At 35.0% G+C, this 64,892-nt stretch overlaps 6 protein-coding genes, 1 long non-coding RNA gene and 1 pseudogene across 20 annotated transcripts; 3 read left to right on the top strand and 5 right to left on the bottom strand.

The window, feature by feature from the left end:
• The first annotated feature begins 7,928 nt into the window (after positions 1 to 7,928).
• Positions 7,929 to 12,191, top strand: LOC113737081 (small ubiquitin-related modifier 2). Of its 3 annotated transcripts, none has more exons than XM_027264330.2 (4): positions 7,929 to 8,032; positions 9,559 to 9,675; positions 11,637 to 11,786; positions 11,951 to 12,191. In XM_027264330.2, exons 2-4 carry the CDS (start codon positions 9,586 to 9,588, stop codon positions 12,041 to 12,043), a joined length of 333 nt encoding a protein of 110 aa, XP_027120131.2. In that variant the 5' UTR covers positions 7,929 to 8,032; positions 9,559 to 9,585; the 3' UTR covers positions 12,044 to 12,191. The 3 variants fall into 3 exon arrangements, with proteins under 3 accessions (XP_027120131.2, XP_071939321.1, XP_071939320.1); XM_072083220.1 differs by lacking the exon at positions 7,929 to 8,032 and adding an exon at positions 8,213 to 8,569; XM_072083219.1 differs by lacking the exon at positions 7,929 to 8,032 and adding an exon at positions 8,918 to 9,486.
• Positions 12,192 to 18,987: 6,796 nt separating this feature from the next.
• LOC113734798 (putative small ubiquitin-related modifier 8) lies at positions 18,988 to 21,392 on the top strand. 3 transcript variants are annotated; one of them, XM_072083217.1, is made up of 4 exons: positions 18,988 to 19,207; positions 19,336 to 19,432; positions 20,152 to 20,301; positions 21,095 to 21,392. In XM_072083217.1, the coding sequence occupies exons 2-4, from the start codon at positions 19,340 to 19,342 to the stop codon at positions 21,182 to 21,184; spliced, it is 333 nt and encodes a 110-aa protein (XP_071939318.1). In that variant the 5' UTR covers positions 18,988 to 19,207; positions 19,336 to 19,339; the 3' UTR covers positions 21,185 to 21,392. The 3 variants fall into 3 exon arrangements, 2 of the variants coding, with proteins under 2 accessions (XP_071939318.1, XP_027117300.1); XM_027261499.2 differs by having other exon boundaries at positions 18,989 to 19,190; XR_011841846.1 differs by adding an exon at positions 20,425 to 20,472 and having other exon boundaries at positions 19,197 to 19,432.
• A 1,275-nt stretch (positions 21,393 to 22,667) lies between these two features.
• Positions 22,668 to 28,160, bottom strand: LOC113734459 (uncharacterized). Its single transcript, XM_027261009.2, has 5 exons — positions 28,022 to 28,160; positions 26,947 to 27,132; positions 25,223 to 25,782; positions 23,297 to 24,208; positions 22,668 to 23,060 (listed from the first exon to the last, which is right to left on the bottom strand). Exons 2-5 carry the CDS (start codon positions 27,124 to 27,126, stop codon positions 22,793 to 22,795), a joined length of 1,920 nt encoding a protein of 639 aa, XP_027116810.1. The 5' UTR covers positions 27,127 to 27,132; positions 28,022 to 28,160; the 3' UTR covers positions 22,668 to 22,792.
• Positions 28,161 to 28,887: 727 nt separating this feature from the next.
• On the bottom strand, positions 28,888 to 31,956 carry LOC113734458 (protein SICKLE-like). Of its 2 annotated transcripts, none has more exons than XM_027261008.2 (3): positions 31,798 to 31,956; positions 30,230 to 30,505; positions 28,888 to 29,969 (listed from the first exon to the last, which is right to left on the bottom strand). In XM_027261008.2, the coding sequence occupies exons 2-3, from the start codon at positions 30,498 to 30,500 to the stop codon at positions 29,194 to 29,196; spliced, it is 1,047 nt and encodes a 348-aa protein (XP_027116809.1). In that variant the 5' UTR covers positions 30,501 to 30,505; positions 31,798 to 31,956; the 3' UTR covers positions 28,888 to 29,193. The 2 variants fall into 2 exon arrangements, with proteins under 2 accessions (XP_027116809.1, XP_071938248.1); XM_072082147.1 differs by having other exon boundaries at positions 30,230 to 30,534; positions 31,798 to 31,949.
• Positions 31,957 to 32,341: 385 nt separating this feature from the next.
• Positions 32,342 to 37,522, bottom strand: LOC113735487 (ATP-dependent Clp protease ATP-binding subunit ClpA homolog CD4B, chloroplastic-like; annotated as a pseudogene).
• A 2,224-nt stretch (positions 37,523 to 39,746) lies between these two features.
• LOC113734456 (small ribosomal subunit protein eS24z) lies at positions 39,747 to 42,119 on the bottom strand. Its single transcript, XM_027261007.1, has 5 exons — positions 41,926 to 42,119; positions 41,769 to 41,810; positions 41,086 to 41,256; positions 40,394 to 40,480; positions 39,747 to 40,069 (listed from the first exon to the last, which is right to left on the bottom strand). The coding sequence occupies exons 1-5, from the start codon at positions 41,995 to 41,997 to the stop codon at positions 40,028 to 40,030; spliced, it is 414 nt and encodes a 137-aa protein (XP_027116808.1). The 5' UTR covers positions 41,998 to 42,119; the 3' UTR covers positions 39,747 to 40,027.
• A 1,653-nt stretch (positions 42,120 to 43,772) lies between these two features.
• On the top strand, positions 43,773 to 45,627 carry LOC140038035 (uncharacterized). Its single transcript, XR_011841845.1, has 3 exons — positions 43,773 to 43,815; positions 44,274 to 44,305; positions 45,030 to 45,627. It is a non-coding gene; the product is annotated as an uncharacterized lncRNA (long non-coding RNA).
• A 12,777-nt stretch (positions 45,628 to 58,404) lies between these two features.
• LOC113734455 (ER lumen protein-retaining receptor) lies at positions 58,405 to 62,470 on the bottom strand. Of its 9 annotated transcripts, none has more exons than XM_072082141.1 (7): positions 61,927 to 62,468; positions 60,957 to 61,119; positions 59,850 to 60,115; positions 59,580 to 59,695; positions 59,056 to 59,129; positions 58,833 to 58,896; positions 58,405 to 58,744 (listed from the first exon to the last, which is right to left on the bottom strand). In XM_072082141.1, exons 2-7 carry the CDS (start codon positions 60,982 to 60,984, stop codon positions 58,708 to 58,710), a joined length of 585 nt encoding a protein of 194 aa, XP_071938242.1. In that variant the 5' UTR covers positions 60,985 to 61,119; positions 61,927 to 62,468; the 3' UTR covers positions 58,405 to 58,707. The 9 variants fall into 9 exon arrangements, with proteins under 9 accessions (XP_071938242.1, XP_071938243.1, XP_027116804.1 ...); XM_072082142.1 differs by having other exon boundaries at positions 62,069 to 62,468; XM_027261003.2 differs by lacking the exon at positions 60,957 to 61,119 and adding an exon at positions 60,459 to 60,564 and having other exon boundaries at positions 61,927 to 62,466.
• Between the last annotated feature and the right edge of the window lie 2,422 nt (positions 62,471 to 64,892).

Genomic DNA, 64,892 nt, shown 5'->3' with positions numbered 1-64,892 from the left:
TTGTATTGTTTATGCCATAAGTGGAATCTACATCCCTAGAATCTTCCTTAAGTGAAATTTCTCTATTTGCATTAAGCATTTGTAAACTAGACTTGTATATCAGATTTGTAGATTACAGCATTATACTTTCTCTGCTCAAATTATTTGTAAGTCTAAATAATAGAGAGAACAAGGACTTAGTAATTGTTTAAATTGCTCCTCGTGGGATCGACCCGATACACATCTTGTACTACAATTGCGACCTGTATACTTGCAGTCCAACGGGTGTAAAATCGGATTTAAACTTGCATTGATCTAAAAAATCCCGTCAATTTGCATTATAGATGCACTTGTTTAAATGGAAAAAATATAATTTATAGTAAATTAAATTTTCTTTATGTGTTTTCCAGTATTATATATAGTAAAAAATTGAATCATATAATTAGATATTTTATTTTATTTATAATTTTAACACCCTTTCATCATGCTTGTTTATTTAAGCTGTATCTTTGATTAAAAATTACTTCAAAACTTTTTTTGTAATATTACTTGTGGACTTATTCTAATGTAATATGCGTAAAATAAAAAATTAATTGAAAAATGTATTTAGGTTCTCAAATCAAATTGAAAGTTCAATTCTAATTAGCCCTCCTTTTTTTTGCTTGTGCTTCTCTCTTTCTGGGCATTGCAAAACCAACAAAATTTATTATTACATTTCCATTAGTCATCAAAGTTGTTAAAATTTAGATAGCTGTTACAATGGTGTATTTTTGGAATTGCTTTAATCTAGAAATTTGAACAGTCTCTTTGTTTCACTTTAAAACTATAATGTATGACCAAGCAATATAGGGTTAATTTCAGAAAGCTCCCTTGAGGTTTATCCTAATATCACGTAGCATTTCAGAAATCTCACATGTCTCTCGTTGAATGACAATTTATGTAATATTGTCACCCTTTATATGTAAAAGTAATATTCAAAAATACATTCAAAGAAAGATATTATATTCTCTGTCCACTGTTACCCTCATACAATGTGATTTATTAATTTTAAAACAAGGAAAAAAAAGACAAATAAGGTGGAATATTAAATTTCTAATATGAGAAGGTGCAAGTGCAATAAGTAATAAATGTAGTCGTTTCATAACGTTGGAGAGGTAAAAAGAGTAGAAAGGAACTGGATAAATAGAAGGAGTTGATAAGATTGTGTGAAATGTATTTTCTGTTAAAGGAAAATGCTCAATATCCTAGCCTTTTACTCAAAATTCATCTTGTCAATTGCGAGTATTTTCAAATAGAATAATATTACCCAAAGTAATATTAGGATGACCCCAACTAACAACTTTAAATTAAATTCTTTACCAAACCACTCTCCGTATTTAGTTAAGTGCATTGTACTGTACAGATATTAGTATTATTCAATACCAAATAGGCAAATACCATCAATAGTTTCCTATGTATCCAACCAACTAATAGAGCTTTAAAGGTCCTTGGACAAGATCTTGATATGTTCAATTGTCCAAACAATACTCATTAACATACTCACAAAATCATAGAAAATCCTAAATTTTCCAATTAAGTTTGAAGAAGAGGAACCCCCTCAGGATAGGTGACAAGGTGGGTTTTATTCGTTCTGCTTTGGGTTCGTTTTTCTTTTTCTTTTCCTTTTTTCTATGTTTGTATGCGTAGATGGCTCTTTCAATTAGTCTGCTCAGATTTTAAAATCTAATATTGTTTCAAGTGGACTGAGATATACAATCCAATTGCCCTGATATATACCATATAAAGTAAGATTCACCAATATTATATGCTTGGTATATGGAAAAAATGCTTGACTTTCACCTTGTTGATAAGTCCTAACAATAGAATAGATAATTTTGATGTCTAAAATTTCATTTTCATTTATTACCATTTTCGTTTTCATGAAACTCAATGTTTATAAGTTACTACTAGTATTTCTTCCCGGTCGTGAATGTTATATTTTTGGTATAAAGGACTTTTAGGCATGCAATCTGCAAGATCTTAGTTAGTGTTATTTTTACATTTACTTAGGATGGAATGGATGAGAAGATTGTTGTTATTCTAAGATTTTACATATTGTAAGTACTTTTCACTTGTTTTATACCTTTTAAAACTAACATTTGATCCCCAAAAATTTGAAAGCACGTAAGCACTTTTTTTTCTGTTGAAATATAGCAAGGTAGTATTGTTTAGTCTGAAGCCAGACAGGATATGCCAATGAGAAAGGTCTTTTGGCATATTCTGAGAACAAAATTTTGGAGTACCAGCTTATAAAATGACTCTTTACAAGCTTAGAAATTAATATAGTTATATGGAAGCTCCAATATGTAATTTTTGTGCATTGTCAACATCTTTTTGGATGTCAATTTATAGGATCTCATGATGTTCATCTTTCAATATTGATAGTTAATGTAGGGCCATTAATGGGGTTGAGCCTTCCAAGATACTAGATCAGGCAAAGTTTGGTCTTAGAATAAAGGTTTGATTAAAATGTGAGTTGAGTTTGGGCCTCTATAGACTCAATCCAATTAAAGTCCGGCTCATGACTACGCACATACGTATAAAATATATTTATATTTTGATATACAATCAAACCCTGCTGCTTATATACTGAATGTATTATTTTTATATGAAATGCATAATTAGTAATTATTATCAATTCTCAAACTTTCATAAAAAAAGAGACTACTTTCATGTACCTTGACAGAATTAGATAAAATTATTGTTGGAAATTTTTTTATTTATGTGCTTTTTGATGAACTTTTATTTGTTTATGTGTAGGTTTAATGTTGTAGACTTTGAATTAGCTTTACTACTTGATGGTTATAGGGATTATGATAAGGAAATTAAGGAGTGATAGATGAGCTTAGTTTGAGTCTGAATTAGACCCAAAGTTTGAAATTATTTGTAAGCTAGATATAAGCCTCATATTTATTAGTTCGAAACTCATGACCTCAAGCACAAAACTTGGGGACAGGAAGGGAGCCTTATCCTCCCAAACTTCCAAATATTCATATTTTCTCCTCTTAAAATTTTTAAAATTTTGAAAAACTCTTATCTATTAAACCTATTTGCCTCACCCCTTCCCCAAAAAATTTTCAAAAAACCTTTTGTTGATTCGAAAGTTTATATGCATATGTATTTCACCTCCTCAAAAAAAAGATTTCTGGTTTCATCCCTAATTCAGTGCACAACTGAAAACCCAAATGTCTTACTTTTTTGGTTAGTTGAATATAGGGCTGCAAACGAGTCGAGCCGAGTCGAGTTTTGGGCTAAATTTTACCAAGCTCGAACTAGACTTCTGATAGAACGCTAATTTAGCATTAATTTTGTTATAATTTCCCTTTCTTATTGGATTGGATATTGCATTAATAGACATAGTTTGTTTGAATTGTATGATTAGGGGATGTTTATCCAATTGGAGAAGGAAAGTGCAGAAATAGCAGCAAAAGTGGGCAATTAGAAGGTTGGGTCCACGTGAACCGCGAGAAGCGTGGGATTAAAACTCCAAAAGATTAGCTTTGGTTTCATTAATTGGGTCAAACGTTTTCTTGGCTCCTGGCAGCGCTATAAAGGAGGAAACAAAGCCAGATTTACGGGAGGGCATTTAGTCATTAGCTTAGCTTTTGCTTTTTAGGGTGAGACGTTAGCTTTCTCAGGGGCGGCGGCTACTGAAGATATAAAAGGGCCAGATTCACGTGTAATTGGGGGCTCAGTTTTAGTTTCCTTTTTCCATATGAAAACATTAGAAAGCTCCGATTGTTTTATTTTCACGGCTGGTTCTCCATTAATGGAGAGCTAGCCTCTCAATTCTAGTCAAGGGGACAACTGAAGATTTGGTTCAACAATTACTGTGAGATCTAATTTATTTTAATTGTTTCCTCCATTTATTGGTATTCATATGTTTCCTGCTTTTAACTGTTATAGCTCTTGTGTATGATTGATTAATGCGCAATAATTAATTGTTCACACAGACTATTTTGCTATATAGGGATAATTGAATCCGTAATTAAGATAAAGATAAAGATAACGAACAATTACGGATTCAATTATCCCTATTTAGCAAAATAGTCTATGTGAACAATTAATTATTGCGCATTAATCAATCATACACAAGAGTTATAACAGTTAAAAGCAGGAAACATATGAATACCAATAAATGGAGGAAACAATTAAAATAAATTAGATCTCACAGTAATTGTTGAACCAAATCTTCAGTTGTCCCCTTGACTAGAATTGAGAGGCTAGCTCTCCATTAATGGAGAACCAGCCGTGAAAATAAAACAATCGGAGCTTTCTAATGTTTTCATATGGAAAAAGGAAACTAAAACTGAGCCCCCAATTACACGTGAATCTGGCCCTTTTATATCTTCAGTAGCCGCCGCCCCTGAGAAAGCTAACGTCTCACCCTAAAAAGCAAAAGCTAAGCTAATGACTAAATGCCCTCCCGTAAATCTGGCTTTGTTTCCTCCTTTATAGCGCTGCCAGGAGCCAAGAAAACGTTTGACCCAATTAATGAAACCAAAGCTAATCTTTTGGAGTTTTAATCCCACGCTTCTCGCGGTTCACGTGGACCCAACCTTCTAATTGCCCACTTTTGCTGCTATTTCTGCACTTTCCTTCTCCAATTGGATAAACATCCCCTAATCATACAATTCAAACAAAATATGTCTATTAATGCAATATCCAATCCAATAAGAAAGGGAAATTATAACAAAATTAATGCTAAATTAGCGTTCTATCAACTTCGAGCTCGACGAGTCGGCAATTTAAAGCTCGAGCTCGAGCTCGAAAACAATAAAAAATAATTATTTTATTTTTTAAAAAATAAATAAACTAATTTTTTTTAAAAAAAATAATAAAACATTAAGGATATATATGTAATTTTACTATTAAAATAAGAAAATAAAAAATATATATATACTTAAAATAAAAAATATATATATACTTTAAATAAAAAAATAAAAAAATATTATATATATATACTCGAGCTCGTAAGCTGGCTCGCAAGCTAACGAGTTTAATATTTTGAACTCGAGTTTGAGCTCGATTTCGACTCGAGCCAGCTCGAACTTGAGCTCGACTCGAATTTGACTCGAGCCGCTCGCAAGCAACTCGATTCATTTGCAGCCCTAGTTGAATATGAACTTATTAAAGTTCGGCCATCTTGCTGTTCTGAAGAAGTATGCTTCTTTTGATAGACCTAATATTGGTACATGGGATTCAAGTAACAAAATGTCTTTTACTCATTTTGTTATGCAAGAAACTTGTTTTGTATCAAATATTAGAATGTCTTATAAGATTACATAGTGAGTTTTTTTTTATTTAACATAAAAACGTCAAACTTTACAAAAAGAAAATGGAAAGAGAATAGGAATGTTTGAAAGTCGAACCAAGAATTCCACTATTACCTAACTAATACCCTAACTAATGTCTTTAATAGGAAAATAAACCGAGTTACGTACCTTTTTGTTTCCAATAGAATGGAGACCATGGGCTCATACCTAGATATTAACCATGGGCCAATTACACCTCAGCTGGTTATTCTCTTGGGAACAATTGGGGAAGCTTGATTTGTAGGAAAAAAAAAAAAAAAAAAAGCCCAAAGCAGACTTCAAGCCCACATTTGCCAAATCATCCACAGACATATTTCCTTGCCACCAGCTAACCGTCAACTTTATGACTAAAGATTCTCCATTAATTTTTATTAGGTCTAAAAAAAGATTTTCCTTTAACTTTTCTTTGTTTTTGGACTAAATGGAAATCTTTGTTGTGTTTTGTTACTCAATTTACCAAATTTTGGTGTATCATCTTTCTTCATATTATGATGCTCCTTTCTACCCGAGAGGAAGAAGAAAAAAATCGATAATTGGAATTTGTGTTTTCACGCATCTTATATATACCTTAACTTTTTTTGTTATTTTTTTACATTAATAATTTTATTGTCAATTCTTACTCAATGAATCACTAGTTGATAGAGGATTTCTGACTTTAACATGAAAAAGACTATAAGTAGTACTCTGTGGATGAGTTAATCCATAGCTGTGCACTTATGCTCTTACAATCATTTTTGAAAAATATATTAAGAATTATCTTAGCCCCTACTCCTAACTAAAGTTTCCAAAAAAGACTCAATCCAATCCTGGAACAAATTAAATTTGATTTTATTTGACTAATAATCCATGGCTTACTTTCTTTCAGTATTTGAATACAAAGAAAGAAAATCGAGCATCCAACCTTTTTTTTTGGTCGATAACGATAATATTTGCAGGTGTAATATTGGGAAATGGCTTTAATTTAAACCCTCGACCAACAACCCTCGTACTACAATTTTATTGCCAAAAAATTAAAATAAAAAGGAATAAGAATGAAAAAATAATTTTAAAGTCATTCTAAGTATAAGTATACCAAACAAGGGAATTTCATTAAAATATTTAAGGATAGTATTGTCATTTTAAATGACAAGGGAAGCATGTATAATTTTTCAAATTTCAGGAGAGCTCAATGAAATTGTCAGAAACCTCCAGTGAGGTTTCTGAAATTATCCCTAGTTTTTTTTTTCCTAACGATAATAATCCCTAGTTATCCCTAGTTCTGAAATTATCCCTAGTTATAAAAACATTTGTTGACATTATTACCTTCCTTTTTCAGCTACGTGCATTTAAGGATAAATATCAAATAATATCTCCCATCAATAGATTCTTACACAGCGGGATAATAGATGAAATCAGGTTGGATGGTTTTGGTACATTTACTTGTCCAAATGATTTTAGCACCTTTTGGGAATCCTCGCAGGAATTTAGATTCTGAGATCCTCTTAAGCTGGCATTGAAATGACAGTTTTAACGGGTCTCGTGAAAATACAAGGAGAAACTTTATTTGGTCTAAACTAATTATAACCAAGGTTTGTAAAATCAGGATCCTACGTAGGATCGATTTTAGTTTCATAGGATCGGATCGTAGGATCGGATCGTAGAATCGTAAGATCCTACCAAAAGCTCTTAATTGGAATTAAAGGTTGCAATTCTTTGATAAATTACAAATATACCACAAATATTTTCATTTATTTGCAAAATGGAGCTTCGTATTTCACAAATTTACAAAAAAATTGTAGGATCGTACGATCCTACCGATCCTGCTACGATTCTATGCGATCCTGCAAAGATTAATATGATTTGCGACTCTGCATACGATCCGGATCGATTTTGGTTATCCGAATCGTAGGATCGTACGATCGCGATTTTGACAACTATGATTATAACCAATCAATTGATGAGTTGATAGTCGATTTTGGACCAATAAAAATACTTTAATTGGACAAATAAAGTCCCACAATCTCATTTTGATTGTATGTAACGTAAAATTAATTAGTTCCATTATTTTATGTGGAGCATTTTTCATTAGTCCAAGACCAGCTACTAGAATTGCTAAATAGTTGGTCTTGGACTAACAAGCTTTTCCCAACTAGTAGTATGAAGAAATTCGAAAATAGTTAGTCCACAGTAAGGTACCAAAACTACTGAGTAAATACTATAATTTGTAGCAATTAATTTCGTGGCTACATGATTAATATTTGTTCAACCTGCACTGTGATTCCATGTTATTTATTCCCGTTTTCGACCTCAAAAATTTGGAAGGTACTTATTCCTATTAACTTGTAAAATTTATAGGTTTAAATTCATGACGGTGAATTTCTTCAATCATAACAAAAAAAAAAAAAAAAAAAAAAAACAAGAAAGAGCATTGGACAAAAGGGAAGAATCTTTGGACTATCTAGCAACAATAAGGATAGCATTCCATAAATGAGATCATTAAAATGATCATATTTCACCCATATAACCTCCTTTTTTTCATGTAAAAAATACGCGGTGAATTTAAATATAAAAAAATAAAAAAAAAACTTCAGTTTAAATATAAATATGTTTTCTTATCATGAACTCTGTATCGAGAAACTTAGAATCGCCGCTCATCCTACCTCACAACCCCCTCTTTGCACCAGTGGTTCCACCACCAGCAACGCCGCCTCCAACACCAAGTTAGTCTATAACTCCTCTAGTTTTCTATCTCTTTATTGGTAGATTTGAATGAGTAATTTTGATTGCATATGGTTGAATAAAAATTAATGATTCACACACATAAATGATTGGATGAAGTTTTTTTTTTTTTTTTTGGATTGTTTTGTCTAAATTTGCTCTAGATTACTATAGTTATTTTATGGCATTTTTTGATATTTAAAAGTGTTTTAAAAATATTTTTTAGGGTGCTTTTGCATTATGGTGGTAAAACTTCTTCGTTCCGCCGCCAAACCTTACAATCTCCTCCCTTCTCTTCTTCCCACTCTACTCTATCTTCATTCCCTCTTCTCCTACTCTCTCCCCGCCCCACCACCTGCCAATCTCCTCTTGTCCCATCTTTCCACCCCTCATCCCTTCCTTTTTCCACTAACTTGCGACCCCTTCCTTTCTTATCCTTCTCCCACTTACTCCTTTCCCATCTAGACCAAATTGAGCAAGGCGATGGCCTCAGAGAAAAGATAAGAGATATAGAGGAATAGATGATAAAAAGAAAGAAGGTAGCAGGAAGTGTTGTTAAATTTTGAACGGTCTAACTGATTCGATCGATTTAATAAAAAATCAACAAGATCATTGTCTGAGTTAATACTAGAATAAGGCGGGGAAAAAATAAATCTTTTATATTCGTCAAGGATAAAATATATAAGACTGCATTATGTGATTCCATCACAACCCTAGCTGAACCAAGTTTCAATGAAAACCCTAGCTAGTTTTATAAACTTTTTTTTATTAGTTTTATCTCTTTTATTTTTTGTGATTTCCACCACCTTGCCAACATATGATATGCATTTTAGACGTGTTTGTTTAAATGGAAAAATATAATTTCTACTAAATTAAATATACTTTATGTGTTTTCCAGTATTATATATAGTAAAAATTGAATCATGTCATTGGACAGTTTAGTTTAGTTATAATTTTGACATTCTTTCATCAGGCTAATTTATCCAAGTTGTATCCTTGATTAAAAATTGTTTGAAATTTTTCTTTGAAATATTACTTGCACACTTATTATGATGTAATATGGGTAAAATAAAAAAATTAATTGAAAAATGTATTTAAATCTATTCACCTTCCTTTCATCACGTGATATGATTTACATGAGATAAATTTTAAAAAATAAAACAAACATATTTATGGTACAATTAGAATAATTTTTGTAAAAAAAAAAAATCACTATCCAAATAAGGTAAGTTGAAAACATAATGAATTAATTGCTTATTGCTTTTCCAATTCCTCTTTTCTTATGGTACTAGAGACTACTGCTATACAACCGTGTCAGTGTCACTATTGATCATGAACAAAGAAACTATAATTACTTGGCCTCAGATGGGACTACAGGCTTTACATATCTAGCTTAGACAGCCAGACCTATCTTCCCATACATAAAACTTTTGCAGTTGGTACTTTATACTCGCAGGTAATATTTAAATACTCCCTCCTATCAGTATTAGATACTCTTTTTATTGCTCTGCTATTTTTGTTTGTTCAGGAGCAACTGGAATTCTGCTAGCTGAAAATGGCAAGGCGTTGCAGCGGCAGGAAGAGGCCACTGGAAATGAGTTATGAGCCATTCGATGAGATGGTCCTCCTTAGGATGCTTGGCCAGGTTGGTTTCCATCAATTTGTTAGCTATGGCTCAATCACTTTTTCTAACTCTAGGGCAAGATTGCAGGGATGGGTTTTTTATTTGGGGTTAGTGCAATATTTCTTTCTTTCGTTTTTTTTTTTGGCCTAGCACTGATCTATAATGCATCGCTGTGTCAAAATTTGTGACAATAATGGCTGGTGGTTGCTTTTATTTGCTTGAAAATTTTGCATTTTGAAAGGGTTAATGTCGTTATTGGAAATAGAAAATATTGTTTTCAGGTGATTAACTTTGGTTTATACAAATATTTTCTGGAGTAGTTGTAAAATCTTGAGAAAGAATCCTAAGATTTAAGAAAGAATTGAGCTATTTGGTACTGTACAGTTTACATGGATATTTGGTTTTCCATTGGACAAATGTGTCCATGTCAATGATGTAATTTCGTTTTAACTTAATCCATGGAAGTCTCGCAAACTTTAGGTTCCCCTAATTATCCACCGCTGAGGATAATACCTGAAAACTTTTTAATATGTCACCTATGCTATTTTATTTTTAGCTTCATTCCCTCTCAATTGCAAACTTTTAGCATTGTTTTGTGCCCACTAATATACTTCAAAAAGAATATTTTCTGTGATTGGTGCAAGCTGCTTCTATTTCTTCTTCTTCTTCTTCTTTTTTTTTTTTTTTTTTGTTTTGGGTGGGGTTGGGGGAGGGAGGTTTCTCTTCCTTCCTCTACAGTATACTCAATTGCGAAAGTTTTGCGTCAGTGTTCATTTTAAACTAACAATTATGATCATTGCTGGTAACTCAAAAATGTTCATGATGATTAGAAAGCATATGCTTGTTACTTGTCTCATTTATCAATTATTTCAAATTAGCTGCTGTATGTGATCTTACAAGATAGCACTACCAATGGTCTATTTTTTGCTATCTTTTACATACATCATACTGAACATCATACTCTTATCATCTTTGATAAGTGATTAGACCAGAGTGTGAAGTGAAGCCCATCATCTTGTGATAAATTGAAACTAAGGGGAAAATCAGAGGATTCTCAAGCAGAACACAATGATCTTGAGCACATGGAACACCAAGGAAATTGAGGGGTCCTTTCAAAATTAAAGTAATCAAGAAAGGCTTAATCTTGAAAACAATAGTATTCAATTTGCTAATATGATAACTGTTGGCATTATCAGAAAGTTTAGTGCATAAGAATTGTTGACTAACTACTAGCATTCACAACACAATGTGTGCAAGTTTATATTATGAACAGAAAGTAATTGAAAATTAAATTGAAACTTTGTCTCTGAGTTCAGAAAATTTGTACGAATATAGTAGCTTTCATGCAGAATAATCGAAGATCCAACCAAGTAGTGTAATAAACAGATTCAAGTTCTTGATTACGAATTATACTTTCTGGTCAGTACTCGACAAAATAACTAATTACTATTGTTGCAAACTTGCAATAGATCAGAAATGCTTCGCAATTATGATATAAACCTTGACAATTTCACAATATCTCCATTCCATTGACACCGACCACATGAAATTTGGGGGAGAGGGTAGGGTGGGGAATTGGTTGGGTGGTAAGGTGGGAAAAAATTGTAAGTAGAAGATCCTGAATTCAAGACCTCCAACTTAAAAAAAAAAAGTCACCTGAAATCTTAAACGTTTTAACATTACTAGTTCGAATTTGTTTATCCTTGTTTTTTCTCTATACTATTTCAATTCTTGAGACTCTGCAATTTTTTTTTTTGGGGGTCCAAAATTCTTCCTTTATGCAATCGTCATTTTTTTAAGTAATCAAACATCTTTTTAGTTATTATTGAATTTTCCTTGAAAGTTTACATCTGCAGTGGTATAAAGTTACTAGTATTAGTTTTGCAAGAATATTTAGGAGAGAATGGATGAGAAAATCGCTGTTCTTATGCATTCTGTCTTTTCTCCATGACCTCTGAGACTGCTTTTCTATTGCAATATAGGATGGTAAGATGATGCTTTTTAAAGTCAAACGAAACAAACCACTGAAGACCCTTTTGATGAAGTACTGTGACTACAAAAAATTCGATTACAGTACTGTGAACTTCTTACACCTTGGACGCAGAGTTCTTGTGAGAAGCACCCCACAGGAGGTAATGGCTCTTAACATGGATTTAGTAACTATGGTAATATGGAAGAACAGATAGGATATACATTTTCATCATGAAGTTCTTTAGCTGGAAATTTTTTGCGTTTTCGATTTTAAAAATCTTGTTGCAGTTACAAACTGGCCTTGATTTTTGCTAACTATGTGTAGCTTGGCATGCGAGATGGAGATATTATTGAAGCTATGGTGCATGTGGACGGAGGAGGTGATGTTAAGGATATCCAAAAGATGCGGCCTGCTTAGATCATGAAAGAAACCAGGACATTGTTCTGGAAAATTTGCATTTTGAGTTGTAAACAGGAGACTGGTTCAGGGTTCATCCTACAGATTTATTTAAATTTAGACCATTTCTGAATATTTCATCTTCAAGTCAAAAGTTCTTTCAGACTTATTCTCTTGCTTTTTTCTTGTCTCGTTATGAGTTTACCTTGGTTTGATTACCTTTGTTTGTCTTCCGATATGAAAAAGCTTGAAAATTTGGTGTAGCATGCTAAGTTTCTTCATGAAAGTTAGGCGAAAGCTTAGTTCTTTTCATCATGGATTTCTATTTGTTTGTAGCATTATCACATGAATTTTCTTGACTATATTTGTCAGGATATTTCAATAGATTTCAAGAGTGCTTTTACTAATTGCTTTAGCTTTTATTGCATGTGTTATTTTTTGTTAGTTTGTGTTTGTCACATTCGTTTTAGTTTCTTGAGTTAGTATCAGTCATCTCATCTGCTGTGTATATATATATATATGATCGTTGTGGTTTATAAATGGGTTAATTGCAAAATACCCTTAAACTTTCTTCAGGTTGCATGGTGCCCCCAAATTATTAATTTCAGTATGACACATTCTTGAATTATCAATTTTTTACAAAATGCTCCAATCAACTCCCCGGTCAAAAGAATTTAATGAGTAAAAAGTTATAATTGTCCTTGAATTTAGTTCAACAGTCAAAATGTCCTACTTTCTCTACAAGTAACATACTTATCATATATGGATCTCTCTCTTACTCTTTCCTTCTCTCTTTCTTTCGCACATATAAGAAGGAAATCCTCGATCTGTGCATATAAGCCAGTTGCAAAGAAAGAAGGATATTTTGGCCTCTTAAATAAGTCTAGGGTAACCAATTACTACTCGGAGTAATTGGTTATTAAGAGAGTTTTAAAGCTCTAATTGGGTACAGGTTAAGAGATCAAATTCCCTTACCTACATTCTAAAATACAAAATTTCCTGTAAATGTTATCAGCGGTTGTTTAGGACGGTGATGGTTCAGTCCCCTCCGAATTTTTTTGAATCTTTTCAAGTCCTCCCTCTAGTATAGAGTAAATATAGGTTTATCATGTTCAGAAAAAAAAAAAAATCTAGGGGTAAACTTTTTATTGATTAAATTACCCATCCGTGAGTAAATTGGAGTATATCAAATTGATAATTTGAGCGTGTTTACAGCTTGAAGAAAGTTTATGATGTATTTCCAATTAACCCTTATGAAGTAAGTATTTCCAATTGACATATCACCAAAAATTGTAGAAAGTTTATGATGTGTTTCCAATTTACCCTTATGAAGTATGTAGTGAGATTCACTTAATGAACAGGAGTTAAAATGTATATCTGTTTGATGAAATAATTCCTTTAATTAAAAAAATTTTATAAGAGTTGCGAGCTGATTAGATTTTTAGTGTTTTTCACTGTCTATATATCATTCTACCTATTTGGCACATCGTAATAGTGATTTCAGCGCCTTGCCATTATTAGCTACTCCAAAATAGATTTTTTGACTTCTAACCTTTGCATTTTTGTCCGCCAACAAATCCTTCCGTTCTATTTTCACATTGGAGAAGCAAGCAGAAAATCTTAATAACTTTTGTGCTTTTTGTTGATTATTTGAACTGTAGTAAATAGTGTCATGGCTTCTCAGTTTGAAGGCGAATTTCTCGGAATAATGTTAAAACCAAAAATTATCACAAAAGTGCTGTTAGTTGAGGGGTGTTTTTAGTCGAAGGGTCGCTGCACATAGGAAGTGAGGCTTCATAAAAAAAAAAATTTTGTTTTAATTTTCACTTTTTTTTGCCAACGAAGTTAATGGAGCGGTTTTTTTTTTTTTTTTTTTGCAAAAGCTTCGCCTCTCATGAAATGAGCGGTGAAGAATATTATATTAGAAAGGAATCGCCGCAAAGCTCATGTGCGGAGATTCCTTTGTTTATTTTTTTTCATAAAATCCTTACCCTAATCCCTAAACCCTAGCACTAAAACCCTAATATGTAAACCCAAACCACGGAAGCCTAAAATGTAATTTACCTACAAGAATTGTGCTAATTTCATAAGTGGTGATTAAGCATGCTCTAAAAATTCGTTAAGGTTCCGGTTGAAAATACAAAACTAATTAAAAATGAAATTTGACGAAATCATCCATTTTTTAATATTTTGATTTTAATTTTAATTTAAATAATGATAGATAATATAGCATTCAACGATAAATGGGTACAATAATTAAATAAAAACTTGAATGATAAGAAAACGAGAGATTTGACAAGAAAAATTCTTAAAATCTGAGTATCACCTGCCAACGCGCCTCTTGCCCTTATCACATGAAGTGGCGCAATAGCCACATTTCCATGGATATGGGAGTAGGTATCTCGCTGAAATGACCTTTGAAAAGTTAGAACTGTCGGAGGTGTGAAGAAATCTTATTTTTTTTGGCCAGGGACTTGAATTATCATACAGGTGTGCTAGTCCCTGCTGCAGGCCAATTGCTGCATCAGATTAACTGCTTTTACGAATCATACAGTGAGACAATTGCTACATGAAAGGTATAATAATCCAAGATTTTTCTACTCTAAAATGGTCACCGACGTTCGCAATTTTTCCACCATAAAACTAAGGATAGGATATTTGTCTCGATCCAATGTGTAGATTATTATCGTTCAGGTTGACAAAGTTTGAATGGATTAATCTTTCAAGCCCCTACTGCATCAATTGCCATCAATTGCTACAGTACCGTTGGAGGTGTACTAGTCGAAAAGCTTTTATCTAACGCCGCACATCTGATGTGCGGTTAAAGAAAAAACTTTTCCAAACCACCGCAAATTAGATGTGCGGTTAAGGAAAAAAAAATATTTTAATTCGTTCGCCGCAAATTAGTATTGTAGCAAAAGATTTTAAAAAAATTTGTTTCTTGCTCCTTCAAATCGACCCTTGATGATATGTTAATCAAAGGTCCATTTTTGGCTAAAATTAAAAAAAAATGCAACCGAAAATCTTAACTTCAAAAATTCTTAAGCTGTGGAAAAAAAATGAAAAATAAATCGGACAACCTTTAAGTAGATATTGTGACTTGCGGCGATCCTTATGATAGACAAACTCCCTACAAAACACTACTTTTGTGATAATTGTTTATTTTAACATTATTATGAAAAATTCACCCAAATTTTACCCAAATTATACCATTTTTACCACAAATTGGATAATTCATTTTAACATTATTCCGAGAATAATGTAGGTAAATTAAATTTTAGACTTCCATGGTTTGGGTATTTTAGTGCTAGGGTTTAGGGATTAGGATTTTAGGGTTAGGGTTAGGATTTAACGAAAAAAATAAACAAAGGAATCACCGCACATGTGCTTTGGGGTGATTCCTTTTTAATATAATATTCTTCGCCGCCCATGAAGCTTTTGCAAAAAAAAAAAAAAAAATCGCTCCATTAACTTCGTTGGCAAAAAAAAGCGAAACGTTTTTTTTATGAAGCCTCACTTTCTATTTGTGGCGACCTTTCAACTAGAAACACTCCTCAACTAACACCATTTTTATGATAATTTTTGGTTATAACATTATTTCGAGAAATTTGCCCAATTTGAATGATGAAAAGAATATGTATCAATGCAACAGCTAATGTAAATTTGTTAACTAGGTCCGCCGTGTTAAATTTTTCATCCCTAAATAAGAAAAGGAAGACACATTTTGGTAATAGTAATATTAATTACGTTTTGAACAGCTAATTGAATGTTAGAAGATTAGCTGTTTGTAATACTTAATCTTGATTTAGTTATGTTGGTTTCTAACTATATATCAATACAATTATATCTAAATCGATCCAAGTATTAGATCTAGATGTGCCTACAACCGCATATGTCTATCCACGGTGTTGTTATTATTCGTCAATGTAATTAGCTTCAATCTTCATTCCCAACATAAGATGTATAAGCCTTTTGATTTTTCATGGTCTGATTTTGTCCTTTTTTTGGAAAATTTTTGAAAATAAATTACACTTGGACTAGGCTAACTTAGCCAAGCAAAGTTCCAAAAAAAAAAAAAAAGATTTTCTAGTCTGCTATAGGAAAAAAACACTTGGACAGTATAGTAATTTTTGTATATTAACAGTTTCGGATGTATGCCACATGTGCATGATTTCAATTTCAAATTTGAATTCATGTTATGTGGTATAATCTAAACCTGCTAGTGTAAAAAAAGAAATATTTATACACTAACAAAGTATTAAAAAGTTGTCCTTATTTCAAATGACCTGTTTGAAAAGTCAATTTTCTTCAAAAATTTTTTACATTTTTCATCAACATATTTTCTAATTACTTTTTTACTTTACATGTATTAAATCACTACAGTATTTTTCTACAAAAATTTCAAAAACTTGCAATCCAAACAGGAAATTTTTTTTTTTGAAAAATTTCATTACATACCTTCCAAGTTCCAATTCCAACGCCTTTTGCTCCGCAACGGATCTTCTGTCCCACACCCTGTGCCATTCTCTGTCTCACTTTTTATTATATTGCTATTTCTCTTATATAAATATCATGTTTTAGTTCTTTTTTGTTTCAACAAACTAAAAAAATCAAAATGCATAAAAAATGAGATTTTTTTAATGAATTTTCTGCTGTATTTTTTAATTTTCTATTATATATTGCTTTTTTGAAGCTGTTGTATTGATTTTTTATTCAGTTAATAGTTATTGGATCTTAATGAAACAAAAAAAAATTAAAATATGATGTTTATGTAGGAAAAATAACAATATAATAAAAAATGAGACAGAGAATGGCACAAAATATAGGATAGAAGATCCGTTGCGCTTTTGCTCGCATAGTACGTTTTTTATTACGCTCTGAAAAAGACAAATCTTTTACTTTTCAAAAAATATATTTTTTTTTAGCAAAATTAAAATGCACTTCAGCCTATACAGCACAAGTAACACAGCCCGAATAGAGGGTTCTTAAACGACTTCTCCTGAAAATTATTCATGGTTATTCAAGGCAGTTAAGAAACCAAACCCTGCAACGAAAAAGTTGAAAACAAAAAAGAAAAGGAATAAAACTTTGGGTGTTGATTCCAATCGCTTTCCAGTTTCCAGTTATCATTTTCAGAAAGATTTCCACTTTGATACAAAGACAGGTCAAAAGCTTTGCCACACCAAAAACCTTCACAAACTGATGAAAGGGTCAGAGGGCCCTTTCCCGAGGATGACAACATCTATTGCGTGTCAAAGACGAAAATGGTTATTATAATTGCTGTCTCGATTTCTGTTCCATCAAATTTTATTAACACTGAAAATCTTTAGATTATAGGGATGATATTTTTTTTGCCTTAAGGAAAGAGAGTACATTGCTAGGCTGAAATTGTACGATACTGTGAGACATGTTTGTTTGGATGGTAAGTTATTTGGGATATTTTTACCGTAGTACTTTTTGTGATGTGATGTATGTGAGATAAAAAGATAATCAGGAAGATAAAAAGGTGTATTGAAAATTGTAATGATTACGTAAGCAAATAAAATTGGAGAAATAATGATCAATCTAAACAAATCAGAGCCAACATTTAAGTATTAATCAATCTTACATGTTAACAGTATATTTATAATTTGGCCGAATACGTGACAACTAATCACTCGATTTGAAGTTGAATGTCAAGTTTAATACAATATTATTTGTATCCATTTATATATAATATTTTCAGTGCACAAAAAATTAATTCAATAATTATTAATATATTTAACCCCCATAACGAGTTAGAATGTAAGTTTGAAAATTCTTGTATTTTTTTATTTGGATAATACTATAATACGTTACATTTCAAAAGTGCAATTCTTTATACATTGTCTTACTATATTAAACAATTTTACTTGTACAACTGTTTACAACTATTTTGAACTATTTCGATAATAATTATATCCATTTGTTTGCCACGCAAGGCCATGTATAAAGACAATTAAAGCTAAAAAGACATTTAAGTATTAATCAATCTTACATATTGACAGTGTATTTATAATCCCATGAATTTGAATGTCAAGTTTAACACATTATCTAAATCCACTTATATATAAAACACTTTCAGTGCACGAAAAATTAATTCAATAATTAGTAATGTATTTAATCCCCATAACTGGCTAGAATGTACGTTTGAAAAATCTTACATTTTTTTTTTATTTGGATAGTACTACAAGAGGCTATATTTCAAGAGTGCAATTCATTATACATTGTCTTACTATTTTGAACAATTTTACTTATACAACTCTTTATAACTGTTTTGAACTATTTCGATAATAATTATTGCCATCTGTTTGCCATGCAAGCCCATGTATGAAAGACAATTAAAGCTAAAAATGGGGTTAGTTTAAATTAAACGGATGAAATTTATTATGGAACACAGCTTTCAATTAATTTTGTTTGGATAGTGTATTATTTAAAATATTATTTAGAATAATTACTGTAGCATTTTTTGTGATGTGATGTATGTGAGATAAAAAGGTGGTTGGAAATATAAAAAGGTGTGTTGGAAAATGTATTTATGATGCAAGCGAAATATTATTTGGGATAATTGGATATCCAAACACACTGTTTCACCAGTTGTCATTGGACTATATTTGATATTTAGCTATACACATTATAAACAATAAATTATAACATTGTGTCATGTAGGTGTGATTAATTGTTGCCTATGATCTATATTTCTTATCTTCTTATTATCTACATTTGTTTTATTAGTAACATATTGTATTGTGCCTAGATGTGATTAACAATTGCGAAAACGTTGTGAGGCATCAGGGCTAACGCGATCTGAGCTGGAAAAATTGTGAAGCTATTGAGATTATCTATTTCTTACACTTGCAGAAAACTATCATGAACCCATTATTTATTGATGAAGAAACTTAATAAATCTTTTTAATCGAAGACGCTTTGCATGTGTATCAGTGCCAGTCTATGCAATTCAATTTCACCCAACAAAAAGATGGACAAAACTGTTGCAAGATTCACCTGTGGAAGCCTGCAAACAGATGCCACGTGTAGGGAAGCTAGCGAATGGCCGAACTGCTGCAGCTTTTAGTCTTGGACTCTTGGTCTTCGTAGTTATCAGTCTCCTTCAGTTTTTGTTTCTGAAGAATCAACTGTTGTGCTTTTAGTACGTTGAGACCTCATGTACATTATCTTCATAGAAAACTCTCTTGTACCTCGCTTTCCAATTCTGCCACATAATATTAACAGTTAGTGTAATAAGTTCGTGCCCCTGATCTCTACGTTTTGCTTTGTCTTTGCTTGGTGATCAGAAAGATGTCTGCAAACGGAGGAGAGAGCACTGCCAGTATAGAAATGGAGAAGTCCAAAGTTACTGAGAGCACTGTTGCCATCAAGGTGACAAGCCAGGTATCAATGTCAAAAGTGGTTTAATTTATTTTTCTACATCTTTTGCATCCGTGGATATAAAATTTGCAATAATAGAGATGAATGCAAGATGAAGTGAGGAAAAGAATAAAAGAAAATAAATTTCTGAAACTTTTTTTTTTTTTTTCAAATTTTGGATGCAGGCTCTTTTCATACATGGTCAAGTACCTAACTTTTTTCAATTATGCAATTTTAATGCCTGATGGAACATTGGAGTAATGGAGGCTCCACTGGTCTTTTGTGTGTGTGTGTGTGTGTTGATGAAGGATATAGACATCTTTGAAAAGGAAAGATGCATGAGGTTCAAATGAAAGAAGGGGAAAAAATGAAAAATTTCCATCAAAAGTTCATGTCTTGGTAACGAAATGGAAATTTATGTGATCATTTCAAAGATTACATCTTTAGTATGAGTAATTTGGTTACAAAACCATGTTCTTTGAATTGAAGATGATTGTGATTCTTTCTATTCCAAGTCTACTCTTACCAAAATGAGATCTGAAAGCTAAATGGAGTGTTAATAAAAAATATTGTGTGAATGTCTGCAGTTTTGCTAAATGTTCAGAACTTGATCCCAAAAGGGGCAATGATGGAAAAAAAAAAAAGGACCGACCTTGTAATGTCCCTATTTTCTTGGACAAGCCCCCTGTTTTTTTGTCTAATTTTTCTTTTTCTCTTTGGGGGTCTGTCTAATTGAAATAAAGGATGGAAAGGAGACCTTTTTCAGGATTAGACGTGAGAGCCAAATGAAGAAACTTCTGATTGCTTACTGCCAGAAGTTTTTTCTGAACTACCAAACAACCCGTTTCTTTTATGAAGGAGATTACTTCAATCATAACAAAACTCCTAATGAGGTAATTTCTTTCTTGTCTTCATGACTTTTTTTTTTTTTTTTTTTTTTTTTTTGGTGATATTTTCCTAAATAAAGTAAGTGGATTTAATGTGAATTATTTGCCGTTTGTTCTGTTTTTTCATAGTTATTAAAGGATGCATGATAAAGGGCTAGTCACGGGACTGCATTTCTGGTAAATCCTTGCACAACATTTCATATGTTGAGGTTAATAACTACATCTGTGAATAAATGAGGGAAAAAGAGCAACAACATTAGGCCCATTGCAGGATAAAAGGGGTAATGTTCTTTTGGGGACTGACTTGAATTGATCAATGCTAAACAAATTGTAGAACACCCAAGGCAAGCTTTTAGCTTAACTTTTACCCTTTCTTTTCTGTGATATATCTGTGAGTTGGTTTAGCTATTCTTCTCTAAAATTTTAACTTCGTAGAAATTCTTATCTGTAGACCAGGACCATTAATTATTCTGCATTTTCAAGGTGTAATTTCTAAACGTTAACACGTTATAGGGATTTACTACAGCTGCTATGCTTCGATGGTATGTAAAAATTATATATGGTCTGTCCTTAATCTGATTCCTATGCAAGAAAACATGATGCCTAATGAAACATATGATGTTACTCAGAAGCAGTTGCATATATCAGACAATGGACATTCTTCTTAGGGGAATCTATACTTGCATTGCTGCACTGTAGCTATCTGCTCTATCTTGTGTCAGTTCTGAACGATTCAAAATGCATGATGACCACCCCCTTGATCTGGAATTATTGTTTACCTGCTTTTCTGAATTTGTAGCTCGGAATGGAAGATGATGTTCTGATTGAGTGCTTGGTCGAACAACTTGGAGGTGGTGGTATGAGTTCTTCACCAAAGATGGCAGATTAACCCAGTGTTTAGACACTAACATCTATCTTATACTGGCAGTTACCATGGACCTAGCTAGATCTGTACCTGATCTAATCAAATTTCACAAACTCATGTGGAAATCGAAAAAGATTAATTGGGTTTTCAAATTTCTGGTACTTATCCTATGGAGAAATGTACTGATTACCGCATTGACATCAAGTTCACTGTTTGGATCTTTTGTCTAAAATGTTGAATCTTGATATGCTTTTAGCCTTCCTGAAATACATGCCACCTTAAGTAATTAATGAGTAAAGAAAAGTAACTTGGGGTTAATGAACTCTTTTTCTTAAAGTTCAAACCACGCTATCAAGTCAGCTTCCACAGGGCAGATGTGGAGGATAACTCCATCTTATTGGCCTTCTTGGTTCTTTGAACAAATGCTTTAGTGAATGTTTGTTTAGCAATTGAGCTGATTATTCTTTGCGTTAGTATCGTGTTCTTCCACAATCACACCTTATTTTATCAATTTAATCGCACCAATTCTTGGTGGATACCATTCCAAGTTATGTGCCTGCAGCTCTGTGCATCCAGCTGCTACATTCAGCATCTAAACTTGCATCTTCTTTGACTGGAGTAAAGTAATTGTCATAGTAACGTTTTGATCTAGCTTGATGACAAATAAATTGGACTGTCTTTTACACTGCTCTTTCATGTCCTGATCAGCTAAAACGTGCAATGTTGAAGCAATCTTGTCTAAAAACCTGCTTAGAACAGCTCAGGCTTTCCTGTTTTAATGCAGCCTGCACCTAGCACTCTGCTTCCTTTGTTAACCTGCATGTGGTCTTATGGAGAAGTTGTCGTTAATGAACCCTTTTGACCAGATTGTTTGCTTTGTATTCATACCATTCTTTCCTGTCATTGTATTTTTCTGTGTCTTAACTTATTGATCAATGTTGCAAATTCGGGGACATTTTTCAGTTCCACAAAAGGAGGTAGAACATTTGTATGTGTGATTTCCTCGCTCATCTGAGTTCTGATGCAACTCGAAGAAGTGGCATCTTTTTGGAGTACCCTTTTCAACTGGCTTTTAGTTGGATGTCTCGTCCCCATTCCCAAATACCAGGATTAGGTGCTTATGTGCTCATATGATCCGCAACTTTAGACGAGTGTCATCGACAGTTCGATGCCCATCAATTTGGATCAATGATGAGTAAAACTTGAGCTTGAAAGCAATTGCTCTAATTTCATTTACACCATAGTCAGGATTTTGAGCAATAGCCACTCTCAGGGTTGTCTAAAACTCGTAGCTGCAACCTAAAAAAATTATTGATCTTATATTTCCCAGAGATTGAAGACAGATTAACTGAGGCATCCAACTTTCCTCTGCAGCATACTAGAAGCCATATGAGCGAGAAAAGAAACAGGACGGTAAAATCACACCAGCATTGAAGAAATGACGGAAACAAAAGAAAGTTGCCGAAAAAGAAGATTAAATTCCACAGCCCACCAACAAGAATGTGAATGATGATAATGTAAACAAACCTTTTATTATTATCGAAAGAATGCTCGTATTGATATATCCTTCTTAGATTTGTTATCCCTGCTTTAAAAGCCCAATTATCTACATCTGAACATCTCTGTCTAATCTTAATTGGCCTGGTCATGATGATCATTCTCGTTATGCTCACCATCTCCTTGTCCGTAGTCAAACCAAGGTAGCATAGATTCGAGTAGGACAGCTAGTGCATTTCGGTTTGTTAAATCCCGGGGAGCACGATCGGGAAAAGGACGCCCCCCAACTTGTTCAGCATTCTGGGCCTCTCTCATCCTTGGATCAACCATGAAGTTTTGCAAATTATCAGGTGGCATAGTTGGCACAGAATCAGAGAAATCTGATATCAGGAGATGCCGATACCTGTCAAGCCAGATAAATTAGTAAAAAACCAACTATTATAATAACATGCAACTTGTTAAAGGCAATCTCCAGTAACATTAGATTGCAAGAGATGCCAATGTTTGTGGGATATCATGTTCCTCCACAATTGTACCAATTTCCTACAGGTCACTGGGCACTGCACCTCAAACTGGGAAAGGATGAAATGAAGTCTTTATTGCATAAAGTATTTTAAAAAATCCAGCAGAAATACTCACTCATTTTTCTCTGATGAAAAGGCCTCTTTCCTCACGCAAGCCCAATCATTTGCATCAGTTCCTTTGTCTTTCAGAGTTGCAATGACTGAATGAGCAGAGTCACGAAGAAACTTTTGCAGATCAGGAAGCCTCCATATAAGATAACTCCTTTCAACATACATGCTGATCAAGTGATCCAACGTTGGGCTTCCTGATTGCTCAGATTTAAAGAAACCATGCTGAAGTATGCTTGTCCACACCTGCTCTTTCAAAGGCACCTTATTCACTAATTTCTTCAATACTGATGGATGCAACATCAAGGCCTGTTTCATGAGGTCATTTGATGAAGCCTTTCCATCTGTCTTATCCACATCTCCTGTGTCTTCCTTTTTTTCAAGGTAAAACCGACAAACGGCAAGGGAATAAGAAAAATTTGGAAATAACCAAAGGGAGTTGTCACTTCCGTACTCTTCAGAAAATCTTTCCAGCCACAAATACTCCTCTGCCCTAAGAGCAAAATAATCGATGCAGAACAGGCCTCCGACTGGATCATCTGAATCTAGAGAGAGCAACAATTTGCAAATTTCAAGAGCAGAACGGTGGCAGCCACGCCTATCCATGTTTTTCATGTGAGTAAAAAGTGTAGAGAAGAGGGGCTTGTTGGTCTCATGGCTATATTTCAATTGGCAGTTGCCCTGCAAAGGAGTGAACATCGGGTGCCATGCACATTCCAAACCATAAAGGCACTTAGCTGTTGCATCAGCTGACATTTGATGTTCCCCCGAAAATTTAAAATACTCTGCCAATGTTATGAGGGAATCTATATGATAAGGGTGGTGCAACAAAATGCTTGCAATTCCATTAAGGTCGTGGATTGCCTTGGCAGCTTCGAATGCTCTCTGGGCTTGGCTGTAAGATGGTGAATGTACATACCTAAATGACACAGAATACCAAATTAGGCCTTGCAATTTTTTTTTTTTTAAATTTCATTCTATATTAAGTGACACACATATGCACAAAAAGAACCAGTAACAGGGGATATAAAAACCAGCAACCGATCCACATCAGTTAAATATGAGAGCTTGATCATTTGGACTAAAATATTGTTATGTAATACTAACTGAAAGCTCTTTCAGTTTTATCAACTAACTGAAACTGATTTAGATTCAAAAAACAGGCAACTCATATATAAGAATTCATTGTGATTCCAACTGTGTACTAAAAAGATGGTTATCTATCATGATTTTACATACTTTTTCTCACTAATTATTTCAAATCTAGCTCGCTTTTCTCTTAAATAAACACAGAACTCATGCTTCCAGAGGTAAAAGTTTATCCAGAACATCTGATTTTAAAGTCACAGCCACCATGCCAGCATTTTATTTGTAACTATCTACTCATCTAATTCTAGGATTCTGATTAACCATTATGACTAGATTTCATTTTTGACTATGTTCTGTTCTCTTATCTAAATCTATACCACTAAAAAAGCAAAGCATAGTATACAGAACGAATCCATACAGTGGCAACTCATTTTGTCACTTTCTTAACTGTGAACTCAATCCAATTACTACTAATGAGTTGCTTCTTCAAGTGACAATCAAATACCAGGATTTCTTGCACTTGTGTGTCATATTAGGAAGAAATCAGATGGCTAGACTTGCTGCAGCAATCAAATTTGAGACTGGGTGCTAGAATGGACGGTTAAGATATTTGTCATAAATTATAGCAAACTATAAACCAGACAAATAGTGTCATATTTCAGTTAAACATAAAAGCATGCACAGCGTGTCTAGGTCTAGAATAGTATTCCACAGTGCCTTTTAACGTAAAGTACACCAAATGGCTAATTACACATGTATTTTCACCATGTCATAGGATTAAAGAAAATCAGATCAGGATAGCAACGAAGCCATTGATAGGGGTAAAAAAAGGATAAAGTGTTACCGGAAATAATTGACCCCATTGCTGCTCTCTAAAAGTTCCATAGACAAAGACCCATCCCATCGAAGCCAGTGTTCAGACGGAGAAACAAGAATAGTCCTTCTATGACTGTAACTCCCTCGCCGACCAGCAAGTGACTGCCTGGAATTTCCAGCTTGATGCCCTTTTTCAAATGAATTCACTACCTTAGAACCAAATATCCTTCGTAACTCATTTTCTGCACTGAGAAATTTGGGATCAACTTGTAGAATAGAGGGTTTCAACTGCTTCACAATACTGTCTTTGCCACTTATATTTGCAGACTTGGCTTTTCTGCTATATGAAGCAATACGCTGTTGGCTAGAAGAATCGACTTCAAGAGATAGATTTTCCAATGTCACATTACAGGATCTTTCATGATCTTCAACATTTGATGATAAATCTGCCTTGGACTTCTTCTTTTTCTTTTTCTTTGATTTTTGGTTTGCCGACAAAATCGAGGTTACAGAACCTTTTACCATTGAAGGATGTTTTTCAATTACATTTTGATATCGAGATGCATGAGCAGCTTCCACTTCATCTCCCTGCAACAACATCAATCGTGATGTAGAGAGAACAAATGAGAAAAAGATATCATACAGCCCTTCTTTCATCACCATATACCTTGGAAACAAAAAACTATGAAGAACATTATCTATGACTATACACGAGATGGGTACAAACAAATAGGGAAAAAATTTTCGCTAAAATAAAAGAAAAATCTCACATTGACTTGTACAAGTTAAATTCAAACTACTGCCACAAGGCCCACTGTTTCTTCATAGTAGTTTGCTAATCTGTTATTGGTATATGTTTTAACTTAGAACAATTTAGAACGCCCTTTCAGCTCCTTAGCTTTGGTTTATGCCATCAAAACACCATGTGAGAAAGAATGAAGGCTGCAATTCATACTTTTTTTCTAACACATTATTGCAGACCAGCAGATTAAGTGCTACTGAGAACACACATTCCAAGCAAATGCCAGTGATAAAAATCAAACCCAATATCTAATGTTAGCCTGATAAAGAGTTACAACCTTCAAATATGCTATCCTCAAATGGCTGGAAAAATTAATTTGATCAGAGCTATTAGGAAAATTTTCCAACCATTCTTTTCCCATTCCTCCAACTGGAATTGAATCATCAGTATTTACCTCACTTCATTCCTATGGCAGCTTCATATATGTAAAATATGTTTAAAAAAAAGATCCTTGCTACGAATACAATATCTTTCTTAGCATACATTACAATCATATTCAAGACTGAACTTATCTCGATATGTTTTACCAACTAATTGCACGTGACATATTGGTAAAGTCATATGCAGCAAAAGTACAGCATATGTCAGAATAATGAATCAACTCTTATATCTGCCTGTCTTATTCAAACTGGTGCTTACTACATTAACAGGAAGATCCTAACTGCTAATACAGAATCACCTTTTAATGGATTAGTGGGGATTGCCCAGTAGAAAATAATAACTACAAGTCCACCAATGAGATTCTTATTAGCAGCCATATGTGCATATAAGCAAGCATGTATTAAGAAGTCTAATTCATCTAAAAAAGTACATCAAAGAAACTAAGGGAGCATAAGGCTGAATCAAAATTCAAAGCAAAAGAATAACGAAACACAACCACACAACTGGACAGAATTTGCACTACTTATATTTGTAAAGAAATAAATAAGATGACATTCAGGAAATTAAACCTTGTCTGAGTCGTGGTGATCATCGCTGTCATTGTCATCCATGAGAAGATCAAAGGGATTCTGTGCTGGGACAGATGACTCAGGGGATTCAGACTCATCGTTCCTGTTCAGCAGCTCCTCCTGTTGCTGCTGTGTAGCTTCTTGTTCTTCCAGAACTTTCTTCAACTGGCGAGCTGACATCCTCTTCTGCAGTTCAAATTGGATAAGACTGTATTTGATATGTTTGCATAACTAATTTCAAAAGATTGCTTTTTCAGAACACCTGCACCTACGACCCTGTACTAAGAGAACTTTTTCTCTAGTTTCTTTTTTCCTTTACCCTCTTCCCTTTCATTTTCAACACTTTATTGAATACTGTCCGCCCCAGCAAGTACATTACTAGTATAATACCTTGAACAAGTAATATCCATACACATTAATATACGATATCCCTACAAATGTAAGCTAACAGCGAATTGTTCTTTGCGCACAAATTTATTCACGTATGTGATACTCCTAACTGATATTAGCTCAACAAAGTACCGACAAATCTAAAAATTCATAATTGAAACACCATCACATGTGTTGTGTTGTACCACTATTTTAACCCTCATAGTTTGTTCAAATAAATATGTGGCTTAATTGATAGCTCAATTGACTAACGACCACCTTGAAAAAAAAAAAAGAAAAAGATGAGGTCCATTCTGGCCTTTCAATCAGTGAAGCAATCAACTTTGTGAAAATTCGACCCACTCTAAACATCGAAAGTTTCAAACGCTTTGAATAAGCTTAAAAATGACAAATACCCTTTAATCAAATTGGATTCGTGCAATACTCGGTCCTATCATAATTTGAAAGATTCATGGTTAAGTGCAGCAAATTTGGGATCTTCAACCTCAAATTCTAAACCTGAATCGAAAATCTATATCTGAAAATAGAAACAACAATTTCACTAAAAACCTTAACTTTTCAAAAAAATTCCAATTCCTATCATAAATTTCTTACCAGTTTTTTTTCCACTTGGGCAACTTCTTAAAAGCATATTTACCTACGTCAATTCGGAGAATTTAGGGATTAAGGGGTGCGGTGAACTTACCGGCGGCTTGCGAAGCTACCTTTTTCGGCGGTGAAGAAGAAATTCCGCCAGGCGTTGGAGGATTGGAGTTAGGGAAGGAAAGTATTCTTAGATGGGAATAAAAATGCTTACTTGCCAACGTGTCACGGGCCGCCGCCCGTTAAATGGCACGGAAAACCGACCCGTAACACTTTTGTGTATCAAGATTGAGAAAATTTTTTTTTAAAAATTTGAATCTGACAAAAATATATTTTCATTATTTCCTCATTGTTGTAATTTTCATAGATTTCTATTGTTTCCTTATTGCTATAATTTTTTTTTTCAATTTGACATGCCCAAGAAAGGGCAGCTAAAGTCGAGTAGAGATTTGATTACACTAAACCTGATTAGTTAAAGATAAGAAAGATGTAGAGAGCGATTGAAATATTAAAAAAAAAAAAAGAGCTCGAGTAGCGATTTGATTTCGCTAAACTTGATTTAGGTGTGAGTATCGGTCAATTTATGAATCAATACTGAACAAACAATAATAAAATCAAAGTGGTTTTGCAATGCGGTTTTGCAGGATTTTAATATCTTTTTTATTTTCAATAAAACATATTATGCAATTCGATTTTTCGGGATTGTAATGGCATTTTGATTTTCAATAAAACTCATTATCGTGGTAAAAGTAACAAAAAGGAGCCTATTTGTAAACAAAGATAGGATTTCAGAGAGTAACTTAGCCCTGTTTTTTTCTAAATAAACTCCCAAATTCTCGAGAGAGCATTAAACTGTTGAAAATATGCTTTTAAATTCTGCAGCATATGTAGATCAGAAATCCCTACAAGGGCTTAAAAATCCAAACAAGAAAATAACACAGAAATTAGAAAAAGAAAAAGGGCAAGAAATGGTTAAATATGTATCATGTCTTTGCATAAAAGGTGAAGGATATAAATAGCAGCAGCCTATTTCCCAGTCAAATCAAACCCAGAACCACACAGTAGAGACTCCAATTCTTTCAAGAATGCAAACATGGCTAAACATAATTATGTAACTATAAACAAGTCCCTCTAAAACTGCTCATCCATCCGCCAGGTCTGAAATTTGGCTGCCTATAGTAAAATAGTTTAAAACAGAAAAAAAAATTATAAATAAAAACAATACAGAGGCCTTTCTGGAAACTATTCATACAAATTACAAACAGTTCACAATTTCTATTCCACAAAGTCATTGCCATCGTCATTGTCGTCAGCAGATTCGTAATTTGTTGCTGCATGAAATGATGCGGCAAGGTCTTCTGCAAAGCTTCTCCCAGAACTATATTTGTGCGATACTTCTGAAACTTGAGCCTTTTTACCTCTAATGGATTCTGGAAGCCAGGATTTTTTGGAGTGATGGGTACCCAAAGTTGGAGCATCTTTTCTCCTCCAAATGACAGGTTTTAGCGTTGCCCATGGATCTTCTACCATTGATTTATTGTAAAACCTACCCGGATTATGCTCAGCTGACAAGAAATCATGTGAACCTACTCTTCTACCACTATTAGCTGAAACTGGAGCGTTGTATCCTTGCCCTCGACCTCTACCTCTTCCTGAAGCCTGGGGGCTGTTGTTACCAAGCCACCGACTTTGGCCTCTCCCTGAATTAGGATAAGGGCTACCAAAATTACCAAACCCACTCTCAGGACTGTTGATGCAACCATAGCCTCTGATATGGCCATCATTAAAACTCGGACTACCTCCTGGTGCAAAGCCTGGACTACCAACGCTACCTCCTCTTGAAAAGTTTGATGAAACGTAGGGAGGTGTTCCGCTTGATCCGCCGCCTTCTGGTGTGCCAAAAGGACTTGGTGTTCCCCTTGGACTCCTGAAAGGGCCAGGTCTGTGGTATGGTCGTGGAGATTGAAACATACTCTGATCTGCACAGTAGGTGGCTTGGGCTTGATAAGCTGGATGGCCCCAAGGGTTGGTCATATCTGGTCTAACTGGTCCTGTTAATGGAAATTATCAGAAAGCACAGAGATAAGACCATGAGCATAGAACTTTCACAAAAAAAAAAAAAAAAAAAGACTTGCTACCTTTCATTGATCATTTATACACCACCAGTAGCCAGATAGGTAAAGCATTTTAGAGAATTGGGGGATGATGATAGATGAAAACACATATGTTGCAGAAGCAATTGGTGGACAAATAAAATCAAAGCTATCCAAACTGAAAAGGATAGTCAAAAGGTCGAGAATATGCTATTTACTTGGAGGCGTGAAATAGTCTGGTGAAATTTGATGGCTGACCTTGCCCCTCTTGTTTGCTGAAAATGCTGACATCGGATCTGTGTAATAATCAAATCTAGGAGCTGCCTGTAGCTCTGCATGCACAGATGGGGGGACCGAGGCTTCAATCAATGGGTTGGCAAGAGTATAAGATGCACCCATAAAATTCTCAGAATCGCCGTGCACTCCAGCCTGATCAGCTTCCCTACGCAATGCATTCAGCCTTTCTTTCCTCTTTTCTGACTCTTCCATTGCAGCTGACATAAATACACGGCATAACAAAAGACTGTAAAATTACAGTACAAACAAGAATAAAAACAAGGAATAATCTAGCATTCATTGCTGCAACAGAAACGTATATAAATGGCCAAGAACAATGTATATTGAACAGCTTGATAGAGGGAAGAAAAAATTAACAATGATGGAAAAAGAAGCCAGCCTACCATGAACTGTGTCTTTTAACATTAAAGGAGGAAAATTCAATTTCATGTGCTTTCATTCCTCAAAACCATTTAGAAAGTTGAAAACAATTCTTGTATATAAAAGTGAAATGCACCATACAACAACAATATTGTGCTTGATACCTACAACAAAACCCCCATTAAGCATGATATATGACTATAAACATTCATACTGAAATATAAAAATCAAGTCTTTCGTAATATATAATAGTTAACTGGCAACAAACTAAACTGCATTACATGCAACACAAACCCAAGAAAATCTCTAATTTAACGAACTTGGATTTACGTTCATATTAAACACAAAGTTTCCTACTCCATAAACATCAACCTCAAAATATTTATCTTCCAACCCAACTAAAACATACTGGTCAACGTCCCTAAGGACGAAATACACTTGCACAATTCAGAAGCCAAAGAGTTTGAAAGTTAAAAAATAAAGGAACGCAAGACATTAGACACCGTTAAGTTTGGTTAGCAGGATTTGGCAGGACTGAACTATTAGTCTGCCTTATCCATGGTTCAATTCAATGACGCATCCGACTCCGAGTTGACCCGGCTGAGTCTTCACCAGAACTTCACCCTCCGGTCGGCCATATCCCGGAGACAGTACTCGTTCAAACTCGGAAGATTCAGACCAAGTCAATTCCAGACTCAAAAGAGCGGCCGAGTGAGCCAACCCGTACTGACTCATCAGACATCCATGATCGGAGGCTTTCACCATGAGAAAGCCGCATCCAATTTATGAGAAATTGCACAGAAAGGCAGAAATAACAAATCAATCTTTAAACCAAAATTCTCTCTTTGAAGGCTCTTCACTAAACAGCAAGTGGGTGGCAGAGATTCAAGAGAAGGAGAAGAAAAAATAAAAGGTCGAAGAAGACGAGCAGGCTTTCACATCATATGCAGGGGTTGTGGTGACCAAATCTAAATACGGTAACCAATAATTTCAGCAAAAAGCTTACAATACAAATTTTCGTCACGTTTTCCTTACAATTATGCTTAAAACATAATTCAGCCAGGTTCTTGCAAGTATGCTTAATACATAAATTCGAAAACATGAGGAGATAAGGAGATTCTGAACTTACCGGCGGATTCAAAAGCTACCGGCGATGGATAAGAAAATCCGGCTGCCGTCGGAGGATTGAAAAATTAGGGAAGGAAGGGACTTCAATAGCTTCAGTATCTCCTCCCCTCTGCGTTTTTTTGGGTGTTCCTGATTTTGCCTATAATTTTGCTATTTTAACATTTTTTTTTTCTTTTAAACAAAAAATTTTAGTTGCCGCCCGTTGGATGCCTTGTGAACCGACCCATTGTATGACTTGGCTTATTTGGCCAAGACCACGCCTTCAAGTGTGATTAGTTCTTAGAGCAAAAAAGGCGCAACTGTTTTTTCTTTTAATTTATACAAAAAAGTTTTAGGTGGATTCAGTTTCGATCGTCATACGGACCAAGACTTGCCCTAAGACCATAGATTGTTTATAGGAATTTTTAGAGACGTTCACCAATATAGTTCTCGTAACCTAAAAAAAATGTTCTAAATGGAGTTGTGACAGATGCTAATTCAACTACTGTTGTTAAAGATACGGTAGATAGAATTTCAAAAATCGCTACACGAACAATCTCTGATCTTCAAAAAATAACCATCTTGGAATTGACAGCTACTAAGAAGTTCGGTAGGGCTGAGGCACGTAGAACGCTCTTTTTAAGACGATACGCGCCCCTACGGTGCTTTTCAAACCGATGCAGAAGGTCTAGCGCGCCGCCTCCAGGATGCAACAGCCCAACTCTATAGTTGTTACTTCTCTTTGATCTGCACAACCAAGAGAAGCAGAAGCTTCCCAATATCCTTCTTTGCCCAAAGAAAACACAATGAAAGAGAAAGAAATAAATGTGAGGAGAATAGTATTTTAGAGTGATTTTTTGTTGTGAGAAGAAGTGTGTCAAAACCTTTTGAGAACTCTACTATTTATAGGCTACATTTTAATATGAAAAACTGTTACACATTAGTTTTTCTTTTACTTGAAATTGAGCTGAATAGCTTCGTGATTTGGTTGCTCTAACTCTCTGTGGATTATGTACATGATTATGTATATGATTATACAAGCTGCTGGAGGAACTAAAAAGAACGATTTTTTTTTTTTTAAAAGGCTTCTCCACATGCCATATGACGTGCAGCGAAGCTTTAAAAAAGAAAAATTGTCATCGCCGCATCTGAGCTAGATGTGGCAACCCTTTTTTTTAATTTTAAGTATAAATTTCTAATTTTATATCCCTAATCTCTAAACCGTAACACTAAACCTTAAACCGTAAGCCCTAAAATCTAATATTATATAAAACAAAAATTACATTAAAAACTGTGCTATTTTTCTTTTATAACCGGTGATTAATCGTTGATAAATGATAAGAAACGAGCTTTAGGTTCCAATTTAAAATAAAAAATTAAATTAAATTGAAATATGCCCAAGTCATCCTTTTTTGAATTTTTTGGTTTTAAAATTAATTTAAACTATGAGAAATAATGCAGCATCCAACGATAAATGTGTAAACTAACAAAATAAAAGTTTTGTGATAGTTAAACGAGAGTTTTGGTTAAGTCGGTAGAGACCTTGTTGAGTGTTAGATAGTTAAGAGTAGAACTCCGCTGCAGATTCTCCATCGCGGCCTAAGATTTCCAAGGGAGAGAAAGGGTAGAAAAATTAACACTGGTAGACTAGACAGTTACATAAATGCATCAAAATTTAATTCTCACAAATCCTAGTATTTGCAAATTTCCATTTTTGTAGTTATTCAAAAGTTCTAGTTAAGTTAATAATCGTTAAGTTAATAATCGAACAAGTACAACTTACTTTTCAAGAAATTAACAATAATTGATTGGTAAAATTCTTGATCAGAGTGTTTAACATTTAATAAAAAAGCTAGCATTGTGTATATATTGTCAGGAGAAATGTTACAATTAATATGGCTTTGTTTTATCTTTTATCACTTGTAGTGATAATAGTACATAATAGATGTGGAAAAATGACTATATATGTTTTCCAAAGTAGATGTGGAAAGATACACTAATAGTAAGATCAGGTTTTTAAGATTAGTCTACCACATTTTTTGAAGTCCTTTTTCAACGTCTAAACAGGGCTTTAGTTAAAAGCTTTTCAATCCACACTTTTGAGAAATTCTGTATCCAAATCCTTACAACAACCTCAACAATACCATCTACAGTTCGGCAAAATTAGAGTTTAGGAAAATTTATTGTTAATAGTACTAGGAAAAGAAGCTGCCTGGATTAACCTAACCTTCTTTGCCTGGAGTTTCTTCCGAACAGTTGCATTCACAACAGGTTGTTCTAGTCCTTCTCCTTCAGTAATACTAACAGTTTTGCCAAGACTTGGATCTCCAATAAGGCAAGCATTGTTCATCATCTTCATTCTCCTGCGCAGAATAGTCACAATATGCTTTTCCGTTTGTTCATCCCTTCCAATTACGAGATCCAATGTACCCTAGTTTCAGACAATGAACATAGAAAATTTCTGTCAAATTATTGCCAATATATAAATGTAAGTTTATTACATATTTCCATGCATATGATGTCAATCCTAGATCAAGCAGTTGTGCTAGAAACTCCTCGCAGATCAACGAGTGGAGAGGAGAATTCAAGAATGCATTTTCATAGAGAAATTATGATTTGGAATTTGTGACAATTAATGTCTCCTGCATGCCCATTGCATCAACAGAAAAAATGGAAGTCAAAATACAGGAAAACTCAAAATCTCGTGCTAAAGAGCAAGAGGCTGGCAGTTCGAGTGGTATCTAGAGCGTAATATTTATTGAACATGTTCATTCAACGAGCAATTCATTAAGAGAACTACGATCAATACGTCAATATAGGTCTTCGTTTTCTCGGCGAGAGTACTAATAATTTGAAAAAGTGTTTAAATATAAGGGTGCAATAAACACACATGAGTGTGCGTATCTATATGGTAAAATTGGTGGTTAAGGTTAATGGTTGGTGTAGATTAGGTGTACTAATGAATGAGTGCTCAGGGAGATTTCTAATTTGTATATATTTTCCTTGTTTACATCAACCTCAAGATCCTTAGCTGTCGGCGAATTCCCATAGCCCATTAAACTATGGTCAGGACAAGCCTTTTCTATTTCACTACCAATTGCCTTAGCCTATTAACTTTATCACTTATAGCCATCATAGTATTTAGCTAAACATCTTAGGCACCGTTGGGTTTTAAGAAAAGGGAAGGAAAAGAAAGAAGAAGACTCTAGTTGAAAAGAAAGGAGAGAATCAAAGGAGAGTAAAGAAAAACGGATTCCATCCATCTTGTTTGGATTGAATATGAAAGAAAGAAAAAGGAATCATCGAAAATATGTTTGGATTATGGAAGAAAAGGAAAGGAAATTGAATTTATAAGAAAAGGAAAGGAAAATATATACTACTAGTAAGATCAAATTTATAAGAATTGTTAACCACATTTCTCAAGGAACAAAAAGGCAAATTCCTATTCCAATATCTAAACAGGGCTTTAATAAAAACTTCTCAATTCGTGCTTGTCAGAGATTCTGCATCCAAATCCAGAAATCCTTGCTACAACCTCAACATTTTTACTTTTTCTCGTTCTTGGTCTTTTTGTTTGAAAAATGGACCTCATTATTCTGATTAACATCAACAATGAGAGATTCATTTTCTCTGACTTCACCATTCAAGATACTTTCTGCCAATTTGTCTTCCAGAAGCCTAGTGATGGCTCTCCTCAGTGGCCTAGCACCATAGTTATTGGAGCTGCCGCAGCTCTCCAAAATCAGCATCCCCTTAAATTTGTCTGTGATTTCAAGATTTATATGCTTCATTCGAACTACTCTTTTGCAAACTTCTTCCAGCATTATGTCCAAGATTTGCATCAGCTCAGTTGTTCCAAGCTTCTTGAATATAACGATCTCATCCAATCGGTTTAAAAATTCAGGCCTGAATGTCTTTTTCAGGTGCATAGTTACACCACCTTCTTTTCCTTTCTCATCATCCAATGTTGATCCAAAACCAATATTAGACGTCATTATTATGATTGTGTGCTTGAAGTCAACAACTCTTCCTTTACCATCCGTCAATCTTCCATCATCAAGAATTTGCAGTAAGGCGTTGAAGACATCCCTATGAGCCTTCTCAATTTCATCAAACAGAATCAGATTATGAGGCCTGTTACGAATTGCTTCAGTTAAAACTCCACCATCTTCATGGCCAATGTAGCCAGGGGGTGAACCATAGAATTTAGAAACCGAATGACTTTCCATGTACTCGCTCATGTCGACCCTGACCATTGCTTCTTTTGATCCAAAATATTCGTCTGCTAATAGCTTGGCAACTTCAGTTTTCCCAACCCCAGTTGGACCAGTGAAGAGAAAAGTTGCCACAGGACGGTCAGGATTATTTAGGCCAACTCTTTGCTCTTCTAATAGCACGACTCACTGCTTCAATAGCCTCATCCTGTCCTATTATGTGCTTTTGAAGAATGTTCGCCAGGTTCAGGAGACGAATAGATTCTTCCTCAGAAACTTTTTCAATGGGAATCCCAGTCCGAGAAGAGATTACATGTTTGATATCTTCTCTAGTCACCACAGGAGCAACATGCTTGTTACTGTCTACACTTGCATTGCTTCTATACAGCTGAACTCGCGACCCCGCTTCATCCATCACATCTATTGCCTTATCAGGCAGAAAACCGTCACTGAAATTGATCAACAGCCAAACTATTATTCGGTTTTTGCCAATTGAAAAGTATTCAAGTATTAACAGGAGAGTTACTCATGAATTTGATCAATTGACCTGATGTATTGTTTTGACAACTTTACCGAAGCAATCAAAGCCTCCTCCTCGTACTTGACAGAATGGTGCACCTCAAACTTTTCCTGTAGGCCTTTTAGAATCTCTATTGCCTCATCAATGGACGGTTCAGGGACTTGAACAACTTGGAATCGCCTTTTGAGGGCAGGATCTCTTTCAATGTACTTCTTGTATTCATCCAGTGTGGTTGCTCCAATGCACTAAATAAAGAATACATGTCCAAATACAATATAATTACATCAAATCTGAACATTGCTTCACCTTCGAACAGAAGAATATATATGTACACATACTTTTAACTCCCCTCGAGCAAGCGGGGGCTTTAGAATGTTAGCAGCATCTAGGGCCTGTCCGCCAGATCCAGCTCCAATAAGAGTGTGTAACTCATCAATGAAAAGAAGAATTTCACCTTTGCTCTGCTTAACTTCATCAGCTACCATTATCAACCTTTCTTCAAATTCTCCACGGTTTGATGATCCAGCAATAAGACGTCCCATATCTATGGAGAATATCTGATCCATATAAATTGACCAGGTTACCAGTTATTGTAATCATTATTAAAACTAGTAGGAAGCAACATTAGCGGGAACTGATTTAACCTTCTTTTTCTGGAGTTTGTCTGGGATAGTTGCATTTGCAATGCGCTGCGCCAGCCCTTCTGCAATGACAGTTTTGCCAACACCAGGATCTCCAATAAGGCATGCATTGTTCTTTTTTCTCTTGCACAAAATTTGCGTTACACACTCTATTTGCTGTTGCCTTCCAATTACAGGATCCAACTTGTTCTAGCAGCAAACAAGGAAAATCAACAATTTGTACTTTTATATAACAAGGATCAAGAAATCAAGTTCAATAGGACTTATGAAGGCCAAAAACTCTGCAGATTTTACCTCTGCTGCCAATTTAGTCAGGTTTGTACCATATTTATTTAGTGTTTGGAGAGAACAATCTTGCTCCAGCTTCTCCATGGTCTGGTATCTAGCAAATGCAAGATTATAGCAGTTGATTATAGTTTCTGGTGAATTGTACTCTTGTTAAACACCACGAGAGCTTGAGTTTATGCAGACCTTGAGTCCCGTTTTATCCTGTGAACTTCAGCTAGCTAGCCTTGTGGATTCACTAACAGTTGCCTTAGTCATTAATGGTACAATGAATGCATGATCTATTGATACATGAATCCTGCTCCTGCTAAATAGTGTTTCAATTCCCAAGAACAATAGATGTTTAGGATTCCCTTGAACCTCTGATCCCATAACTGGCAAAATCTCTAGTCTAATCGTTGATCAATCAGTGAATTCATGATGTTTCAGTGGTATTCTTCCCCTCAAAATCTCGGGGTTTGTACAGAAGGGATTCTGTTTTCCAATCATTTCCACCTTTCAAACCTTGTTATTGTGAATTCCGATGGTTCATTGACGAGTTTATGGAGTACGAGGCAGAAATCAATGCGTTGTTAATTGGAAATTTACAGATATTAACATGGTTTGCTGATAATCTTTTAGTTTCTCAAGTATAATTTATACATAACCAAAAGAAATCAACAGAATATTACAACGTGAAAAATAATTTCTCAAGTATAATTTAGTTTCTCAATTTTTTTAACTACGTGAAAAATATTAGATTAAATTAACTTGGTTCACTCATTTGATTAATTGTTTTAATCTTTACCATAATCCTTACCTTTGTACACTACTTATGTATTGGACGTTAGATTAACTTTAGCTGTGTGCACAGATAATTATTGATTGAATAAAATTGGGAACAGTGAAATCTATAACCACACGTCACCAAAACCTGGGAAAGAGGGTGTTAGGAATTAGGAAACGAACGTTATATTGACCACTGCCTAGTCCTAATCTTAAAATTCATCAAACTTTCTCCTGATCGGATAAGGAAAGGAAATCAATACAACCCCTTCCCTCAATGTATATAAGCAAAACCAGAAAAGGGCAAGTTAAACCACATATCTTGGCATCCCCGTTCCTTAATTTCGGCAATACTTCCTAAAAGAAACTAGTACAGTATTAGATTAGTAGTCTCTAGCAAGAACCATGGGGGAGGAACAAGAGCTTCGAATAGCTACTGCTTTGGCAGGAGTTCTAAATGGTGATGATTATTCAACAGTTTTAGACGTTGATCATGAGGAAGAAAATCAATGGGGCGGATCAGGTTCATGCCAGTTATGTGCTAGTGAACGTCTGTACGCAAAGTTGAGTGGCATGACTGCTGCATTGGCCATGTCAAGGGCTAAAGAAACTGATAGAGATTTTCATGCTGTTCATGAAGAAACTCAGCACAGTATTCGAGTGAAAGCCGCGAAAATTCTTGCCAGAACTGTTCATCCAGCTCTTAAAGTTTCGACACAGGTTGTGGTTTCTGGTGATGATGATCAAGAAGATGTTTGTGGGATTTGTCAAGATGAGATGAAATGTGAGGATGATGTGAGAGCCTTGGGTTGCAAGCATTCTTTTCACTGCGAGTGTATCTTCAAATGGCTGAATAAAAAGATGGTATGCCCTTTGTGTAGGTATTCTCCCCTGACAGAAGAAGATCACAACTAAGCTTACTCCTGAAGACATTAGCTTATTGATTACCGGGTTGCAGATCACTACATTCTTTAGCACTTAACCATTTCATCTGGTGTATGCACCAATGCAGATCACGGTTTACTACTCTTTGAATGATGACTTTATACATTTTTTTTATTGTCTGTGTTACAAGTTGCGTTTCAGCGGAATCGTCTCATCTTTGTGAATTGCTCTTAGTTGTAATTTTATCCTCAATTTTGAGTGGCGTGTCCCATAAATTATCACGCAGGCTAGTAAACAGATCAATTTCCTTAATTAATCATGATGGAGGGAAAAACAGGAAGCTGTCTACAAGGCTCATGGACGTAGCTGAAAGGAGCAGATTTCAGATTGAAATGCTATCTTATCAAGCAAAAGATACAAATAACAGCTTCACAAACAAACATCGAGCAAAAGGATACAAATAACAGCTTCACAAGCAAACTTGCCTAGAGACTCCGACTGCAAAGGTGTTGCCATTTAACTCGGGAAAAAGCAATCAACTATCAAAACATTTGCTCAAAAATGGAGGGTTTCGGGTGCATGGGTATTGCCAGAGATTGAACATTTCGACAGGTACAAGGTCCAATTCCACCTTGTAACATTAGAACAAACACCCAAAATATAAGGCACAAACCACAGCTTCAACCTATTTGCATAAGCCCTGAAATTCATAGCAAGAGTCACAATAATTGATCAAACTATCTATCTGTCTGTCTCCCTCAAGAGTCAAAAGGGTACCGGCTATTCATAGAGTGCAAGATTTGAACTGTAAACATCTTCATCTCATAGTTTCAAAGGAACAAAGACACAATTCAAAGTAACAAATGAGAAAATAACTCTGCTGCAAAAACATTTTTGTTTTTCTCTATAAAAACTTGACAAGGCCTAGAACTCTCAGGAAAATTATTTCTTCTTTCCACCCTTGGCAGCATCTCCAGCCTTTGTCTGCAAAGAGCAGAGTAGAAAGAATTGTCAAATCAACCAGAAGACATGAGCATCAACCAGACGACATGAAAGCAAAACACTAGTGGACATATATTTATGGCAAAGCATAATCAGGGGAAGGTAAGAACAGAAGGCAGGAAGAACAAATTTTCCAGACCCCTTTATGGTCTTCCTGGATGAAGTGGCTTATATTTTGTTGATTAAAAGATGCCATACAGTTTAAGAGACTAACTGCCAAATCCATCAACATCCAAAATTCATAAATCCATAGTATTAGTGTCTCCCCCACCCAGAACCAGCAATTCACAGATTCAAAGAACTTACCTTCTTTACACCACGGATCTTCTTGGCCCTGTTCTTCCTTTCCTTGAGCTGTTTCCTAGACTTCTCTACCTTAGTATCCAGGCCATTCTGCATTTCAAAAACAAAAACCAGCAGTTAGAGACACATGCTTCATGATGCAAAGTGAAAAATTGGAAGAAAGCAAAAACATAGACATGCGAAGTCCCATTTACACAAAGACAATAGAAAATGGAAAATGGAAACTATGAACTCATTGAATGCAAAAGAAACTACCCCTAGTAGGCAAGCATAATCAAGAGATACTCTCAACACTCAACTTTAACCAAAGCTGGACATGGTGGTCTGGAATGGGAATGGGAGAAAAACCCCCCATTACAATGGAGCTGTTTGCATTCTCCCATGTCTAACATTAGTGGATGGGGACTTGGGTATGAAATGATACGTCCCCTACTAGTAAAGTAAGTACCCTACAGGAAGTTTGCAAAATTTCCACCAAATAACAAACCTGACAACCCAATTCAGTCTAATTGAATAGTTATTTCAATTTAAGCCAAATTAGGACTCGCCCTCAATAACACGAATATGTTACAAAGGTCACCAAAAGGGCATTAATCTCAAAGAAGCACACATGGTCAACATAATGCATCAGGAGAAGGAAAACAGCCAAGCACTTAATTACAATAACTTCAAGCAAACAGCGGAACTTAAATTACCCTGATAAGCCGATATTTGGGCTCAAATTTCTTAGCATTCTCTACAGAGTCATAGATCAATCCAAACCCAGTTGATTTGCCACCTCCAAAATGCGTCCTGAACTTGAAAACAAAGATGGCATTTGGATCCTTGACATCATACATCCTGGCCAATTTCTCCTTCAACTCAGCCTTTAATCACCAAATAACAAAAAAGTTAATAAATCAATAACTAGATATGCAAACAGAATTTGCAAACACTAAACCCACTCAACAACACAACCAGAAATCAAGACTAATCGACTAAAATAAATTGAGTCAGAAAACAAAAGAATTAAAAAAATTACTATCATGAGCTCCAACTAGCCATAAAAAGGCCTCAAACAAGATTCTGCAACAACCAGCAATATTACAATTAATAACCTAGTTCCTTTATCATTGAACTACATTAACTCCAATTTCACAGGCACCCCCGGGAATCAAACCTAAGCAAATGCTGGAAAAAGCTAGCTTTTCAGTACTCAAGCTAACCTAGCTCTAATGAATTCCCTAATTTTTTTTACACTTACGGCTTGCTGCACAATAAAGATTCTAATATACAAGAATACCAAGATCTAAATATTTTTTGCAGGGAAATACAGCAGGTAACACGAAAAAAACTGAGTATGGAAACCAAAAACGAAACTAAAAAAGACATAACAAACCTTGGAAACATTAGCCCTTCCAGGATGCAGAACATCAATGACCTGCATCCCCAAACCAAAAAACAGAAAAAAAATTCAAAATAGTGCAAAAATCAGAAAATATCAACACATATTAGGAAATCAAATGAACTAAATTTACTAGAATTTAGAGACTGACGAATTGTTTTCTGGAAAGAAGACGATTGGTCATGAACTTCCTAGTACGAATAGTCACCGCCTTGTCTGCCATTTTTTCTTGCCGCCGGCGCCGCCGCTGCTTCCGTTCTTTCTCCTCTGAATGGGCGGTTGGTAGGGGAAGCGACAGAAGGGGGACGTAAAAGGCTAGGGTTTTAGAAATATAGAAGAAGAAGACAAATGTTCTGTGAAACCTTTAAGGATTTTATGATGGGCCGACATAATTAACCCTAGGGCCAAAAGTTTCAGATTGGGCTGTTTAATTGCATCTCGTATTACAAGGGGCCTCCTCGGATTGGGCCTTTCAAGTCTGAACTAGCATATTGGGCTTCATTTGTTCACGTGGAGTTGATCTGCGAGTTGGACTCGGGGTTTCAACTCAAAGCTAGTAGGACAGGTTCCAGAGGCCTGCTGTTTGTTGATCAATTATCAACCTATATAGTAAAAGCGCAAATGACTTTTGGCAAAAGAGTGATCGTCTGCTGATGTGTCAAGCTCTCATTGGTTCAAATGTGGTCGTCCTCCTCATGCCAAAATCACGTGCCCAGCTAGAAATATTGGAGAGTTTTCTTGTTCCCTTATCTGCTCCTTGGTTGGAACGACAAATGGGGTGGGCTCGAGATTCCTATTCCCATTAATTGTCTCCCATCATCTCCCATCAAGTGTTTCTCTCTCATCGTTGCTTTCTCCTCTCATACTCAAACAACCGGACCACCATGGCTACTGTACCCCTTGTTCTTTTTTTTCTGACGTATTCTGCCGAGATGGGACTAGCGCATGGCTCGATACATCACAATTAAGAAGGGTTCTCTTTCTCCCTTGTTCATCGCTATTCTCCTCTCTCTCTCTCTCTCTAAGACCATCTCTCTCTTTTCTTCTTCATTTTCCTCGACACCCCCAAATCCTTTCTATGGAGAAGTAACAGCTGGCGGAGGCGACGACACTACGAGAGGAGGAGATAAGGTACAGGAGGCGGGGATGATGTTGGAGTTGGAGTTGGAGGTGGATTGGTGGTAGGGAGAGGTGAAGCTGTGGGAGTAGGAGGAGCAGGGGGAGCTGTGGTGGGTGCAGTGGGAGTAGGAGGAGAGGGAGTAGTGGTGGGTGGGCTGGGCGGAGCTTGGCCACCGACACCGGCGACGATAACGCAGATGAAACCTAAGAGGAGAACACCTCGTGGCTCCATGAAAACACGGTGAGGGAACGGCAAAATGGGAAATAAATTGTAGTGATGTTGTCTTGCGCACTTATATTCTCAGCAGAAGACCACCGCACTCCCACTGTGTGAGCATGCGAGATGGAGGGACAGTGATGCGAAGACAGGGGAAAGCCAAAGGCCAGGGACTGCTCTATATAGGCGGGTTTCGTTTTACATCACCATGCCCAGGTATTTTTTTTCGTTGCAATGGCGGTATATGGAGGCATGGCATATATAGCAAGTAATTTGAATAAAGTTGGCAGGTCTGTATTGTCTCTTAAACCTTGCAAGTATTTGGCAGTTGTGTACTGGTTCTTTGATGGTGATGGACTAATAGTATAGTATTGTGTGATTTTGTTTATGTGAGTACCAAACTGACGTTAGATCTCCGGTGGCTGTGTCTAGCGTCTGATTACGGAATGCCAGATAGGTTGCATGTACATGTAGGATCCCACAGGATCTCTGTGTCTATAGTTAAGGATATCTCTCTTATTCTCCATGACCGGCAACATCAGGATCAAAACAGATTGTTGGTATTTTTTTCTTTCCCTCCCTGATTTTCTCTAGCCTTCTATTTTTCTTTTTTGGTTTAGTTGTCTGATCTAATCTAATTCGTATTTATTTGTGATATTGCAGGTGAAAATTTTGGAAACTCTTCCAGCATTCTTGTGAGACTCTGTAAGATTTTTTTCTCTGTTTTTAAAATTGTGTTCTAAAACACGTGGTTAGTTTTGCTCTTCCTCCCCCCTCTTTTGCCTTGTATTCTTCCTTTTCTTGCCGTATTTGTATCTCAATTTTGCTCTTGGCCAAAAAGTATTAAAAAGGATTTAACAAATCTGAGAAATTTTTTTGGAACTTTTCCCGATCTAATGCCTTTATAAGAAATTTTTCCTGGTTTCTTTTTTTCCTAATTTACGTTTTTTTTATATTTCATGTCAAAGTTTGGGAAAATTCTTCAATTCTTTTTCGAAATACTCTACGTTATGTAGTGAGGGATTATTTTCCAGCCTTTTGTATGTAATAGTAAGCGAATATATATATATTTTTTGGGTAGGTTATAGTAAATGAATATTTGACTGTATCTATTTCATTGCCATTTGTACCCAAACATCATCTTGCATTTTTTTCCCTTGCAGAAGAGGTTATCCTTGATTTTGTCACATTACAGGTTTTTTGCTCTGTCCTTTTGTAAAAATTTTTTTATTTTCCCTTGAATTGTTGATTTATTTATGATTATAACCTATTAGGTGTAAGTTTTGATATTGGTTATCATGGATTAGTTGGCCTTCAAAAGATTAGGTTGTGGCATGTTTCCTAAACCTTTGAAACATGAAAGTTGATATAATGTTACTAGAATTTGTAGTCATTTGAGTATTTTATAGATGTCATTTGAGAATTTTTTAATTCTAAATTTCTGTAATAATGCAATGATATTTATATGAAATCAAGTGTTTGATAAAATGCCAAAACTATTAATTTGTTTGTAGTAGGTAAAACTGGAAAGCAAGAAAGTTTACATGGACCTAAAATCAGAATTTTGTATTTATCTTATTGAGTTTGTTGATTCCATAGAATATCTCCATTTCTGCATGAGAGAAAATATGAACTAGATGATTATTGACTCCACCGTGTTTCTATGCAACACAGCTGATGCTTAGCAATTACTAGGTAGACATGACAAAACCAAAAAAATTGAACATAGTCAGACCAAAGCTTCATAGTAACGTTTTAAATAGAGAGTATATTTCTAAGTTGTGTGAGATGGTTCTGTTCCCCCTCCTCTCTCTCTCTCTCTCTCTCTCTCTCTCTCTCTCTCTCAGGTATGGAATACTACTGTAGCACTATATATTATGATCCGAGTTTAACCAATTTTTTCTGTATTTTACGTGCAGTGGTTTGAGCTTATGCAATATTCTAGGAACTAAATATATGGGACTGCCAATGTCATGATAGTAACTGGTGCTGATCGTTGATAGATCATACAAACTTCATCTACCTAGCTTCCTCTTACCTTGTTCGGGAGAGATATCTTGCTGGCTCGAGGCAGTCGACGAACGATTAAGAACTAATGATAGTGAATGGGCTTTGTTCCGCATGATGCTGTCCACTGGCGGAAATGCAGTGGCTCGGAGAGGTGAAGACGAAGCCAAGGGTGCCTTCTTGTGTATGTGGTTCCGTCAGTCTGGTGGTTAGCATGAACCACCCCGCGCAGTCTGGGCTTCGTGAGGCTCATTCAGAGTACTTGGGACTTCTGCAAATAGGAGACGGAAAGAGGATGTACCACACTTTCCTGGATGGACTCCTGACGTGTACGGTCATCGAGAAATTCCTGCCTCTATCTCTGAGGAGTCCTTTCGAAAATTAACATTTTAGGTTTCACATTGAGTCAGTCGCCGTCTTCTAAGAGTTGCTATATGCACATCGAAGGCAATTAAGAAGTTCGATGCCACTGTCTCCTTGGAAGAAAAAAAAAGGCTGAATGGTTTTGTAGATGTGATTTCTATTTTCTGTGTTCCAGATTAGTTCATAAGATTAACGGATAAGGATCACATAAATTTGAAATGGTGAGAAGGGATAAGGATTAGCTAAACATGCATAGCAATTGGAAATCGAGAAAAGTTACCCATTTATTTGCTCACGCTTTCGCTTATTTAAAAAGTTTAATCATTTTATAACGAAATAACTTAAATGCAATGCATCCAAATCATGATATCTCCACTTATGAATTTGGGCATTTTCTGGGCAACATGAAATTAACACCGCGCATCGCGTGGTGATTCCCTTCTAGTAAAAGAAAATCGTGATAATGGTGGCCACATTTGTGAGGTTTGTCAAGGGGAAATGGTGCACGGACAACATGTTAGAGCTATGGGTTGCATGCATTGTTTTCATGTTGAATTGTGACAGTGGTGACCATTTTTGTGAGGTTTGTCAGAACATTGATCAAATTCAAATCGAATTTTGATCGAGTAAACTCATTAGCATTTGTAAGCTGCTTGATTTATTTGTAACTCACGAGAAAAATATGATTTTTCCTTTGTGTAAATTCTCAGTTATTGAAGGTAGTAAGAAGAATGGTTAAGATTAATATTATTCGTGGAAGAAAGACTTCACATAAGCTACATCATGAATGTTTGGAGAAGAAGAAAAATTAACTAATAGTTCAAAGTTGAAGTACAATTAAATGATGGTTCTGTAGTTATTTTTATTAAGAGAATATAAGTATTCTTATGGATAATATATTAGTAAGGGTATTCTTGTAAATAGTTTGTTAGGTTTGTACTGCTATAAATATTAGTTGGTCACTCATAATACAGTGATTAGATATTTTCCTTTCAAAATACCTGTTCTCATAGTATCAGAGCAAAAGCTCTAGAGTTAGAGTTAAACATCTAGCAAAAGTCTTGTTCACGTGATATTAGTCATCGCGTCACACGATACTGTTCATCGACTGTTCATGCGTACGTTCACCGACTGTTCACGCATTACTGTTCAAAAGTACTGTTCACGAGTACTATTAACGTGTTATTGTTCATCGCAAATTTTGACTGTTTTTTTTGTTTGAAGTGCTATTCGCTATGGTTGAAAGTTATGCTAATGTGGTTACCACTGACCAAGTTAAATTAAGTTTTTCAGCACATGGGTTCCAGAAGACTTTTACTATATCCGAGAAAGATTATGTTAAATTCCTACAGTACCAAGTTACAAATCACGCATCTCTTCCCTCTGTTTCTTTAGCATAAAAAGGTAATGACTCATGGATTATTGACTCCGGGACTACTAATCATATGTCAGGTATCTCTAAAAATTTTTCTAATTTTCAAAAGTCTACTTCTTTTCTCATGTTACTTTAACTGATGGATCTACCACTAAAATTAAAGGACTAGGCACTGTAGAAATTAACTCATCTCTTCCGCTGTCTCCTGTTCTTTACGTATCCAATTTGCCCTTTAATCTAATGTCTGTTAATAAGTTCACTAAATCTCTACAGTGTTCAATTATTTTTTTTCCTGATTTTGTTGTCATTCAGGATTTGAAGACAAAGAGGACGATTGGTGGAGGGCATGAGTATAATGGTCTTTATTTTCTCAACTCCAATAGTTCGATTGCATGTCCTGTTACTGTTTCTCCGCTTCAAATTCACTGTAGTTTAAGTCATTCATCTTTACAAAATTTGAAAAAATTGGTTCATACTTTGAGTCAATTGTTTTCGTTAGAATGTGAGTCTTGTCAGTTAGAAAAGTATCATCGTGTTTCTTTTGCTCCTAGAGTCAATAAACGGGTTTCTGAACCCTTTTTGTTAGTTCATTTTGATGTTTGAGGTTCTAGTCAAGTCACTTCAAAGTTAGGTTTTAAATATTTTATAATCTTTGTTGATGATTTTTCAAGAGTTACATGACTTTATTTAATGAAAAATTATTCAGAACTATATTCCATTTTTTGTACATTTGTTACAGAAATAAAGAATCAATTTGGTGTGTCTATACGTATACTTCGCAATGATAATACGAAAGAATATTTTTTCACTCTTTTTAATATCTTTATGATTAAGTCCGGTATTATTCATCAGTTCTTTTGTTCTCACACTCCACAACAGAATGGAGTTGTTGAAAAAAAATTGGACATTTAATCGAGGTTACTCGGACACTTTTGTTGCACATGAATGTGTCCAAACAATTTTGGAGTGATGCAGTCTAACTGCATGTTATTTAATTAATCGCATGCCATCTAATATCCTTGGAGGCCAATTACTTCACTCCATTCTTTTTTCTCATGAACCTGCGTTTAAATTACCTCATCGTATTTTTGGATGTGTGTGTTTTGTTCATCAGCTTGTTTCCATGGTGGATAAATTAGATTCTTGTGCTATTAAATGTATTTTCTTGGGATACGCACGAGCGCAAAAAGGGTATATATGTTACAGTCCAATTTTAAATCGATTTTTTATTTATGTTGATGTTTTGTTTTTTAATCCACTCCATATTTTATGAAATACGGTATGCCTTGTGAGTCAGACTAGTGCCCCTCTTTTTCCTCTCTTGTTTTACCAGTTCCTTTCTCTTTATTACCTGAGTTATGTAGTCCACTAGATTCCATAACACGGTTATCTCGTCCTAACTTTCAAGTTTATTCTCGTCGTTCCATGGTTAAGAAAACTCCTGCTATGCCACGCACTTCATCAATTAACTCTCGATTTTCAAATCCAGGTATGACGCCCTCCTGTGAGTTAGATCTTCCTATTGCTCTACGCAAAAGTAGAGGCATTGTACTTCTCATCTTATTTCTAATTTTGTTTCTTATTCTCGTCTCTCTATATCATATTCTTCTTTTGTTGTTTCACTTGATTCTGTCTCCATTCCTAAGTCTATTACCCATGTTCTTAATCATCCTGGTTAGAGATTAGCTATGCAAGAAGAGATGTCTGCTTTGGAATAAAATGGAACTTGGGATTTTATCCCTTTTCCTTCTGGTAAGGCTATTGTTGGTTGTAAATGGGTGTACACTATAAAAGTGCAATCTAATGATTTTATTGATCGATTGAAGACTCATCTGGTAGCTAAAGGATTTACTCAAGTGTATGAAATAAACTACTTAGAAACATTTTTTTCTATTGCAAAGATTATCTCAGTTCATCTTCTTATCTCTTTGGCAGCAACTTATAATTGGCCGTTGCATCAGTTGGATATGAGAAATATATTTTTTTTACATGGAGATTTGGAAGAAGATGTATATATGGAACAACCTCTTGACTTTGTTGTTCAGGAGGAGAATTCGCGATTGGTTTGTCGTTTGAAAAAATTCTTATATGGATTGAAACAGTCTCCTAGGGCTTGATTTGGCCGATTTAGTAGTGTTATCATGGAGTTCGATCTGACAAGATGTGGAGTAGATCACTCTGTATTTTATCGACATTCTAATGCTGGTAAAATTTTATTAATTATTTATATGGATGATATTGTGATTACAAGTAATGATGTTGTGGAGATCCAGAAACTTAAATCCAATTTGCAGGCAAACTTTCAGACAAAGGATTTAGGTTATTTACAGTATTTTCTAGGCATTGAGTTATGTCGATCTAAAAATGAGATTTATTTATATCAAAGGAAATATGTACTCAATATATAGAGTCATTAAGACATCTCATATACCGTCTGTAGATCAATTGGTTGATTTATTTATTAAGAGTTTAGGGGATTTTAGGGTGAAATACATCTGTGACAAGTTGGGTGTTTAGATATATATGCTCCAACTTGAGAGGGAGTATTAAGAGAATATAAGTATTCTTGTAAATAATAAATTAGTAAGAGTATTTTTGTAAATAGTTTGTTAAGTTTCTACTCTTATAAATATTATAGATTATGTGTTATGCAAATGTTAAAGGGAGTGGTGAATTATTATAGATTATGTGTTGTGACAAGAAGGAAAAGGGCGGACTCGGAGTACAGGGAAAGTAGGTAGGCAAGAGGGCCGAAATGAACAAAGAGATATAGGAGAAAGGTCATCAAGGATAAAGAACCTATAGATAGTGTTAGTGGCTCTAGATTCAGATTGTTGGACATAGAGAATGAAGCATCGGAGGAATCAGAAAAAGAGGATACAATAGAAGTAATGAAGAAAAAATTGTTTGCTATACCGAGGACCATGGTAGACATGGCGTTCAAAGGAGATGAAGGTAACAGAGGGCAAGGTTTGAGGAAAAGGGCTACTAAGGGAAAGAGCAGCACTACAGGGAGCTTGGTAAAACTGGGGTTTCAGAGGAGCAAGAGTGTGAAGAAGTCAAAGGATAAAGGGGTTAATGGTTTAGAGTCAGCAAGGCGACTTAAACTACAGATGCCTATTGAAGCTAGGCAGGTGCATATAGCTGAGAATAGAGGACAAGAGCAGGCTAGAGGGGTTAACCCAGCAAGTGTGTATGAGATGTTGAACTGGGGACACCCTTTGCTACAAATTGGGAAAGGACGGAGAAACAATCCCACTACAACCCCACCATATCTAAGTCAGAATTTGAAGGAATGGAGTCAGAAGAGAATAAGGGGGTAGCAAAAAAGGAGGAAGGCTAGAGAAAGGTGATGAGGACCAAGAGACTGGGGGTCAAATCAGTATAAAGGAATCTATTGACTCGCGCGAGGGGATAAAGGACCCAGAATGGCCCCGAAGACACAGTTGGGTGAGGAGGCCATGGTTATAGGGCATTAATGCCGAAACACCTACATACGTAATGATGAAGGCAATCTGTTGGAATGGAAGAGGCACGGCAAATAGGAGACTTAGATGTAATCTAAAAGAGATATTGAAAGACCATAAACTAGATATGCTGATTTTGGTAGAAAATCGCAGTCATAATGATCAAGTTGAGAAAATCCAGAAATGTTGGAAGTTTGATCAGAAAGAGTGCATAGACGCCAACGGATACTCAGGGGGAATATGGATGTTCTGAAATAAGAAAAAAACTAGAGTGGAGGAGATAACTAAAGATAAGCAAATCTTAAATGTGTTAGTGAGGAGAGGTGATGATTCAAGTTGGCTATTGTCAGCAATCTATGTATCTCCCGAACAGACTGAAAGGCTTAGGTTATGGGATTATATGCAAAGAATAAGTTCCACTATAAAGTTTCCATGGTTGGTGATTGGAGATATGAATGAGACAACATCGAACCAAGAGAAAAAAGGAGAAACTTCTTTCTGGAAGAGAAAAAGACATGGACTTTTGGATTGCATACATGCTTGTAACTTGATTGACTTGGGTTCTTCCGGCCCAGCAATCACTTGGACAAATTCAAGGAAAGGAGGATCTAACATTAGGGAGAAGTTAGACCATGCATTATGTAATCTACCTATTATATAAGAAGAAAGTGGAGTTACAATAGCAACTCCAATGATTGCCAAGTGGATCCCTCTCATTTTGACACGTGGCTCATTCCTTTTCTTTTCTTCATTTTGCTTTGTTTTTTCTTTTGTTCACTTTATTTCCTTTCTTTTTTTTGATTAAAAATAATTAAACAAATCCTCATGTACACTGCAGATTTATTATTTAGTTTCCACTTTGTACTCCATTTTTTCCCCTATCATCCTAATTAATCATTTATTATATTTTTTCTCTATTGGATTAGTTGATGCATTTTCTTTCATTTTTGTCCATAATTAACTAAATGAATGATTTCATTATTAGAGATCAAGAATGGGTTTGATATTTCCTTTCTGTTACTATAGCAACTCCAATGATTGCCAAGTGGATCCCTCTCATTTTGACACGTGGCCCATTCCTTTTCTTTTCTTCATTTTGCTTTGTTTTTTCTTTTGTTCACTTTATTTCCTTTCTTCTTTTTGATTAAAGATAATTAAACAAATCCTCATGTACACTGCAGATTTATTATTTTGTTTCCACTTTGTATTCCATTTTTTTCCCCTATCATCCTAATTAATCATTTATTATATTTTTTCTCTATTGAATTAGTTGATGCATTTTCTTTCATTTTTGTCCATAATTAACTAAATGAATGATTTCATTATCGGAGATCAAGAATGGGTTTGATATTTCCTTTCTTCCATAGTCCAATAATTATAATTCATGATCTTCTACTTTTAATATCTATTTTTGGTATATACTATTTGATATTTTTTTTGTCATTTTTTGCGTCTTGATCAGCAATCTTTGCTTATTGCTTTTCTCACCTATTTCTTCTTCATCTGACTTTCTTTTCTGCCCAAAATAGGTATGTGATGCTGTGAATATTTTTTCCCAAATCTAAAGAAACATTTTTTTAGTTTTTTATATTTTATTTATTCTGAAACTACTTTTTGATCTTTTTATTTTTGGAAAAGGCTGACAACAAGACGGGTGGTGATTACATGAAGAATTTTTAGGCTAACAATGAAAGAATTGTAACTACTTTTCCCTCATAAAATAAATAACACCATTATGCAGATTCATTCTGATTCTAATTTTTTATTTATTAAAATTGTTATTTGATAATAGGGTGATAGTACTATAGTAGAGGAGAAAAAAATCTAATAAATGAAAATCCAAGGTAAACGATGACCAGGAAGAAAAAAATGATGCCTATTAAATTAAAAATTAACCAGAATCTCTTAATTTATGGATAGGTAATTATATTTTAATTTATATAAAGTTTATTAATTGTGAAAAGTGCTTATAAACTGGATAAGATGGGTGACGGGTAAAATAATTGTTGGGGCTAGCAATTTAGAATGTGAAGTTAATATTTTATACCTCTTCATTCAACATTTTGAATGACTAACTTGTATCCATAATAGGTAGTTTATTTTCATGGTTTTAATTTTAGCAAATGATAGTTTGGAAATAAAAGAAGTGCAAAATTAGATTTCAGAATCTTTTACTTAAACTGGTTCTATATGACTTTGTACTCTTATCCCTTTCTATTGCCCATAATGATAGATAATGTAATTAGAGTTTGAGATGATTGTTAGGCATAAAACTGGACATATTATTACTATTTGGCTAAAGAAGTTAATAATTTTTTGTCAATTTGACTAGATAAAACAATTGCAGTTTTCAAAGGAATGCATTTGGTGGGAAGTTAGTATTGAGGATTTTAGCTTAGAGTGTCACTCTACAAAATATTATTAGAAAATTCTGTTTTGATTAAGAAGACATATTTGCAATCAAACAAATTGTTGGATTTGAATTTGCATATGTAGTTTTACAAATATGGCAATTCATGTTTTTATTTAAACTTGCTATATGTATTCTATAACTATTTGGTTAGATAGTGTTTTCATCTATTTGTAATGCTATTAGACATGATTTAAATGGATAGATTAACTCGTTCTTTCTCTCAAAAAAGAAAGAAAAATATGCAAGTTTGTATATTTTTTATTGATGTTGAAGATAGTGACAGGTTTTTGTGGCTTTCTATATTTTTTCTAATTATTAAAATGTTAGAAACATTATGACTACTCTTTATTTAATTACAACTAAAACTATGCTGCTATTAAACCGATAATGCACTTATAATGGATTTGCTTTCTTTTATTTTTTGGTATCATTACGTACACATAATATTGGTTAAAATTTTTTTCTCCAAATCACAATAAATTGGGGTTAACTTTATATATGAAATTTCTTTTCACAGCAAATTTTAATTGTTTTTATACTTCATTTTTTTCCTATATTTCTATTCATTATGTACTAAAACATTTGTTATTATGTATTTAACTAATGTTCTAAAGGGCCCTGGCTGTGCGTTGCACAGCCGAGGTACCTCTAGTGATATATATATAGGCAAAAGTTTCTAGAGGCCCATGTAAGGCATCTAGCTAGAGCTCACTCAGATCACCACCCTATTATGCTAGAATTAGACAAGGAAAAACTTGCAAGGAGGAAGAATGTGTTTAGGATGGAAATGGCCTAGCTAACGCATGGGGGATTTTGGGATGAGGTTAGGAAAGCTTGGAATGGGGCAAAACAATTTCAAGGGACAGTTTTCAATGTTTAGGAGAATATTCAAACATGGAATAGGGGAGTTTTTTGGTAATATAATCAAAAGGAAAAGAAGGTGTATTGCCCGATTGAAAGGAGTACAGAGAGAGTTGGCGTAAGGATATAGTAGAGCCATAGAGAAATTGGAGAACAAATTGATAAGAGTATAATCTCATATTGGAGCAAGAGGAGTTATTCTGGTATCAAAAAGCCAGGACTAATTGGACTTTGTATGGGGAGAGAAACACAAAATATTTTCATACCACAGCAATTGTTAGAAGGAGAAAGAATACAGTAGCATGTCTAAAAGATGAGTTTGGAAAGTAGCAGGCAGATAGTGAGACTCTAAAACAAATGGTGGTTCAATTCTGTACTACTTTATACACAGGAGAAGGAGTTAAAAGAAAGGCAAATCCATGCACTCAGCAATTCCCAAGAATAGACAAGAAAAGGATGGAGCTAGTGGGAACAAAGGTGGGTCCTGATGAAGTGAAAGAGGCAGTGTTCAGTATGGGGAAGTCAAAGGCGCCGGGGCCAGACGGTATAAATGTGTTTTTCTCCCAGAAAGGTTGGGGGATAGTGGGAAAGTCAGTGGTTAGGTTCGTGAAGCAAGTGCTTATGGAAAGAAGAGTACCTGAGGGCATTAATGGTACACTTATAACACTAAAACCTAAAGTGAAGTCTCCGGAAAAAATTTATCAGTTTAGGCCTATTTCTTTGTGTAATGTAACATACAAATTCATAACAAAAGTGCTTGTTTAGATAATAAGACAACTTATAGGGAAGCTAATAGGTCCAGCGTAAGGGAGCTTTATACCTGACAGGCAAACTGGAGACAACATCACTATAGTGTAGGAGATCCTCTACACAACAAGAAGACTAAGAGGACGAAAGGGAATAATGGTGGTAAAAGTGGATCTTGAGAAGGCGTACGATCGAATTAAATGGGATTTTCTGGAAGATACTTTGTAGAGGGCAGGGCCTCCCCCAAATATCATCCATCTGATAATGAGCTGTGTGAGAGTGCCCAAAATCGAGGTGCTATAGAATGGGAAAAGGACAAAGGCCATCCAACCTACTCAGGGTCTGAGGCAAGGGGATCCATTATCCCCATATTTGTTTGTATTATGCATGGAAAGGCTCTGTCATTAGATTGAGGAGGCAATAGAGAAAGGGAGCTGGAAACCAGTCAAGGCATCAAGATCTGGACCTAAAATCTCCCATCTATTGTTTGCTGACGACTTATTATTATTTGTAGAAGCCTCAATAAAACAAGCAGTTGTGGTGGAAAGGATAATGAGGATCTTCTGTGAGATATCAGGCCAAAAAGTGAACGCCGCTAAATCGAAATTGTTCTGCTTTGAGAATGTACCAAGAAGTGAGGCGCGAAAGATTAGTTAGACCACAGGGGTGCCATGGACCAAGAATCTAGGGAAGTACCTTGGAGTCCCAATCATTCATGGGAGAATTAAGAAGGATACATATTCTGAGCTATTGGACAATGTGCACGAGATCTAGAAATTGGTTGGATGGAAGAGTAAGTGTTTGTCATGTGCTGCAAGACTAGTGTTGGCTAATGTTGTACTAACTGCCATCCCAAATTATCTAATGCAAACAGCAGTAGTACCACTAGCGGTGGTGGAGGAAACAAAAAAAATGTGTAAGGAGATTCCTATGGGGAGACAATGAAGGAAAAAAGAAAATGCATCATGTTGGATAGGGAACGGTGACGAAATGGAAAAGGGATGGTGGTCTAGGTATAAGGAGTCTGGAGAAGATGAACAGAGCTTTGCTGGAGAAATTGAACTGGAGGTATCGGACCAATCTAGAGGAACTTTGGAGTAGAGTACTCAAGAGTAAGTACCAATTGGGCCAGGAGGAAGTCAACATTCAGATGGCATACAAGCAGGGTGCATCAAGGATCTGGAAGGACCAGTGTATGGGAAATGAAGTTATAAGTAAAAGGATAAAATGGAGAATTGGAAATGGGGAGAGTATTAAGTTCTGGGAGGACAAATGGTTAGAAGATGTCAGTCTAGTAGAAGTTGCATAGATATTGATACCTGAGGAGGAGAAAGAGAAGAAGGTAATAGATTACTGGGTAGATGATGAAGGATGGAATTTAGGGAAGTTAAGACAAATACTGCCTGAGGAATACTTGAAGAAACTAAATCCCCTTTGTATAGTTCCAGGAAACAACCGGATATAATGTCTTGGAGTCTAGATAATAGAGGGTGTTTTACAACTTCATCAGCCTACAGTCTAGTACGCCATACGGAAGAATAGGAGCACCAAGAGGATAAAGGGTGGACAAATGTTTGGAAACAGAAGGGGCTAGGTCGTTGGCAGTTTCTACTTTGGTTAGCAAGGCATGGAAGATTACTTACTAATGAAGAGAAATGGAGAAGACATCTTCATCGTGATGGCGCATGTCCAATATGCTAGAATCAGAAAGAGGACATCTTGCATGCATTGCAAGACTGTCAATGGGTCCAAAATTCATGGAGAAGTATAGTAGATGAGGACAAATAGGAAACTTTTGTATCTCTGCCATTGGTAAAATGGATAGATTGGAACCTCAAGTCCAAAACTGTGGGAAGAAGGGAAGATATTTGCTAGCAAGTTGCATTTTAACATATAGTGTATTATGCCTGGTCAGCGAGGAATAAAGTCAATGCAGAAGGAGATTACCAACAACTTGAATGCCATGGAATAAGCTAATGAACATGATCAAGGAGGAACAAGAGGTACTCAAGATAGGGAGAAACAGGAACTCATTTGAATAGAGAGGAATATGTTGGGAGAAACCAATGACAGGATGGATAAAGGTGAATATTGATGGTGCATCCACCGGTCGATCTGGAGTTGCAGGAGCAGGAGATGTCATTAGGGATGAAACGGGGGTGTGGAAGCAGGGCTTTTGCATCAACTTGGGAATTGCAAGCAACATAATTGCTGAGTTATGAGGCATTGTCTGAGGGATGGAATTGGCCTGGGAAGAACGGATAAGCTGTGTGCACGTGGAAACTGACTCCCTTACAAGTGTGATGCTAGTTAAAGAGGACTGCAAAAAAGGGCTACATTCAAACTTAGTCAGGAAAATTATAGAGTTATTGAATAGAAGTTGGGAGTGTAAACTGACACACACATGAAGAGAAGGAACTAGAGTTGCAGATTATCTGGCCAAGTGCAGTCTTGAGGGGGAGATGAGGTTTACAATTTTGCAGGACCCACCTGATGGGGTTAGGAATATTTTGGCAAAGGACATTGTCGAGGTAGTTACCCTGAGACTTGTCCTAAGCTAATGGGCTGCCAGCCCTCCATTGTACGGAAAACAGAAAAGAAAAGAAAAGAAATCTCTATTGAGAAGAGGATGGTTAACAACAAAATTGTTTTCTTGTTTCATAACAAAAAAAAAAAGAAAAAAAGAAATACAGTTATGAGCTTCAAACTGCTGCAAATTCTCTTGCAAACCCTTCAAAAAAGGCATTACTCTTTTTTTTTTTGGTTACAAGAATGAATGCGTAAGGATTATTTCGTATAGATTTTCAATCAATCCATTGAAAATATTAGTTGCTTAATGCTCAAATGATTGTAAGATATATTGAGTTGATTACTCAATCATCCATTGTGAATATGAGCTACTTAGTACTCGACTTGTTCGAAGATAAATCGGTTTAATTATAATTGAGTTTGAGTTCAAGTTCAAACAATAAAGTAAGGAGTGCAATACGAAGCATGAAGCCAACTGAACATTTATTGTTTGATAAACATGTATTCAAGTGCACTTATGCCCACTTGTACAACGTTTAAGAATTATTAAGAACACCTAATATTTAATTTCTAACAAAAAAAAAAGTGAACAAGATATATGCATGGACAGATTAAGCAATCAAAATTTTGCAAGCATAAAAGATTACATGTTACTTATATAGCATCCCGAAATAATTTTTGCAGATAAGAATGCATGAAAAGCAATCAAAACATGTAAATCTAATTGGAATCACAAGCAATATAAGTTGATCCAAACGTTCATGCTTGCAATCACTAGAGTATTTAAAACTTTTCATCAAGTCAGGGAAAGTTCAAAGTGAAAATTACACGAGGAAGTTTAAGCCGAACTTGAGCTTGATTACTTAATTTCAACTGTGATTAATTTAGTATTAGACAAATTTTGGCTCCAAGGACCCTGAAAAAAAAAATTCCTAGGTCTAGTTACTTCACAAAGAAACACACCTTGGAACAATTTTGCTTCTTGTCATTAAGGAAGAAAAGAAGAGAAATGGAAATTTGGGTTCTTCAAGATTGAAGACAGCAATGATAACTTCACGCATGAAAGATTGAAGAAGAAGAAACATGACATTTGCTAAGAAACCTCGTTATCTTCCTAAACTCCAAGACAAGATTTTACTATAATACCAAACCACAGCTTTTTTTTCCCTTCTTTTTCTCTTCCAAACTACCAAACTAGGCGTTGATTTCAACTGCAATGTTTCACCCCAAGTGATAGACATAGAAATAAAATATTAAGATTGCTAAACTGTAAGAAACTCGTAACAGTACTGAGTACTCAGTTTGGTTATGGCCACAAGCGAATTTACACAATATCAACCTTGGGGATAACAGAGCCAACATCCTTCTTTTCCTCTCCTCTTACTGTAGAAAACAACACTGCATTTACTCATTTCAAACCTTTTTTATTGTAGGCCCTGCCCCGCAGCGCCCGGGAAGGGGGGGGGGGGTTGTTGTGTGTGTGTGTAGTTTGAACTGCAGTTACCATTAAAGTTGGAATACAGATGCAGGGATAGAGGGGGCACTGAGCCATTCTGAATCCAGAATGCTTGTCAAACTGACCATTAAAGAAAGAATGTGCTAGTATTCCTCAAGTATCATGCAAGTGACAAATAAAGGTTTTATCTTGCATACATTGATGTATCAATCACTTGACAAGCCAGAGAGATGGGGAAAAGAACTTTTAGAACTATTGCTTCTTGACAGGTCTACTAGCCCCTACGAGAGGAGACAGCACAAAATTGAAATGTCTCGACATCAAATAGTGTTTGCTTCACTAAGTTTTTGAGCAGCCAACATCTTTGTCAAAAAGGCCCTCAAGCTGGCAGCTCTAGTTTTACATTATTCTTCCAACTGCAGCAATTCAAAAGAAAGAGTCAAGTTATTTTCCCTGTCAAACATCAAACAAGCTTACAGGTAAATGCCTCAGCTGGAATTTCACCTTTGGAAGTAATAATAGAAGAAATCAGCGTAAAGTGCAGTCTGAACAAGCCCTGCTACCCAAGCTGCCAGGAATAAACCATCAGAAAAGTGTTAGCTTTTCATAAACAGAGAAACATAAAAACCCTACTGAAATGCAATCAAGCAAGCTATGGTTAGAGCTTGTGCTTGGACATGTTATGACAAACACAGGAAAAGAGCGAGGGAGAGAAAGAGAGACATACTTATCCAGTGGACATAGTGTGGCTCAGTGAAATAGCGGTAAATCCAGTTCAGAATGTATAAGCTTCGATAAGCTCTGAAACAGAAGAAGACCATAAGCTAGGTTTTAACCTGAACTTCAACAAGAAGATAAAATTCAAGACAACAAGTAAAATAAGAGATCAGAAAGCCTCTCACAAGGAAAAAAAGAAAGAAAAAAAAAAACTCAACTTCATTTCTGTATGGCCATTTGTATAATTGCAATGCACATAAAAAGTCAGAAGCACTAGTAGTTTGACAAACATTTAGATGTATGTACTTCATTTAAGTGAAGATCATCTACACATGAATTTCTCAACAAATTTAGAGCCCCAAAAAAAATTGTGTCTTAGCAAGACCAATAGCAGCTAATCCGCTCAACCTCAATGAAACAACTGACCAGCACAAGATACACCTAAAGATATAAAGAGACAATGACAATTTTCCAGATAAAACAATAGGTACAGCTTTAACTATCATAAATGGGAATTTGAGAATGCTATATTACCCAAGAAGAAAAACATATTGCCCAGTCAGGTTGTCAATATTTCTTGTCCTTTGCAACAAGACCAGCTGAGGAAGGATGGCAACAGCTTCCAAGAATATGGAAAAGGCCCACATTACCTGAGGTCACATATCAAGCAAAATTATATAGTGACATACAGTGAAAGCGGAAGACACACACATATATGTCTAGTTACCAAGAAGAAAACATCTTCACCGGATACAAGAATTCTAACATTATCACATGTTAATGGCAAAATGGAAGCACCAATACCTCCTTAAAGGTAAACTTTTCATGTATAACCAGAGCCAAAAGCAAACATGGTAGCACAAGGAAAAGATGGCGAAATGTGTCCTGATCCCTATCGTAAGATCTCCGGACAACCTTGTGATGCCTCATGTACCAGACAATTGAGAAAGAGCTTCCCAAGAATATTAACTTCATTATGGTATTGTATAGGGAGATATAGTCTGTAAATATGTCCAAGTAACGAGTAGCAAAGACAATAGCATAGAGCTCTTGGGTCTTCAAAGAAATGCCTGCACATTTTGTAGGATGGCAACAATCAGCAAATATATGATAAGGGAACCAGAAGAAGCATGATAATAACAAACTGCAGCATAAAATGCAGAGTTGCAAATGCCTTGTGGAATGTAGCAGGCATGTAGATCCAGTTCCAAATTCCAACAAGACATGTTCCATGCAACGGGCTTAAATTGACTTTTCGACACAACGATACTTTCCTTGTGTAAAAAAAAGAACACATGCATATCTTGGTTCATGGAAAAATTAAAGTTTTGACTTTACTGTCAACTTAAAGAGCGAAAAATTCATCTGAAGCAATAATGGAATTCTTGATAGTCTCAGGTATCTCACGTTTACCTCTCTAAACAATAATGGATTCATGAGAAGTACATTTGTCCTAACCACATAGTAAATTCCTTCTGCACACAGTTTATCTTTTGCTTCTTGGCATGATTGGACCTCTCTGACAACAGAGAACAAAAATCAATATTCCATATCACACTCCAATTAAATTCTAACTCATATATAGTACATCCGAACTGATCTCATCTCTGGCATGCAATGTTTCCTTAAAATCTACCTAACTTTTTAGAATACCAAAGGAAGAAGAGAACGAAAAACTGGAAATGAGGGAATAAAGAGATAGCAGTCACTGTATCCAATTCACAGCTTTCAAAGGATCGAAACTTGCTTTATACTGTACAGTACATATCTTTCTGATAAAATGTAGACATTACTCTAGGTAACAATTTACAACATATTTTTTTGTCATTCTACCAACTCTTTTCTGTGGCATTTTACCAGCTCTTTAACACTATGTCTATGAAACGCATTGTAAAGAATGATAAACTTAACTATCAAGCAAAGTAATCCTCTTGTGCATTACAAAAACAACAATTGTGCTTGTTTTTAGTTCCTCAAAAGCCACTTTCTTTCCAGGCCCTATTTGAGGCAGCTAAGTGAAGGCCAAGCAGAAAATGGAACCTCATGACTTATACATTTCAGAAGGGACGCATTCCTGAACAAGCATATAATCCAAAAGGCAAAATTGAATTCAGGAGATAGAAAAATAGTGATATGAGAACTGAAGTAAAAAAAGGATTCTATGATTGGCAAATAATTGATGTAAAATGAAAAATAGGAAAACAAAAGCTAGAAAATAACTACATCCCAAAAAGTAAGATGCACCAAAAAAATATGTAACTGAAAAGTTGAATGAAACATGTAAATTTTTAATCTTTCTTGACTTTTTTTCAATTTCTTTTTGTGGTCTTCCTTTGCATTGGTTAATTGGGACAAGTATGTCTACAGGTGTGTGTTGGAGGTTGGAGGAGCAATCAGAACTTTTGAAGGTCAACATAGCAACAACTGAACTCGCCCCAAAAAATGATTAACATGAACCCAACCTGCTTGCTATATGGATTAGCAACTAGTAAAAGTACTATCAAATCGTCTTAGACCTAAAAGAAATCATTTTTACATTTAAGACCTCGGTAACATGTCAAAGTGTCTTTATTAGCTGTTCATGAATTCCAAGAGTCCCCCAGATGAATTCAATCAGCACGTTATTGCAAATATCACCAGATAAACAATTATTAGCATTTTGCACCTATCGCAGCTATTTGTAGTTCCAATGTTATTTCCAATGCATTTTCATCTAAACTCCAAAAACAATACGTTATCCTACCTTTCTTAAAACCATACTTCCAGCTTAAACTCCGAAACCTTCTCAATACCCAACAAGAATACACTAACCACTACCAAGCACTGCACAAAATAACCTTAAAATCTGAGAAAGAAAGAAACAATCTTTACCCTCACTGACCTCAAATCACTTGATTACAAAAATCACAGCTTTTTTCATCCAAATCCAGCAAACTTCTTCGTGTTTAAGCTACCATCAACCACTATCTTCCCATTTAAACCAAACCCGCATAAAATATACCAAAACCCAGTTCCCAAGTTACCTCATTGCCTCAGAAATAGTTAAATCTTAACGTGAACAGCGATCTGCATATATTCATCTTTGCAATTCCCTGGCCAAATGGGTCATATCTCCCGCTAATCTGAATATATTCATCTTTGCAATTCCCTCTATTCCCAGTGGCTTCTGCAACCCTGTTCTTTAGAATTGGATCAAGCAGAAATGTGCTTTTACCAACCTTGAATCTAAAACCCAAGAAAGCGATCTGCAAAGTTGCTATCTTCTCTTAAAACAGAGAGATCTCTGTCCTAAGTCGAGAAAGAAAATCTTTTCTAGTTCTGGTTAATGGTGATTATGGCGTATCCCTATTTAAGTTGAAATTTTAATGTCTTATGTTTAACTCGTAAAAATACTTAGTTGTATTTCTTTTTCTAATTGACTGGTACACGAAATACTCTATTTGTATCTGCTCTCGTATCTATTCAAAATAAATAAATTATTTGTCTTCCCTAAATTGCTCCCAAGTTTGTCAAGTTTAGGATTTCGGAAGTTCTGCCCCAAAATTACAACTTATTAAAAGATGTATGGTTGTAAAGATTTCTCAAAATACCAATTTTCAATCCCTTTACTTCTCTAAATATTGGTAATATGTTTATGGCGAAGAAGTGGAGTCCTTAACAAAATGGTTGTCTAAGTAAGGTCACCATCTATTAAATTTGTTTTAACTAATGAGCTATCCATACTTTTTTGGCTAAAAGAAAAGATTAGAGACGCTAAATCCACACTCCTTCCTCATAGATGCATATTTTGTATAGGTTTTAATTTTAATGATGTAAGTCATAATTGCTGATTTTATAAATTATGAATGTACTGAAAGTTTTAAATTTAGAATGAAGAGATATGCATTTAATGCATTTTAAAAGGTTTTTGTATATCTTAGACATATATTTGATCCCTTATGTGAATATCAAAAAGTTATCAAACAGATCCCGAATGTAAATTTAAAAAGAAATCAAATATTTCTAACCTAACAAAAAATGATTATTTCTCCTTTTCACTTAAGGGAGACTCCAAATCTTATTCAGCATAAGAGCAAAAGGAGTGGCTAAAAGTCAAATAAAGAACCTCATGCTCAATTAGCAAATATTCTTACTAGCTGAATTGAGTGATGGAAATAACGATTAATTGATGAACGTTAAAGAACACAAAAGAAATGGGAGAAGTTTATAAAGATTGGAAGAGTAAAGCTAATTTTAGGAGACTCTAAAACATTGGGACTGTATTTGAAATTGAAATTTCTGCTTTGCTGCATCTTCTTTCCCTTAAAATGTTGTAATTTCCACGTGGGGTATGTATTTACGACCTATGAAGCTACTTTTGCGTGTCGTGTCCAATGGGATCACAATTCATTGCAAGACTAGTACTGCTTCATTTTCAGGCAAGAAATAAGAGGATTTGAACCAGCCGCCAAGCCTATTGATTCACCGGAAGCTCAAGGCTTAAGGACTATTATCTTTGTCTTTGGATTACTATTTGCAAAACTAACGCTGCATTTGATAAAATTTAAAATTTATTGAATTATTAGATTTTAAAATATTAATATTTGAATATATTTTGTATTAAGTGATAAGTGAATAATTTATTATTTATTTTTATAAGCAAGTTTTTATTGATAAAATTTAATGTCATTTAATTAATTTAAATGTTCTATTTTTAGTTATCAAATGCCTTTAAATATATGAAGATGTGAATCTATTAAATTTAAATATCAAATTAAGTTATCAAACAGGGCCCAAGAAACACAGGTGGATTAAAGAAGCATTCAGGCTTAACTATGTGACCTTTTTCTAATCTGCAAAATTCCTCTAACTTTTGCTAACTTTTTCTTCCCCCAAAGATCAATAGTGATTTCTGCGTGCCCTAACTCTTTTTAGGTTATACTAGAAGTTCTAAAGTTTAGACCAAATGATTGCAAGACAATTTTTTTATATTTGCAACTTTACTTTATATGACTGTCAAGCTGGAGTTAACAGTCCAATTGTTTTTATACACAGATGCTGCAGATTTTATTTTCACGGATAACTTTAGATAACTGACACAGCTTTGAACAAAAATCACGCATCTTGTGCAAAAAAATCTTTAATCTATTGAAATTTTATAAAATTGTATTAGCAGGATTCTATAACCTCAAAATGAACATCAAACAAGTTGTGTTTATTTTAACAGTTTGAGAGCTATATTAACTATATCTAACAACTCTTTACCTTTTTTTTATATATATTTCCCTCCTGATGTGACATCTATGTGCTGAAAATATTTTTTATAAATATTGGGATCGAATTTCTATAAGGATTTTTCTAACAGATGATGAGCACTTATTAATACTACTGTTAAAGGCATATCTAATGTGTGTGTAGTTTAGAAATAATTATTAATTTTTATGAGTATATTAATTTGTTTTTACAAAATTAAATTTTATATAAATTCTTCATGAAAGGTATTGTGATTTATTAGTGATTTTTCTTTAATACAGTTATAGTTAATTTAATAGTTACAATATTTAAGGGAGTTGTGAGGGATTATATTAGCAAATGTGATCAAGTGGTTAGAATAAAAATTAATTTTTTTAAGGACAAAATTAAAAGTTCAAAAAATGACATGGAGTATCTACCCATTATTGTATAGACATTTATATATTTAAATTTTATTTAATTTATCATGAATATATATACACACACACACATCTATTTTTCTATTTTCTATTTCTACCTTGTATATAAAAAGAAAGTCAAGTTACTGTAGCTAACCATTTTTTTGACACATGTATTGTATATATTTTTTACAAGTGGACCTTTGATTATTTTACC

The sequence above is a fragment of the Coffea arabica genome, chromosome 3c (genome assembly GCF_036785885.1).
Source record: "Coffea arabica cultivar ET-39 chromosome 3c, Coffea Arabica ET-39 HiFi, whole genome shotgun sequence".
In the NCBI taxonomy this organism is placed as follows: domain Eukaryota; kingdom Viridiplantae; phylum Streptophyta; class Magnoliopsida; order Gentianales; family Rubiaceae; genus Coffea; species Coffea arabica.
This window is presented reverse-complemented; position numbering and strand designations above follow the sequence as displayed.

Bases quoted from the DNA above. Each gene is read 5' to 3' on its own strand.
- LOC113734459 (XM_027261009.2), bottom strand. From the start codon at position 27,126: ATGTCAGCTCGCCAGTTGAAGAAAGTTCTGGAAGAACAAGAAGCTACA. The intron at 25,783-26,946 runs GTTTAATTTCCT...ATGTTGTTGCAG, and splicing joins ATCACCACGACTCAGACAAG to GGAGATGAAGTGGAAGCTGC. The intron at 24,209-25,222 runs GTAACACTTTAT...TGTGTCATTTAG, and splicing joins AATGGGGTCAATTATTTCCG to GTATGTACATTCACCATCTT.
- LOC113734458 (XM_072082147.1), bottom strand. From the start codon at position 30,512: ATGTCAGCTGCAATGGAAGAGTCAGAAAAGAGGAAAGAAAGGCTGAAT. The intron at 29,970-30,229 runs GTAAATAGCATA...TTCCATTAACAG, and splicing joins AGACTATTTCACGCCTCCAA to GACCAGTTAGACCAGATATG.
- LOC113734798 (XM_072083217.1), top strand. From the start codon at position 19,340: ATGTCTGCAAACGGAGGAGAGAGCACTGCCAGTATAGAAATGGAGAAG. The intron at 19,433-20,151 runs GTATCAATGTCA...ATTGAAATAAAG, and splicing joins CCATCAAGGTGACAAGCCAG to GATGGAAAGGAGACCTTTTT. The intron at 20,302-21,094 runs GTAATTTCTTTC...CTGAATTTGTAG, and splicing joins ATAACAAAACTCCTAATGAG to CTCGGAATGGAAGATGATGT.
- LOC113734456 (XM_027261007.1), bottom strand. From the start codon at position 41,997: ATGGCAGACAAGGCGGTGACTATTCGTACTAGGAAGTTCATGACCAAT. The intron at 40,481-41,085 runs GTAATTTAAGTT...TTTGAAATGCAG, and splicing joins CCAAATATCGGCTTATCAGG to AATGGCCTGGATACTAAGGT. The intron at 40,070-40,393 runs GTAAGTTCTTTG...TGCTCTTTGCAG, and splicing joins AGATCCGTGGTGTAAAGAAG to ACAAAGGCTGGAGATGCTGC.
- LOC113734455 (XM_072082141.1), bottom strand. From the start codon at position 60,984: ATGCACAAGAGGATTACTTTGCTTGATA. The intron at 60,116-60,956 runs GTTAAGTTTATC...CAAAATGTGCAG, and splicing joins GAGGATTACTTTGCTTGATA to GCATTTCTTTGAAGACCCAA. The intron at 58,745-58,832 runs GTGAAATTCCAG...GAATTGCTGCAG, and splicing joins TTCTATTATTACTTCCAAAG to TTGGAAGAATAATGTAAAAC.
- LOC113737081 (XM_027264330.2), top strand. From the start codon at position 9,586: ATGGCAAGGCGTTGCAGCGGCAGGAAGAGGCCACTGGAAATGAGTTAT. The intron at 9,676-11,636 runs GTTGGTTTCCAT...ATTGCAATATAG, and splicing joins TCCTTAGGATGCTTGGCCAG to GATGGTAAGATGATGCTTTT. The intron at 11,787-11,950 runs GTAATGGCTCTT...AACTATGTGTAG, and splicing joins TGAGAAGCACCCCACAGGAG to CTTGGCATGCGAGATGGAGA.